This window comes from Euprymna scolopes, chromosome 14 (genome assembly GCF_053919585.1).
Source record: "Euprymna scolopes isolate OS-2025 chromosome 14, ASM5391958v1, whole genome shotgun sequence".
Taxonomy (NCBI): Eukaryota; Metazoa; Mollusca; class Cephalopoda; order Sepiida; family Sepiolidae; genus Euprymna; species Euprymna scolopes.
Window position 1 is genome coordinate 50,573,300 of NC_136495.1, and position 72,089 is coordinate 50,645,388.

A 72,089-nucleotide genomic window follows, 5' to 3' on the forward strand; every position below is an offset into this window, starting at 1 on the left:
TTGGCCAAATAAAGAATTTCATGTATAAGAGCCGCCGTGTATCTATAGAGGCAATAAGTGCACAGTTTGATGTCAGTATGTGAACTGTACACATAACTATTCGCGAGGAACTAAAAATGTTGAAGATTTGTGCGAAGATGTTCAAAGGGTGCTCAGAGAAGATCAGAAAGAAAGACGTTGTCATGACAGCAGGGAGGTGGTCGAAATGAGCAATTCAGATACAGAGTTCTTGATGTTCTAACAACCTGCGATGAAAGCTGGATCTACTGCTATGACCCAGATACCAAGAGATAGATTTTCCGGTGGAAGCACGCTGGCTCTTCCAGACTCAAGAAGACCAGATAGAGCACATCCACCCAGAAACTTTTTACGGTACGGATATGATCTACATGCACTGGGTTACCACTGGACAGACAATCAATAAGGAATACTATGTTGAGGTTTTAAGGGAGTTCAGAAAGAGATTCCGTTGGAAGAGGCCAGCACTCTTCAAATCAGCTCATTGGTATTTCCACCAGGACAATGCACCAGTTCACAATTCCGTCATTGTCACAGACTATTAGACCAAGATAGGCATCAAGACAGTTCCTCACCCTCCCTATAGCCCAGACCTTGTTCCCTGTGACTTTTGGTTATTCCTTCAGCGCAAGGAAAACTTTAGAGGTTTTTGTTATGAAACAATTGAGGAAATGAAAGAGGCTGTGACAAGAATCATTGACACGCTCACACAAGTTGACTTCTATGGGGTCTTCCAGAAGTTTTGAACGATACAGTAAGTGCATTGCAACCGAAGGAGATTACTTCGAAGAGGACTAGAGTTTCATATGTGTGCTATAAATAAAAGTGGCCATACAAGAAAAATGTGGACATTTATTGAAGGCATATTGTACACACACACACACACACACACACACACACACACACATATATATATATATATGTGTGTGTGTGTGTGTGTGTGTGTTTTCATATGTGGGAGGAGGAGATAACCCCCGCGCACACACACACACACACACACATACATACATATATATAGAGAGAGAGAAAACGAGTGGGTATTAAGCGCTCGGGATAACTATTTTCCGTATTACTGGGCAATTAATTTTGACAATTACCTTCTTTATCTTTTTATTTTTATTTATTACATGCGGTTTTGGTATTTTTACGAAAATTCTCGTAGTTTTCTGTTTTTTGTATTCTTTCCCCTTCTTCTCTCCCCTACTCCCTTTTACACGTGTTTTTTTTTTGTTTTGTTTTTTGTTTGTTTGTTGTCTTTTTATTTCTTGTTTTCTTTAGTGTCCGTCTTGTCTTTTCTTTTGTCTATTTCTACCACGTGTTTTTAATCGACCGGCTGTTTGTTTTCGTATTATTTTGTGAGGCTCTTTTTCTCTACTACCGCCACCCCGCCTTCGCATCTTTCGCCCGCTTTTCGGTAAAACTTGATCTAAAAGGAAACCTTTTGAACGGCCGTGTTCAGTAAAAATCTTCGCTGGAAAAGCGCATTCCTCTGGAATTCCTTTCTCTTTTCAACCAGACAGGGCCGGCGCTAGCTACTCGACTAGGCTAACTAGGCGACTGCCTAGGGCGCCAGTATTCGAGAGCGCCATAGATTCAGAAGAAATTTGGATGCAAAATGAAGGGGAGATAACTGTGGTGGAGATTATTTTGAAAAGGAATGGGTCCTGGGAGACCTACTTTACCTGCCTCTCTCAACGGCAATGTTAGAGACAACGTCAATTTATAGAAAAAATTAAGTTCCTCTAAAAGGAGCACTCCAGCCTAGCTACAAAAATAGCATGGTTGATCCCGTGAGAATTTCCGCAGGAATGACGGCGCATCAGCGGACAATTAACAAATCAAATTCTGAAAGGAGGCAATCGTTTAACCGCTACAAAAGATAATGCCTGGAATAACAACCGTACAGAAAAATGGTTCGATCAAAGTATCTATTCAACAATAAAGACAACAACGGTGAGGTAGCAATACACATAAACTGCGAGCGGGCAAAACTACAATAGGTAAATGGAAAGAAAGTTCGCGAAAAAAAACGAAGCGAGGTAGTTTGTCTTTTGTTTGTTGTTTTTTGTTTTTTAATAGAAATTGCTCCGGATAAGGCACGAAGCCATTTGATGAAACAAATTCCACTTCAAAATCAAAAACTAACCAACAATAAATGTTAGATGGATAGATTCCAGCCCAGAAAGTTAGCAATTTTTCTTCCTTTATCAGAAACTTCACTGATGGAGTGTAAGGACTAAAGGATAAAATAGTTTGGTTGATTATTTTGTTTTACTGCATATCAACCCTTTTTATGGCAATTTTAGAAAAAAGTTTTTATGGTTCAGGTTCTTTATATATTCAAATATTTAGCCGCGGTGTTTGGTTTGGCCGTTTTGTTTTACGGCATATCAACACTTCTCGGGTTCAATCATTTTGGCAAAGGTTTTTATGCTTCAAGTTTTGATATCTTCAAATATTTATTCATGGTGTTTAGTTTGGTTGTTTTGTGGTGAAAATTGTTGCTTTGTGTTTTTGGCTTTGCAAAACATGATTGTGTTCTGCAAAGGGGAAGAAAAACATAGCATAAATGTGCATTTAAGTCAGGAAGACAATATCTCCAGACAGCCCGATCTAGTAAGACTAAAAATATAACAAAATAAGGAAAGCGGAAGTTACGCGTCTGCCAAAAGTAAATCCAAGAACCAATTATCCAGACTTCATTTAGGTCACATAAACATTGCACATTTTTCTTTTAGGCGTCGATTGAACAGAATGAATGCTAGTTCCGGTGGTAGCTTTTGAGTACTACAACTGGAATATTGTCAGAGTATCAAGGTTCTTGATAAATGCGGCAACAGCACGAACAGATAAATGGATAGAGTCGCTCAGATTATTTCGGTCTTGGAGCAGAGATTCAGGGGGTAGGTAGCAATGATCGCATAGGATTGAGATGGCTGCAAAGTTCTTGGCAAAGAGTTTAACTTTGTCAGATATTGACAAGATCACGTCAGACTCGTTGATGATAGTCGGGATAGAGGACACGCATCTGTTCGGGATCTTGTTTGTTATTCGCCCAAACTCATGGAAAATAAGCCTCTATTCTTCTATTTTGGACTTAATGGACTAAGTATATGACTCTATAGCATTTTCTATAATCCTTCTGGACTGGCTATTGGCAGTTTAAAAAGCGACTTTAGTTTTAAATCATCTATTATGCCCAAAGCAATTGAAGTATTGGTTTCTGTGTGCAATGACGGTAATACATTCAGCAGTATACCATGGCTGGCTGTTCGGTTTATGTTGGAAGTATTGGAGAGTATGCAGTTATCTTTGTCGATGGTTAACCAATCAGTTAAATCGGATGCTATAGGGAATGCATTCTTTTTAAACATAGATCATAGGGCTAGTTCTGGAATCCGTCCATTATATACCTAAATATTAGGAGACATTTAAAGGATCAGATTCGGTAATAGTATTGGAATCGAAACAAACATTGGCATCGTCGCATCATTTGTTGAAATTATAAATTCTTTTTTTTATATTTTAGAATTTGTTTCGGTGTGCTCGGTGGTCTTATCATCACACAAAAATAAATGACTGCCAACGTGATGACCAAACTTTGATTCACTTCATGTTGAACAGATAAGAAAAATTAATAATCCTACTAATAACGCTACGTCCGAGTTGCAAGCCTCCTAAATAAAATCTCGTAAAACCACACTTAATCGGCGTAATTTAGTCATGACTTCGGCCGCCATTGTGTTTTTTGTGTGTTGATAAGACACGCGGGCATAGAAATGAAATTCTAAAATATAAAAATATTACAAGTAGTTTGCACATGTTAAAAGTATACAGATCGGTAGAGAATTTAATTCTACTGCGTTTGATATAAATTATTTGTTTGTTTTTTTATTACCAATTTCCCGACTTTTAACTATTCTGCATTTTACCGGGTTAATTTATACAAAGTTTTAAAGGAAACCCATATCTAAGCGATTAAATGATGAAGCAATAAATTAAAGGTTGAAATATTGTGTTATCAATGTTTTTTAAGGGTCAGAAATACTGTAGCAATGTATTGCTATGCAGAAACTTATATCAGAACTATCAAGGGACGTGAATCTAATGGTTTTCCTATGACGTCAAATTGTATCTTCCTTTCTTTCTACTCTATAAAGTCATTATTATAATAAAACTGGATTAGGCAACATGAACTAGAACAAATGCATTGGAGACATTGCCAAGACTGCTGCAAACAAGATGGGTCCTATTTACCTTGCTAGAAAATTATTCAGTTGAGGGTATCCTATACATCTACAAAGCCACAATTCGCCCATGCATGGAGTATTGTGTCCACATCTGGGTTGCTGCATTTAGACAAGGCCCCCAAAAAATCTCAAGTCTAATTGATCCCGCACTATCAACCAAGCTCTAAACTCTGTTCCATCACCGCAGTGTTGCATTGCTGTGTCTGCTTTACAAGTATTTTAATGAACATGCTATGATGAACTCGTAGTACTTGTGCACCCCTTAACGTACATATCCTCGGCTAATCCGACAAGCAGTGTTAAGGTCCCTAGATGCCGAAAAGCATTCTATTCTAATCGTTTATTCTTTTGGACTGCTAGACTTTGGAATTCCTTCCCTGCTTCTTACTTCCATGATTGTACTTACATGCAAAAGTTTAAAAATAATATGAATAGACATTTCAATCATCTCCGTACATATTCCCTTGTAGGCATGGTCTCAAATAGTAGCCTTTAGAGAGCAACAAAAGTAAAAACGGAAAAAGTTTCTTAGAGATTGATTGTTGAAGCCTAATTACAGGCGATACTAACTTAGAATAACCTTGTAATTAAGATAAGACTCTTCCCAATCATAACTGGTGAAAAAAATATGGCATCGTGAACTAAATAAAGAGTTCGTTTCGAGTTTCTATGATGGTTACGGTGTTCGACAAAAATATCATCAAGTTCAGTAAGATGTACTGCAAGACGGTCAATTTTACATCAACGGAAATCTTGTTAATATATTAACTAATAAGATAGGAATAGAAGTTCGAATAATTGTAATGAGCGACGAATGTCAAGAATGATAATGCTTAAACTCGTTTCTGCGCATATAGCTCGATGCATGCACTCGCATGAATTAGTAAAAACAAATAAGAAACCAATTCTTCCCCCAGTTATTAGTTAAATAGTGTTAATACTTGGGGTGATATTTCCTTATTTCTATTCATATAAATTTAGATAAATGTATATGGCTATGTATTTGTATTATAGAGGATTCACTTCTCGCCTAATAAACTGTTCTTAAAGAATTAAGGAACACAACTGCTATTCTCTCTTTTCTATCCTCTCTCTCCCTCTTCCCCCTCTCTCTTGCGGTGTAGTAAAGTCGGTTCACATGTTAGCAAATTACGAAATATCTATATTATATTCCCTTTAATCTGTCTGTTTATTTGTCTATCTGTTCCACGTTTTCACAGAACCTACTAAGTTGATCTGACTGAAATTTTGTATGACTTTTTGTTGTGATAGGGTGCAGAAAACTAAGTGTTATGGTATCGATTCGGTGCATAGTTAGAGACTGATAGAAATTAGTCACTACAATACCACATTTATTCTAGAAGTTTGGTATAAAGGGTTCATTATGAGTCAACGGGATATAACTTTTGCCCGTTTTTAACGAGCCTAAAATTTCTTGATAACAAATAATACTCCTTCAATACATAAATGTTGTGCATACTAAAACCATTTAAATCAATAAGAAAATAGAATAGGAAGTTTGTGCATATACGTATGTAACCAAAAATACGTCACAATTCTAAAAAATACTATCTTACATGCTTACATCTTTCTTCTGAATAGGCCCCGTACAGTCAACCACTTTCCTGTCACTGTCTCATCACTGTCTTATTGTATTCCCAGGCTTGTTTTACAAATACTTCCACGGAATGTATTCTGGCGTACTGACTGCACTTGTATCCTTCAATGAAGTAGCCTCTGTTCAAACTGACTAGCAGCAAAATCCCACCTCTTCACTGTATTCATCAGATGCCGTAAAATCTTCTACTCTAATAACTTCTTTCCTCGAACCGCTTGCTTTTGGAATCCTCATTCTTGCACCCTGTTTCCCAGACTATACCCGCATGTAGAAATGTACATGAACGTGAACAAACATATCCTTGCATAACAGGCTACTTTAAATCTGACTCTTAATAACGGTAACACTTACGCCTCAGTGGCAATGTGTTCTGTTTCCGGTGAATAAAAGTATTGAAAAAATAGAAAAATTTAATACTTTCAGTCGGGAGTGGAATGGGGCCGTAAGTAGATGGTAAAAATTTAATGCTACTGAGACTAAGTTTCTTTCCTTTATCAGCTACAAAAACCTTCTCAACTACCGACTGTTATGACAAATAATACAGAGCCTTACAGCCCGTTGAACAAATTCCTCGACTTAACATTCACAGGCAACATGAATTGGAACAAATACATTGAAGACATTGCCAAAGCTGCTGCAAAGAAAGTGGGCTCCTTCTATCGTGCTAGAAAATTGCTCATACCAGAGACTATCATATATCCATTCGCCCACGCATAGTATATTGTTGCTACATCTAGGCTGGTGCATCTTTCACTCTTAGACAGGGTCCATAAAAAAGTGTAAAATCTAGTTGATCCCGCACTATTGGCCAAGCTCCAACCTCTGTCCCATCGCCGCTATATTGCATCTCTGTACCTATTTTATAAGTGCATAAAGGAACGTACACCGATGAACTGATAGCAATTGTGCCCCTCCCGACGTAAATATTCCGACGAACCTGACAAACAGCAAAATCCCACCCTTTCACTGTAGATGTCCCTTCATGCCGGAAAGTATTCTATTCTAATAGTTTCTTTTTTTCTTGGTGCCGGACTTTGAAATTCCGTCCCTGGCCCTCGCTTCCCTGTCAGTACCAACCTGAAAAAGTGTAAACACTTAACTCCTAACAGTCCCCTGCTAGACACGATTCCAAATAGCCCATTACGTTCTAAGTGGCAATATGCCTTGTTTAGGGTGAAAAAGAGTAACAAAATACTAGGAAATATATGCAAACACTGGGCGAACATACCTTTGCTATTATCTGTCGATTTTAATGTCATTAAATGTGTGGGCTTGCAACGCGCGCCCAAAGGAATTGCAAATGCGATCATCACCGTGTGATGCTTCATTGATTCTGCAGCGTCTCTGCTCCTCCCCTATAATCCCCTTCTTCCGGTGAACATTTCTTTGATTACATTTCATTGCTTTTAATGGTCGACTTCAAACCTACTTTGCTTCCTCCCCACGTCACGCTTGAGTAGAATTGCACACAACTTTACAGGCGCACACGCGAGTTCGTTTGGGCATGCCTGCGTCGCTAACGAGATCTTGTGCTCGAGCGGAAACTTGAATCAAGCCGGATTATTTCTTTAGAAGTCGACCACATTCGCGGACGCTCATTACATCGGATGTCTAAAGGTTTACATTTTGAAAAGAAATTACCGAATATTTATGCTCCAATCACAAAAGGATTATATATATATATATATATATATATATATATATATATATATATATATATATATATATAGCCTTTGAGATTTGAAAAAAAAAGTGTGAGGGAAAATTTACTCGCCCCAAAATATTTTTACTCGTCCGACTTTATGTCTTTGTTTCAGTCAATAATAGTAAAGAATTTTACAAGAATTCAAGAAATTGTGTATAATCTAACAAGAAAATATTTGTTTAACTCTTGTAAATCAACTATTTTATTACTACAAACATTTCAGTAAATATTCAACAAAACGTTAAAATACAACACCAGTCTCTTTATATAACATCATTGATATTATTGTTCCACAGAAATAAGAATCATTTCTTCGGATGCTGATACGTAGTATCAAAATGACAATTGAAATATAATTCAAGACTGTGTTTATTGGTACCGCCAGAAAACGAAAATATCTAACTTTATACACAAAGAAATAAATATATTTTAAAATGCAAAACAAATATTAGAGATTCATTTTTTCATTAAAACATTTCAATATGAAGTCTCTAATTGAAAAATATTCTGAAACACACAATCATCCCAGCAGCTCAAAAGAATCAGAAATAGTTACAATAATTACTGAACAAAACTCGAAGTGAGATCATAATATAAATGGACATTTAGCATCATATAGCATTGAACATTTCAGCGAAATTTATATAGATTAACCTAGTAATTAAATAGCTTTGTTAATGAAACAATAAAGGTTTTTTATACCCTTATTCTATAGTTTTATTTTTTACAAGGCAAGTCGAAATATTATATCATGTATAACATGTTACTAATAATCAGCCGTCTTGATATTTTTATGTGTTTACATTTTTATGATTCATGTCCAGATTTGTTTATATCCTGATGCATTTCTATCGTCCCTGGAATAAATAATGTTTGTTTACGAAGAAACAAAACTGAAGCGAAAACTGATTACTTACTTGTTGTATAATTTCATTTTCTGTGCGTGCTTGACGGAACGATTCGTTTTTTTTCCTGTTTCAAATGTGCGTCTTTACTTTTATAAGCATGAAGTGTATGTAGTTGTAGTGTCGAAGAATTTTTTTCCAAATGAATTTCAAAATCAGAGAGCTAAATGAAGGCAACATTTTGACTACACGCCGAATGTGTAAATTTGACCTCTTGGTGGCCTTTAGTGTGACCACTCTTTTTTTTCAATACGATATTCCAACGGTCTCACAGCTAGAGATGAAAGAATTCACAAATGATGAGACATAGGTCATTCTAAGTCACCGCATATTTCAGAGGCGTAAAATAAATGAGTTTTTTCCCCGTTTCTTTATTTAAAGAAATTTTATCGACTGGCGGGCGAGTGATTTACGACTTTTCATCGCCCCAAGAAATTTTCAATCGACTGTGGCGACCGGTCGTGTATGTGTGTGTGTGTGTGTGTGTGTGTGTGTGTGTGTGTGTGTGTGTGTGTACAGGGTGACCCCAAAAAGCGAAATCTAAATGGAGGCTATCTAGAACATATACTGTAGAACGAAGAAAATAAGGCCAAAGACCCTTGTGTTTTGATGTGATGTTTTGAATATAATAAACTAGTTATGACCAAAGTTTCATTTCATTCGGACAAAACACTAAGAAAAACACTATTTAGAGTTAGGGCCCGTTTTTTTGGGGGGGGTCACCCTGTATATATATATATATATATATATATATATATATATATATATATATATATATATATATATACGGTGGAGTTTTTTTTTTTCTTCACGCTTTGCTGAAAATGTTACCGACTTAATTCGGGACTGTTGGAATTCTTTAAATATATAATTGTCGTTTGAATTATTTGTACGTGAAATGTTTTTTTTAATTTTAGTTTTTAATTTAGTGATGAGCTGATTCCAAACTTTTCATCGATTCCGATACAATTACCGACACTGTTCTGAATTCCAGTTCCGATAAAATTTCCGATTCCGATTTTTTTTTAATTTCTAAATAATTAGTTCTAGAGTTCTTTTATAATGTTCATATCATATGGAAACGTGTTTTGTGTGCATATAGTTCTCTCTGATTCTCTCTCCTCTGATCTTGATAACGTGGTGCAATGGGGAAAGAGGTGGTTTGTTAATTTTAATGCATCTAAGACCAGGCTTCTATCTTTCTATCATCAACGCTCTGATCCCCGTCTGGCATCAATCGAAATGAATGACTCTCGTCTGGCGAGGCTCCATATTTTTTTACAAACCTCTAGATCTGATCATTACTCCTGATCTGAGATGGAACACATACATCAAAGCCATTGCCAGCACTACTGGGAAAATTGTGGGATTTAGCGATCTAATAGATATCTCACTGCTGATGCAATTCTCTACCTGTATAAGAGCCAAATACGTCCAAGGATAGAGTACTGCTGCCACATCTGGACAGGAAATGTTATAAGCAGCTTATTCTGCTTTGACAGAGTTCAAAATAGACTCCGTAGCATAGTGGAGCATGCTCTTTTCTCTTTTCTGCAACCTCTTCCCCATAGAAGAGACATTGCAAGCCTGTCTCTACTTTATCGTTATTTTCATGGCAGGTGCTCGTATGAGCTCCATTTTATGCCCCCCCCTTTCGTGACTTTCATGAAAACACTCGTCTAGCTGAAACCACTATCAATAATTTCCCCCACTCTTTATTTGTGCCTAAACCTAAACATAGATTCCATGAACAAAGCTTCTTTCTTAGAACTGCAAGTTTGTGGAATTCTGTTAGCTTTCCTATTTTCCAAGTGACTGTCATATGGTTGTCTTCAAGTCCAACGTGAACAAATTCTTAATGAGCCATCCGCTTAAGTAATCCAATTTACCAAATTTCCACAACTAACGATGACTACAACATGTTCCCCTTGACCACTGTACACTAATTAATCCTTATCCTCGAGTGGCGTCCGGGCCTTGATAAGTGGTGACTCCTTTGTAAAAAAAATATTTTCGCAAAAGTAACACTAAACATCGAGAAGAGCACTATATTACACGAGTAGAACTTTCTAACTATTATTTACAAACAATGTTATTGAAATAATTTGTAAATAGTGAGATGAACTAAGGGTTAATTTCTGCTTTTAAAAAATTAGCCGAAAAATTCGCTGAAAAAAGTTAGTGTACAAAATGTTATTTGAATGTTTTTATAAACACTTGAACATTATTGACTAGTGTTAGATAATAATATGTTTACAAGTTAAATTAATTATTATCGATCTATCTGTCTATCTATCTATTTACTTATCTATCCAGTGATATTGTTAAAGTAGTTTATATTGGGAGTTATTTATTGTTTATAGAATAAAGTGTAGCAATGGTTTTTAGCTGAGGATGTTTACATATATTAATATATTAAATAAACAAAATGACCTTGGGCAGGCGTACTTGAGAAGGTCGCATGACGAGAGACATGTGCTTTTTAATCATGACGTAACGGAACTGGGTCAAGAGGTCGAGAAGGTTAGAGAAATGAGTTGAGTTTGAACTTGCTCACGAAAGTGAACGGACGTGCTTAAAAAAACAGGAAGCAGGCTGTAAAAAACAACCATGTAGTTATATAATGCAGACTCCTTGTGAAGACCAATTAGACAGCGAAAATAAATTTATATTTAAAAAATATAAAGTGTTGCTCTGTGGTTTCACAAGAGAAGGAAGAACAGAGGTCTCAATTGGTTATGATGTTGGTTATTTCATGTTTCATCACAGAGCCCAGCAGTTAAGACAGAAGAACTCTTGGAGAGAAAAAAGGTATGAAGAATATATTATTCACCTTATAAAAAATGATACCTTTATGTAAATATGAATTGTAATATATACCCGTGTGATAACTCTCTGGTGCAACATGACTCAGTTTATAAGTCGATATCATATCCCCTGGCTGAATAACAATACATATAATTTATATGTTTATCTGGTGCCGTTTGGAGAACAATATATATCATCCTCCTATCCCTGATTATGTAATATAACACTAGGACTGGTTTAAGTATATGATGATAATAATAATAATAATAATAATAATAATAATAATAATAGAAAGGGACCAAAGGAAAAGGAAACCACCCTTCACCCCAGCAACTACAGGCCTATAATATGCTTACCTACAATGTGGAAACTACCGACAGCACAACTAAGAAAACAAATTTACCATTAATGATCGTGGACTGCTCCCCGAGTAACAGAAAGGATGCATGACCTATTGTACATAGACCAAAAGATCCTAAAGAAAGTAAAATGTAGAGAAAAAACATAGCTATTGCATGAATCGACTACAAGAAAGCGTACGACAGGATCCCGCAAGCATGAATAATAGAAGGTTTGAGAATGTACAAAATACCAAGCAAGGTTATCATTTCGTTGAAAACGCAATGAGAACATGGAGACTTAAACTGACAGCTGATAGACAACACATAACAGATATTAAAATACAAAGAGATATTTTCCAAGGTAATTCCCTATAACCACTACTGTTCATCATAGCCACAATATCCCTTAAGAATATACTAAGAAAATGTCAAGCCGGGTAAACGTTCACTAATACAGATGAAAGAATGAACCACTCAAAGTTCATGTGTGACATGAAACTGTTTGCAATAACAACAACTAAAAAAAAGAACTAGAGACGCTTCAACAAGGATATTCAAATGGAATTCGCTATGGACAAGGACGCACTGCAGTTCATGAGAAAGGGAAACTGGAAGCAATGGAAGGCATGGAACTACCCAACCAAACGGATAGCACTAAGTGAATATGACAGCTACAAATATTTGGGAGTTCTTGAAGCAGACACCATCAAAGTAACAGAACTGAAAGAGAAAATTGGACAGGAATGCCTCTGAAGGACAAGAAAACGCCTTGAAAATAAATTATTTAGTAGAAACCTAATAAAAGGCATAAACACGTAGGCAGTGTTACTAGTAAGATGCTCTGGAATGCTTATAGGTTGGACCAAAGAAGAACTAAAACATTTCGACCAGAAGAACAGAAAACATGATTATGCACTATGCACTACTCCTAGAAGATTATGCTGACCGATTCTATATGAAAAGAAAAGAAAGGAGAGAGATGGGGTTGTTCATAAAAAAAGCTGTGTAAATGACACAAAAAAAATCAATTACAAAAATACATAATACAGAACTCCGAAAGAATATTTACTGCAACAACACACACTGAACAAAACGAGCAAAGCAGAAAAAGAGAGGCAGGGGATAAGACGGGGTAAGAAAAATGAAAAGAGAAACAACTACACGGATGATTCATGAGGGTGACAAACGATGAGACTAACGAAAACACAAAAAGGAAATCGAAACAGAGAAACTGAATTCCTAATAAAAGCCGCACGATATAACGCTATTAAAAAAAACACATCAAAACAAGACACAAAAAACAGTAAATGCAGACTCTGTGGACAAAGAGACGAAACAATGAACCACATAATAAGTGAATGCCCAAAGAGAATATAAAAATAGACACGGTCAACTGAGGAAGGCAGTACACTGGGAATTATGCAGACAACTGCATCTTGAATACTCAGACAAATGGTACAAGCACAAACCTTCAGTAGAACTTGTAAATGAAAATCACACAATCTTATAGGACATGAATATACAAACAGATAAACACATACAAGCCAGAAGATCGGATGTCATAATAGTTTACAAGAAGGACAAGTCCTGCCAAATCGTAGATTTTGCCGTTACAACAGACCACAAAGTGAAGACCAAGGAGATAGAGAAGCGGAGCAAATACACGGAACTGACCTAAAAGCTTAAAGGGATATAGAAGACGATGAAATTCAAGATTACACCACTAATAGCAGGAACGCTAGAGACAATAGCGAAAATTTTTGAAAAACAAAAGGATGGGAGATATTGGAATCAGCGGAATGGCTGAGAAGGTACAGCGGATAGCATTAATGAAAACGGCTGAAATATTAAAGAAAACTCTTCATGCGAATACATGGGCTACAGGCGTAAGCTGGACATACAGAAATTGCTATACATGTAAAACACAAACATCACATGGAATCATGAAAACTGAAACTGTATAATTGTAAGTTAACCTCCCCTTTCGCCCCTGCCTTCAGTCCCACCCCCATTTTTTGTGTTACCATAAACTGGCGCCACTCCAATTAAAAGTGAGGAGGGTCCAGAAGGATGGAAAGACTGAGGAGAGAAAGCATTAACCGAACCTCCACTGGATGGTTGCGAAAACGACTGGGACCTTGAGGAGGCTTATTACCATCCAAATTCTAGTGAAGATCAATGGTCACTACCAACGAGAAATCATTAATAAACGGCTACTGCGATAACGCAAACTAATTTGGAGAGTTTATCAGAGCAGGTGGTGAGTACTGCAAATCTGGGGAGACTTGTTGTCACTCAGACTTCAGAGTTTTCAAAGAGGAATTAACCCGTATGAAAACTGCTAATGAGTTAACATAGGATCAGTGGAAATTCTACGAAATAAAAAAATATATGAATTAACAAATATTTTTTTATTAAGCTGATATTTTTCTATATTTCTTTGCACAGAAACATTAATAACACGCAGAAAATATGGGTTTATGAACATTTCTCTGAAAATAGTACTCATTGTATTTTAAATATAGAACTAACCTAAATGAGATATATTAATAAGTACTAATTAATACTCAGAAAGTAATATTGTGTTACATAGTGCAATACAAACAATAACATTATATTAAATTGAAGGTTACTCTCATATTCTTATCTAGGATTGCATGATTGGCTTTTCTAAGGACAAATTTAGCGAATTTGATCTTTTTTTTAAGTAGTTTGGCCTCCAAATATTGTGTTTGGCCTTTTTCAAGTCGTGACTAAAAGAAAGAACGAGTAGAGTATTATGTGGATAAAATAGCAACAAATGTAATTATAAAATGAAAAAAAAAACATAGAAAAAAAATTTTAAGAGACAGAATTTCTTTTCGATGTGGATTGGTAATCAAAATATTAGTTTACTTGTCCGTGCGTCTAGTGTCACAAAAAAAAACATAATCATCGCAAATATTAATTAATGAGAAACGAATTACCTCCCTTTATAGTCGCTCTTTACTAGTTTTTTAGCTAGTAAAGAGCGACTATAAAGGGAGGTAAACAATTTGCTCTCAAAAATTTTCAAAAACAAAAAACATAGCTGCTAAGAGGAGTAAGTTTTTTTTTTATAGTTTCTTTTAAAAAAATTAAAATGTGCAAGTTAATTGACATCTGTTCCTTTATAATTTATATAAAAAATTATTCAGACAAAAAAGAATATGTTCTATATGAATTTTGATAGAAAAAAATCAAAATTTCTTAATTCAATTTTTGTTTTTAGCTTTAAAAGGTTAAAAAGAATTTGCTAAAACAGTGTTTAAATTCGCCGTTATTTGTTTTTTTTAATTATTATTCAGTTTATTTATGTGTTTAAAAAAATTACAACTACCGTGGAATTTCCTCGGATTCTGCCAGTTTATATTATTTGGGAAATGTACACAGACACACAGACACACAGACAGACACACAGGCACACAGATGCATTCACTTTTTATAGATATATAGATATACTAGCATTTCGGCCCGGCGTTGCCTGGGTGTTTGAGGTCTATGCTGAGCAAAAAAAAAAAAAAAGAAACGGTCAATTTTTTTAACTTTGACCCCTGTTATGACCCCTTAACATTTATTGTTTTGGGCTCAAATCAAATTATTAAGTTAGATCCATATCCAAGAAACCTATATCTAAAATTTCAAGCGTTCAGACCCCAAATTGTCGGAGGAGTTTGGTAGAGTTCTCAAAGGTGAAATCGTTGAACTTTGACCCCTTAATCGTAAAATTTCTTGCCGAAAATGGATCACGTAGATTTTCCCAAATCTCAGTATCCTGTATATCAAATTTCGAGTCTGTAGACTTAAAATTGACAGAGTTATTGCGTAGGGAAATGTACATAGACACACACACACACAAACAGGCACTTTCACTTTTATAGATATAATTGATATAGAATCGAACCTAAGTAAAATGGTAGCATTCAAAGCTGGTGACGTTACCGCTGTACCAACGTGACACTCATATGAACTGATTAAGACTTAAAAAATCAGCTAAGATGAATGAACAAAATGTATAATGATTTTTTCAATTTTGATCCATTTTTTGGCTCCTTAAAAACTATTTTAATCAGCTAAAGACCTATAAAAAACGGTTCATAAAAAAGCCAACCATTTGAGGCCCCTAGTGCCGTCTTGTGATCTTTAGTTTCGGAAGAGATAGAGTTTGAAAATAGACAGACAGACATATAGCCTTTTATCTATTAGATATAGAAGTGCATGTAAAATATAGAAAATCACTCGTTAGGAATTCGTACAAATAATTTGTTTGGAAATATTGAAGTGGTGAAAATGCCCGCATGAAGTAAGTATTTCAGCATCATTCCCTCTAGAACTACAAGAGGTATATGGAATATTTAAAAGTTGAATCATATTAGTAAAGTACGACTTACACGAGGGATTTTCCACTCAGCACCAAAATCAACAAAACCATGTCATTTCTGAAATTGTCTCTCCCTGTTGATTGCGGTATATTGATGATCTTGTGCAGTTCTAGGAGGTTCACCGTCCCAAATTGTATCATCTCACCCTTTCACAATGAGTTAGTTTATTGCCAATTGCTTGATGCGCCCCTATTGAGGAATACCGATAGGGCTGCACAGCTATTTTTTTTTTGCAGGTGAGATTGTTCCTCCTCGGGGGTACTGGCTCTTCAATCCCACTTTCCGGTTCTAACTAGTATCACATTTTTTCGCTGTGGGATTTGACAACTATTCCCGGTGTCTTCACCTCACTGCTTACTACAAACCGTCAGAAGATGTCGATATGACCTTGTGTCTAATTCTGGATCAGTACTGATGTATTACTATACTGAATGCTAATTAATATTCGTGTATTTCCATAAGGAGGAAGAAAAACAACCAGGAAGAGTACGGATATTTCTGGAACCTAGGAGATGTTGATTTTTATAGAAACTCAAAAAATAAAAATAAAAATAACTACGGTCGTTATTAGCGAGGACTCGATTGTTAATGACTATTTCATTTACAGAAAATAATTTAAAATGGTCATTTAATGAGGTGGATAGTATTGGATATCTACAGGGGCCTTTTGCCGCTCAGGTTCCAGAGAACCCAACGTGCTATTCTTAATACTCCTGCATAAAGCGTACATTAAGTGATGAGTAACCAAAAAAAATTTAAACTATTGTTTAATCTGAATACTATAGATGAGTGCCATCTGTTTTAGGACGATTCTGTACACTTAATAATTTTTAGTTGTCTAATTCCTATTATTACATAGGTTTGTATAAATGCATTATACGCGAAATCCCCAAGTTGTTATCGTCAGCAACTCCACACTAACGCCACGGCTTATTTTGAATGCAGGGTTTATTATTTGGACATAGTGAACAATTACAGGAACCAGAGAGATATATACTTTTAGATCTGGTTTGTTGCAACACCAAAAGGAGTGAGAAGAGAAAGGAAAGAATGAGAAAGAGACGTCTTGTGGCACACTCTGTTTAGTTTGCACTCGACTTCATTGAATACGAGTGATTTTTTGGCGTCACTGTCCTGTTCGAGTATCTACTTGCAAATAAAAGCATGTTTTTTTTTCGGAAATCACGTAATACCCTAACTTCCGTCTACTTGTTGAGATAAATCTTTGAACCAAAATCCATCAATTATTCTCTCCACCCAATATGCGGCTTCCTTTATGTAACATTTTAATTGCATTTTGTAATTGAAATACTTTTTTTTTACATGAGGGTCACCACTCATCAAGGCCCAGAAGTCACTCGGGGATAAGGGTTATTGTGTGTACAGTAATCAATGGGATAGTCTTGCAGTATTCGTTAGTATTGGGAATTTAATAAAGTGTCATTACTTAAGAGGGTGGTTCATCAGGAATTTGTTTATGTTGGACTTGAAGACATCCATATAGAAGTCAGGAGGAAAATAGACAAGCGGTAGAGAGTTCCACAGGCGTGTAGTTCTAAGAAAGAAGCTTTGTTCATGGAATTTACGTTTGGATTTAGGCACAGATAAAGAGTGGGCAAAAATTATTGACAGTGGTTTCAGCTAGATGGGTGTTTTTCGTGAAAGATTGGCGACGGGGGGGACAAGAGATTGGAGCTCAGGCGAGCACCTGCCATGAAAATAACGATAAAACAAAGATAGGCTCGCAACGTCTCTTCTGTGGAAGAGAGGTTGTAGGGAAGAGAAAAGGGCATCCCCCACTAAGCCACGAAGTCTATTTTGTACTCTATCAAGGCAGGATAGGCTGTTTTTAGCAGCTCCTGCCCAGATGTGGCAGCAGTATTCCATCCTTGGACGTACTTGGCTTTTATATAGATAGAGAATTGCGACAGTAATAAGATATCTTCTGGAGCGGTAGAAGGATCACACCATTTTTCCAGCGACCTTGCAAACAGACTTGATGTACGTGTTCCATTTCAGATCAGGAGTAAAGGTCAAGCCCAGAATCTTATCAAAACATGGAGCCTGGGAATGAGCTTTAGTTTGCGAGTAAATTTCTTAAAGCTGCCCAACGTATACCAGCATGCAAAATAGATGACGACGACGACGACGACGACGACGACGACGATGATGATGATGATGATGATGATGATGATGATGATGATGATGATTTCCAAAGAACTACAACAAGCTTATGTTTTCTCGGCAACAATGTGCTTAATCTGCTTTAAGTGGATGACATTTCTAAAATATCGGTTCAAGTAATTTTTACTATAATCAAATACAAAAAAAAAATAATTTATTCAAGCTTTCTGTCTACGTTTTACCCGTTTCTTTTCCTTCGCCTCTCTCTCTCTCTCTCTCTCTTTCTTTCTCTCCTTTTTTATTTCTCTCTCTCTTTCTTTCTCTTATATGTCTGTGTTAATTTGCATATATTATTAGTATGCAAGCTAAATACAATATATGCGTAAAAATAGGGTTCAATTAATGCTCTGAAATATCTAAAAATGTTATTTTAATTTGTATTAGGCTGGTGCAAAAATAATGTTTTTTTTGACGTCCAACTTTATATTAAAACGACATTATTTTTGCACCAATCTAATACAGATATTTCTTTCTAAAGAGGCAAACATAGTATATATATATATATATATATATATATATATATATATATATATATATATATATATATATATATATATATATATATATATATATATATGAAATCTGACAAAGAGTACAGATAGTTTTTAAAGTTTATTCCTTAATGCATGGATTTTCAATGAATGGCTCATCTCATCAAAGGACTTTTTATTAGCAAAATAGGTATGGGTTATTAGTAGGGCTATGACAACAGAATATTCTTTTCACTGTTTTGACTCTTGAGTATATATCCGACACAGACACAATTAATCAACCGGAAGCCACATCACTCTACATAAAAACATATATCAATAGATATATACCTGAGAACCAAAACAAGGAAAAGAATATGCTCTTGCCATAGCCCTAGTTATTATAAATTTTGCTTATTAGCACATACGTTCGTAAATAGAAAATTAAATTTGAAATGATGATGTAAAAAAAGATACTCCATGGTTGAATAAATGAGGATAGAAAAACAGTTGTAAAATCCAAAGCAATGAATACTAGTTTATTCTGGAATGAATTGCGGTTTTTTAAAAACATATTCCTGGCTGGAAGTTAAAGTCTTTGAAGATCAAAGTAATGCATATACATCTGCTTAGGATTGTCTTATAAATATTGATACTAATATTTATTTGGCCTTTAGCTTTACAGTATTATACAATCTGTAATCCTACGGCTATTCAGAATTTCATTTAATATATATATATATATATATATATATATACATATATATATATATATATATGTATATATATATATATATTCGAATTTCATTTGCATATATATATATTCGTTATCGTTAATTTATTACCCACACAGCATCAGCCGTATAGCGCAATGGTGAGAAGCCTTGACTGTCATTTGGGCGATCGGGTTTCGATTTTTGCTTGAGGCAACTGCCTGTTTAGCCGAACTGATGAGTTGTGAAACAGCTAAACAGTACTGTATGTGGGTGACTATATATATATATATATATATATATATATATATATATATATATATATATATATTATTATTATTATTATTTATTAAATACCTACAGACACTAGTGTTTCACCTTTTCGGTAATCATCAGTGCAGGGTGTTACGATTGACGCCAGTCGAGAGATTCGAACACCGGCAACGGAAGTCATGTCTGGCAAAATTAGCAAGGACCCGAACCACTCGGCTCCATCAACTGCAATAGCTACAGTTGAATTTAAACATTTATTCTTATTAAATGCTTTATCATCAATCAGAGTGATCTAATTATTATATGACGATCTACTTAGAGCTAAGTTGACCGACTTTATTGCAACTGAAAATGCTCAACGTTAAGAAAAAGTTTCTGGCATTATTATTTACTATAATAATTATTAAATACCTACAGACACTAGTGTTTTATCCTTTCGGAAATCATCAGTGCAGGGTGTCACGATTAACGCCAGTCGAGAGATTCGAACCCCGGCAACAGAAGTCATGTCTGGCTTCAATAGCAAGGACCTGTGCGGTACAAAATTTTGTTAATGTTTTAAAGAGAATACATTTGTGTTATACCGAATCATGGACACTGTCACAGTGGAAAAAAAAAGAGAATTAAAAAAAATATGATAATTAATAGTAAAAGACTGTTTGAATAAAACAATATAGCTCCAGGTACTTTTCGGTTGATTCATTTTCAAGAATGAGAACATTGGCGGATTACGTTTAAAATAAATACATCGGTAAATACCGTTTAAATAAATAGTCGTTTGGGTGGAAAGAAAACCACGTGGAAGAGTGCTACTAAATAATTATAGACAATATATCAAAGGGAATCTGATGATAGACATCGTTATTTGCGAGTAATTGCAGACAAAATATTTATAGATATTGACGAAAAGAGGCAATTATATATATATATACATATATATATATATATATTAGAGTTCTTTAAGTAATTCTAACTTGTATGAGAGCTCTTTTGCCTATAGATTAAATAAAGTACCTTAAGTCTATATTTAATAAAGACAAATAATAACTTATAGAAACTCATAAAAAAACCTATAAAAGTTTACAGAAGTTTGTAAATACTTATAATTTAAAAAAGAAACAGTGATCAGCGATAAATAAATGTAGATAGGAGCATGAAAAGTTTTAATTCCTATAAATTATCCTGGATATCAAGCATTTATTAGGTTGAGAAGAAAGTTACTAATGAATTTTTACTTTTAATTTCAAATGATGGATTTTCAACTAAGTTTTCATTATATTACCTTTACTTTATATATCATTTTAAAGACCGTTTTCCGCTCTATCTAGTCGTTTTAACTACAATCGTTTTAAAACAATTATGTCTTATTTTCAGAACGTTGAAGACAAGAGGGAAAAAATCAAATTCGCACAGTTTGCTTATTTCAATTAAAGCTAGGCTGAAAAGCTCGCGATATCAACGAAGCGTTTGGTCCAGGAACCACTAGTGAATGAACAGCACAATGGTGGATACGTGATGAGGACGAGTCTTGAAGATAATGAGCGGAGTGGTCGGTCATCAGATGTTAACAATGATCATTTTAGTCGAAGCCAATCCACGCACAACTGTTCGAAAACTTGTTTTTGAATTAGACGCCATATATAAGATGATGTCCAACCACTTGAGAGAAATTGGAAATGCAAAAAAAAAACTTTATAAATGGGTGCCTCACGAATTAAACGACAATCAAAAGAAACGCCGTTATGAAGTGTCATCTTCCTTTCTTTTTCGCAACAAGAACGACTCGTTTCTCGACTGGGTTGTAATTTGCGATTAAAAATGGGTTCTTTACGAAACCCCGCGACGCTCAGCTCAGAAGTTAGACGCAGACAAAGCTCCACGACAATTCGTGAAGCCAGAGTTGCATCAAAAGAAGGTTTCTGACATAAATACATTTGTTTTGCGTTGGCAAAAGTGTGTTGATTTTAATAGTGCTTATTTCGATCAATAAATTTTTGTTTGAGTCAAAATATGTTCATATGAATGTAAAAGTTAAAAAAAAACCAATAATTTTCTTGTCAACCTGATATATATATATATATATATATATATATATATATATATATATATATATATATTGTTATGATTTAATTTGTTGTTAAGAGTTATCCCCCTTGGGATTGACATTCATAATAAAAGCGCCCTCTGTTTCATTTTCCCGCTCGATCCTTTCAAGAGCGTACGTGTATTTTACAGTTAATAAAACCTTTCTAAAAGGCAATTCTTTACTTACTGATACTATTCACTTCAATTTTATTAACTGTAAAAAAAAATAATGGATCGAATCTTACGTCCCGACAGATTCGAGGTGGAACCTACATGCCCTAATTCCGAAAAATCCTATAGGCATTGGAAATTAACCCTCCAGAATTATATCCGCTCACATAATAACGGATTAATCGAAAACACTTCAGATAATTTCTTTGCCTTGATCAATTGTATTTCAGCCTCTGTTTTCGATTTAATAAGCGATAAAACCGACTACGATAGTGCATTAAGAACATTGGACGCCGCTTATTTAAAACCTGAAAATATTGTTTATAATAGATATCGATTGATGACGACGAAGCAACAAACAACACAAAATATAGATGCCTTCATACTACAATTGGAAATGCTTGCCAAAACATGTAACTTCGAAGCGGTTTCTGCTGAAGAAAACAAAAATCAATACATTCGGGAAGCTTTCATCGGCGGAATTTCTTCTTCGTCCATCCGACAACGACTGTTAGAAAAACCCATCCTGACTTTACAAGACACATATGTCACGGCCAGATCTCTTGAACAAGCAGAAAAGCATTCGATAAGCTACGCAAATAACTTTACTGTAGCAGCTACAAATAATCCTTCGGGCTACAATCGTATAGCTGTGACTAAAGAAAATATGCATCCAAAAGGGGTTTGTTTTTTCTGTGGAAAATCACGTCATCCTCGATATTTATGTCCTGCACGAAACGCCGAATGTAAAAAATGCAAAAAAAATGGTCATTGGGCTAAAGTGTGTAAATCTTCTATTTCTAACACTCATACTGCTGTTCTTTATGACGACTCTGACTACCCCTCACCTTCTCTATCCTGACTAGGAACTAACTCCAAAGATGTCACATTCACTCAATGCCAAATTAACGGGCACTTCGTGAACGCTATGGTGGACTCCGGCAGTGTAAAAACATTCATTAATGAAAATACTGCTAAAAAACTTAAACTCTTCACAATACCTAAAAACAAAACTATAGCTCTGGCTGCTTCCGATCAACATGCTAAAATAACTGGCGAAGCTGTCGTGGATTTAATACTGAAAGATAAAACCCATTCTGGAATAACAATTGAAATCATTGAAAACCTTTTCATTGATTTAATAATCGGAAAAGATATTTTAAAAAAATATAAAAAAAGTAACACTTAAATTCGACGGTCCTAGAGACAAACTTATAATTGGAGCTATAAGCACGAATAATTTTTTTCCTACCATAAACGTTCCACCTCCTCCTCTCTTTTCTAATCTTTCTCCTCATACTACTCCTATTGCGACAAAATCCCGACGTTACACTTTTGCCGCCAACAAATTCATAAAAGAAGAGACTGCTAGAATGTTGAAAGAAGGCATAATTGAACCTTCGATATCTCCGTGGCGAGCGCAGGTTCTTGTAACTTCGAATGAGAATCATAAGAAAAGAATGGTAGTCGACTACAGCGATACCATCAATAGATTCACGGAACTAGACGCTTACCCAATGCCTAATATCAATAAGATGGTAGACGACATCGCTCAATATAACATCTTCTCTACTCTCGACCTAAAATCTGCTTATCACCAAATACCTATAAATCATGCTGATCGTAAATTCACTGCGTTTGAAGTAAGTGGCAAACTTTTTCAATTTACTCGTCTTCCTTTTGGCGTCACCAATGGAGTAAGTGCTTTCCAGAGGAGCATAGACTATATTATAGAAAAAGAAAATCTAACCGATACCTTTGTGTATGTTGATAACGTAACTATATGTGGGAAAAATCAAGAAGAACACGATTACAATCTTCAAAAATTCTACAAAATTGCTAAACAATATAACATCACTTTAAATGAAAATAAAAGCATAATTTCTTCTAGTTCTATTACTCTACTCGGCTACACCATAGAAAATAATCAAATAGCTCCCGATTATCAAAGACTAAAACCATTACTCGAAATGCCACCTCCGCTGAATCTTAAATCTCAAAAAAGAATAGTTGGAATGTTTTCCTATTACTGCAAATTCATTAAAAAATTTTCTGATAAAATTTTATTACTAAATCAAAACAAAGAATTTCCACTACCTCCATCTGTATTAAAATCTTTTCAAACATTGAAAAATGATCTAAAAGACGCCACTTTAATAACGGTAGATCCAAATAAAGAATTTGAAGTAGAAACGGACGCTAGTAACTATTGCATTGCTGCAACACTAAATCAAGAAGGTCGTCCTATTGCATTTTTTTCAAGAACTCTCAATACTAACGAAATTAAGCACCATGCAGTAGAAAAAGAGGCAGCCGCTATTGTAGAAGCTCTCCGTAAGTGGCGACATTTTCTACTCGGCAGGCACTTTAAAGTCATCACAGATCAGAAGAGCATCAGCTTCATATTCGACAATAAAAGAAAATCTAAAATTAAGAATGACAAAATATGTCGTTGGCGTATAGAATTATCCCAATACAATTTCACTATAGTTTATCGACCTGGACCTGAAAATATTGCTGCTGACACATTCTCTCGCATCTCTGCTCTTACTTACAATCTACAAGATCTTCGTGATTTACATAAACAATTATGTCATCCTGGTGTTTCAAGATTAAGCCATTTTATAAGAACGAGGAACCTCCCTTTTACTTTGGATCAAATTAAGAATATTACTGACTCTTGCTCATCCTGTCAATTACTGAAACCCAAATTCGCCAATACCAATGGAGGGACTCTCATTCAAGCCATATTACCTTTTCAACGATTAAATCTTGATTTTAAAGGCCCTCTACCTACTTCTATACATGGCAACAAATATCTACTTACTCTAATTGATGAGTATTCCCGTTTTCCTTTCGCTTTTCCTTGCAGAGATATGACAAGCAAAACCATTATCCACTGTCTAAACAAACTCTTTTCAATTTTTGGTTTGCCTGACATGATACATACTGACCGTGCTTCTGATTTCTTAGCAAGAGAAATAAAGGATTTTTTACACAAAAAAGGAATTGCTACTTCTAAAACAAGTAGGTATCATCCTGAAGGTAATGGACAGATTGAAAAACTCAACGGTACCTTATGGAAGGCCATTCAAACAACATTATATTCTAATCAAATGAAACTACCTTATTGGGAAGACATACTACCGGACGCACTTCATTCAATTAGATCATTACTTTGTACTGCCACTAATATGACTCCCCATGATAGACTTTTTAAATATAGTCGTAAATCTGCTTCCGGAATTTCAATTCCTTCTTGGGTTAAACCAGGCCCAATATATATTAGAAACCACACTAAAACAAGTAAACATGACCCTCCTGTAACGCCTGCCACCCTAATAGATGTCAACCCCCACTACGCTTATGTTCAACTACCTTCTGGTACTGAAACCACTGTCAACGTTCGAGACTTAGCTCCAAACTCATCAAATGAAGAAAACTCTAATAATAATCCTACTACTTCAGAGACTTTATTTGAACCTTCTACTAATGAAAACATTGGTCATGAGGAAGACAAAAATCAATCGTCTGATCTTGAAGAAAATCAGATTTCACTAAAAAATAATACTGAAAATCAGCATTCCTGCCAATCTGTGCGGAGGTCGTCCCGAGTTCGACAATTCCCTAGTAAATATAAGGATTTTGTGACTAAATACTGAAAAAACTGCAGTTTGGGTTCATATGTTATTTGTAAATAAAATGATTCTTATGTGATTGTAAAAAAAAAAAAAAAAAAAAAAATTTGTCTATAATTAATTACCCCTTACTTGAATACTTTAGGACGGGGAAAATGTTATGATTTAATTTGTTGTTAAGAGTTATCCCCCTTGGGATTGACATTCATAATAAAAGCGCCCTCTGTTTCATTTTCCCGCTCGATCCTTTCAAGAGCGTACGTGTATTTTACAGTTAATAAAACCTTTCTAAAAGGCAATTCTTTACTTACTGATACTATTCACTTCATATATATATATATATATATATATATATATATATATATATATATATATATATATATATATATATATATATATATATACCAGCGTTGCCTGGGTGTTTGGAGATGTATGCTGAGCAAAAAAAAACAAAAAAAACGGTCAATTTTTTTTTAATTTGACCGCTATTATGACCCCTTAACATTTATTGTTTTGGACTCAAATTAAGTTAGATCCATGTCCAAGGAACCTATAGCTAAAATTTCAAGTGTTTAGACCCAAAATTGTCGGAGGAGTTTGGTAGAGTTCTCAAAGGTCAAATCGTTGAACTTTGACCCCTTAACAGCCAAATTTCTGGCCGAAAACTGATCACATCGATTTTTCCAAATCTCAGTACCCTGTATATCAAATTTCGAGTCTGTAGACTAAAAATTGACAGAGTTATTGCGTAGGGAAATGTACCCAGACACACAGACAGACAGACACACACACATACACACACAGACACGTTCACTTTCATAGATATATAGATATATAGCACACACAAATATATACACACGATATTGGAAGAATATGTGCATACATATAATGTATATATACGTCAACGTATTTGTATATATGTGTATATTTGTATGCACAGATCAGTGTTCGTAGTTATATGTGTGCGATTATTTATGAGAGGTGGGAGGAAATTACGGGGGAGGTGACGGCACGGTGGGGGTGGTATAGAATGCGATTCAGAAGGACGTTTACAAACAAACAGCCGAGGAATGTGAGTAATCTGCGAAAGGAATTGGAAAGGATCCTGGATGAGCGAAGTAGATATAACATCAAGGATACGGCGGAGGCTGACGGCCAACATAGATGGTGTGGTGCCTGGTAGAGGTAGGCTTATGAGGAGTGGAAAGGGATAGGGTCGATACTTTTTTGTTTTTGTTTTTTGGTAAAGTGGTTTATCTGGGTATTTTGTAGGTGAGCGGTTGTGATGGGAGGGTTACAAGTGGGCGGGTGGGTGTGCATACGACGCAGGTATGTGGTTGATAATATGCGGTTTAAACAAGCGTGTGTGATAGCGATGCAGGTGATGAGCCAGCTTCAAGACCAAGATCGCAATAGAATCAAGGATGATTAGATCAAGGAAAAGGCCAAATATCTTAATCTAACAACACAAGAGATCTGTGATACAGCGATGCAGCATATTTAACAAATGTTATTCTTCATTGATATAGATTTGGTTTTAATTTGAGAATCATAAGTTGCGTGATTTATTTAAAATAATGTTTGAAATGTGTTTTAAACTTACAGTAGACAATTCCTATTAAAATCTTCAATTTTGAATCAGGGTTCGTTTTGCTGGCTTTTATGTTAAGTGATTTTAAAACGTTTTACAGTAACAGATACCTAGGCCGGAATAAGTAATTCGTTGTAAGAAATTGAACTTAGGTACGTTATTATATTGTCAATGATATGGTACAACCAAGTTGGCCAGTCAGAAATCTGATATTACTTCTGATATATATATATATATATATATATATATATATATATATATATATATATATATATATATATATATATATATATCAGAAGTAATATCAGATTTCTGACTAGCCAACTATATATATATACTAGCATGGATGCCCGGCGTTGCTCGGGTGTTTTGAGATGTATGCTGAGCAAAAAAGAAAACGGTCAATTTTTTTTTAAACTTTGACCACTATTATGACCCCTTAACATTTATTGTTTTGGACTCAAACTAAGTTATTAAGTTACATCCATGTCAAAGGAATCTATATCTAAAATTTCAAGTGTTTAGACCCAAAATTGTCGGAGGGGTTTGGCAGAGTTCTCAAAGGTCAAATTCTTGAACTTTGACCCCTTAACAGCCAAATTTCTGGCCAAAAACCGATCACATCGATTTTTCCAAATCTCAGTACCCTGTGTATCAAATTTCGAGTCTGTAGACTAAAAATTGACAGAGTTATTGCGTAGGGAAATGTACACAGACAGACAGACACACAGACTCACAGACATGTTCACTTTTATAGATATATAGATAGATAGATAGATAGATAGATAGTGACGTCAAAAAGAAAAGAAAAAGTAATTTTTTCAAAAACCGCAAATTTAAGCTAAATTGAATGTAACTGTTTAAACAGCCTATACCTCATTTGATTCGATTTATATTCCTCTATAATTTTACCTGTTCGTATTTGACTTTTAATTAAAGTATCCTAGTGTTCATGTCAGTTTAAAAAAATAACTTCAAATCCAGGAGGCAAAAATAAACTTTGCACAATGGAAAATTGTTATTTAAATGTAACTTTAGAACATCAATGCAACACAAATACAACATGAACACAATGAACTAGTTAATATTTAGCAGCCTAGCTCTTCTGCAATTTGACAGCCTGAAATCTTTTGGGCATTCCTTAAATTAATTTGCGGCAATACCACTTCTTTTTAATTTTTGTCCAAAGTTCTTTCAGATTTGAACTTTAATCATTGCGTAGCTGTTGCTTGATGTAATGCCATACGTTTTCGATACTATTGAGATCTAGAGAATGTGCAGGCCAATCCAAACACGGAATATCATGCTCTTCCAGGAACCTCTTGACATTGCCAGCTGTGTGAATGGGAGTATTATCTTGTATGGAGATGGGATTAACATCCAAATTCCGACCAAAGTAGGGTTGAAAATGCTCAGTCAACATATTAATGTACTTGGTCGAATGGTTTCGATCTTGTTAGCGAAGTACAGACCCTGGACCATTGGCACTTATAACGCCCCACACCAAAACTGAACATCCGGCACCTTGCAGCGTTGAAACTGTACACCTAGAATTACATTCTTCGTCATTCCTCCGATGGACGTACAGCCTACCATCACGCCTAGCCTATTGAACTTGCTTTCGTCACTAAAAATTACATTCGACCAATATGAAGAGTCATGATCTTCATTGCATTTGACGAAGTCCAGATGGCGCTTTCTGTTCTTTACAGAAATCATTGGCTTGCGTCTTGCAACATATCCTCGCAAATTAAATTTCTTCAATCTATTTACTGTAGAAAGAGAGCACTTTTTAACAAGATTGCACTGTTGTTGGATTTGGAGAGCCGCTCCAAATGTTACTGGGGCTGTGGATCTTGATAGCATTGTCTTCTCTGTAAGAACTAACTGTAGGACGACCAGATTTAGGGGCATCACGAACACTGCCGGTGTTTTGGTGCTTTTGCACAGTCATTCGTACCGTTTTTTCATCACGTTTCAATGTGAGGCCGATTTCCCGATTGGATAAACCAGAAAGGTGGAGATTAATGAGCACCTGACGATCACTAAGAGAAAGTCGAGGCATATGGACTAAATGTTACGTTGATAATCTGGAACAACAACAATTACGATTAGAGATGCTTTGTTGCCAAAAATGATGGATATTTTAAACTGGCTTTAAGCTCATTTGATGCGGCGAAGTTTCTTTTTGCCTTCCCGATTTGAAGTTAATTTTTAAATTGAAGTCAACGATACTTCAATTAAAAGTCAAATATGAACAGGTAAAATTCTAGAGAAATAAAAGGCGAATCAAATGAGGTATAGGTTGTTTACACAGTTACATTCAATTTAGCTTAAATTTGCGGTTTTTGAAAAATGACAAGTGCAAACTTTCTTTTTGGTGCCATTATATATATATATATATATATATATATATATATATATATATATATATATATATATGCATAATTACATTTTAAAAATAATATATATGCCGCTCCCCATGTTGGGGTACAAATTGATTAAAAGGAAAATTATTCCCAGCTCGCATTTAGGTAAAAATGCGCTTTCGTAAATAATTCAATTCATTAAAAATATATCGCTAAAACCAACACAAGCAACATTTATATATGTGTGTGTGTGTGTGTGTGTGTGTGTGTGTGTGTGTGTGTGTGTGTGTGCGCGCGCGTGTGTCACACATCGTTAATTCATTACCCACACAGCGTCAGCCGTATAGCGTAATGGTGAGAAGCCTTGACTGTCATTTGGGCGGTGGGGTTTCGATCCTGGCTTGAGGCAGTTGCCTGTCTAGCCGTACTGATGAGCTGTTAAACAGCGAAACAGTACTGTATGTGGATGACTATATATATATATATATATATATATATATATTAAATATATATAATCCACAGATACGTTCTATACATACTATAGTGCACATCCAGTTATGTACTTTAAATACATATATATATCATTCAATGTCTGAATATATGGTTAAGTGACAGTTTTAGTCATTTAGAACTGCTTTAAAGCTTAACCGCTCACTCATTTTTTGACCAAATTTCAAACAATTATTACAGTTTATAGATCACCTCAGCTACATTGTGAAAAAAAAAATCAATGTTCGTTCAGTAAAACTAAAGTTATGATGAATTTTCTGGTGTTCAAAATTGTAAAAAAAATATAAGGAGGTGAGCGACGTTTTTTATGACTGGTTTCCATAGAAACCACGTCGTTTCAGCGACTACTGTTGCTACTAATTCACTGCTGTTGCGAAAAGAGAGGTAACATGTGAAACAGAGAGAATGAAAGTATGAAAGGGAGAGAATTGGGGTGGTTTTATTGAAAACAGACGAGTGCCGTACGTTGTTATTACATATGTGTTTATGGGGCAAAAAATAAGACTAAAATTAATCACAGAACAAGTGAATTTATTAAAAGAGTGGAAAATCATGGATTGCAATAGAAAAATGCGAGCATGAAAAGTAACATGGTTAAGCTTAAACATGGAAAAAATAAAGGACAAATTCAAACTAAAAAAAATTATAACTTAAAATATTACAGCATCAAGATATTTTTAATTCAATTCATAACATTATATAATCAATTCTTAATGCTGCAATATTTTAAATTATAATTTTTTTATATTTTTTTACTAAAATATTTTGTCTTTTTCTTTTTCAGATTAACAACTAGTCCTTTACTTTTCCATGTTTACGCTTAACCATATTAATTTTCATACTCTCATTTTTATATTGTAATATATATATATGTGTGTGTGTGTGTGTGTGTGTGTGTGTGTGTGTGTGTGTGTGTGTGTGTGTGTGTGTGTGTGTGTGTGTGTGTGTGTGTTTGGAAGTATATTATATTAAATTCATTTTAATAATATGTAAATTTAATATTAATTGCGTAACAGATGTAGAGTAAAGATCTAATCTATTTATAATTTTGGAATTTTGGAAGAATATTGTTTGATCCAAAGGTTTCCTATATTGCTCTCGGTGTTAAGTATCCTTATCTATATTTAAATATGAATTGTCGCATATGACGAAGTGTTTGTAGAATGAGCTTCTCGTATGTAAATGTTCCTTGACTCATACGTGTATGAATCTCACAGATGTAAAAGCTGTTACATTTAACGTATTGAATGTGGTAATTGTTTTCATAAGTTATGACTTATCGTAGTGTTTAATCAGAAAATGCTGGCTCTATATCTATACAATTGAGACTCATGGCCTGATGACGCTGAATTTCAAAAGAAGTTACAGCTGAAACATATATGCACATATGTAGTCAATATTTAATCATTTAGAATATTTAATGAGATGAATATTATTTATTCATTTATTTTTTGCTGACAATTATCCTAATCTTTTGTTGTTTCACGACGTTTCGATCAATTATTCCTCTGACCTTTGTCAGGTGGTAAATGGATAGGAACTCCGAATCTCCTGACTACATTCTAAGCAATTACTGAAACGTCGTGAAACAACAACTAAAAGATGAGGATAATAGCCCATAATAAATAAATGAATAAATTGATGTAGTCGATAACGTTAATATTAATTTACTTGTCCGCACGTCCACTGTCATAAATAAACCATCATCATCGCAAACATTAATTAATGAAAAAACAAATTACCTCTCTTTATAGTCGCTCTTTATCAGTTAAAAATCATTAAAACCACCTCATCCCAAAACATTTGTAAAACATGACTGTCCGTTTATCGTTTTAATTGGCTATTTTATTTTATAATTAAAAAAAGTCATATTCAAACAAGAACGAATAAAACGTTGATTGTAAAAACTAATGCAGGTGTAGTGATATTGTGAGATAATGCAAGCATGGAAATCTCTATTAGAAATTAGATTGAATAAAAATAGAATATTTCCACTAGAAAATTTCATTAGGAATTCAACTTAACGTGTTAAGGAAATGACGTTACAAACTGAAAGTGGATGTGGCGAAAGAAATGCCAGTAAAGTTTTTCGCTGAACGTCGAATTGAATAGGCATTTTTTGTGTGTTTCTATCAGTCAAGTCTTGCAGGGAATTTCTGGTGGGAAAAAGATTACTATTATGCAATTGTCGATAAGTGATACAAACATAAGCCGGTAACAGTACTTTAAAACGAGAATCACAAAATCCTATGGGACATGGACTTACAAACTGATAAACCCATCCAAGCAAGAAGACCGGATGTCGTAATAATTAACAAGAAAGAAGAGTCCTGTCAAATCTTTTCTTTGATATTCACCTTGTAGTCAGCTGGAATAGCTAACCACAGGGTCAATATCAAATAAAAGGAGAAACAGAACAAATATACAGAGCAAGCCAGAGAGCTAAAATAGATATGGAAGATGAAGAAAAACAAATTAATACCTATAATAATAGGAGCACTAGAAACAATCCCGAAAAACTTTGAAAAAAGAATGGGAAAAATTGGACTCAAAGGAATGACTGGAAAAATACAACGAACACCAATAATGAAAACAGCTGAAATATTAAGAAAAAACCTTGAATGTGGAAACTAACACACAGGAGCAATAAGCGCGGGCCAAACAAACTGCTGCAAACGCAAAACATGAAGCGATACATGGAACCAAGAACACCGAGGCCGCATATCTATAAATTCTATAACCCCACTCCCATCCTCCCATAATAACATGACTGCCCCCCTCCAAAAAAGAGTGAGACCAAATAATCAAGTAGAGTCAACGAGGAAGGAAAGACCGAGGCACTGGCCAGACCTCAGCTGGATAAGTGCAACGAGAACTGGGACCTTGAGGAAGCTTATTGCCACTCAAATTCCAGTGAAGACCAATAGCCGCTGCCAACAAGAAATCAATGGCAAGCAGCTGTTGCGATAATGCAAATTTATTTGCAAATATAATCGAAAGAGGTGAAGAGTACTGGAAAACTGAGGAGACTTGTTGTGACTCAGCTTCCAGGGAACACCACAGACTGTTTTAAAAGATAGATTTTTGATGACCTGTGTGAAAGCTCCTTGTCAGTCAATAATAATAATAATAATAATAATAATAATAATTATAATAATAATAATTTGGCTGCGACCATTGGTCTTCAAACCACAGTGAAGACCGTTGGTCGTCAAATCCCAGTAAAGACCAATGGCCGCAGCCAACAAGGAATTAATTGTAAGCGACTGTTGCGATAACGCAATTTCTTTTGTAAAGATTATCAAGAGGTGGAGAGTACTGGAAATCTGGGGAGACCTGTTATCACTCAGACTCCAGGGAACACTACAAGTTGTTCTTAAAAAGCAATCTTGAATGGCTTGTGTGACTACTCCTAGTGAGTAAATAATAATAATAATAATAATAATAATAATAATAATAATAATAATAATACATTTGTAAATACAAAGTAAATATACACGAATAACAGGAAAACCCAGAGCAAAATAATGGTGCTGTTTATTTAGATTTGATACGACTATTATGGAACTATTACACAAGAATTGAATGAAATATAAAGATAAAATCCACAAGCTGGCACCATCTTTACTACTACTACTACTACTACTACTAGTGCTGCTGCTGGTTATGCTGCTGCTATGAAGAATTGCTCCTAAATGCGTCTACTAATAAGATAGCCATTTAGACAACGTATTTGTTACAGTAAGAGGGACAAATAATTTGGTGACCGCCGTTCTGCAAAGGTATATTGCATAACATTCGATGTTTTTTATGTATTAGAAAATATCTGAAGTATTTATTCTCTATCTCGTATTTGGCACTAGAGCGACGTGCATAGTGGCCATTTTTTAGATCTCCTCTCTTCTACGGAACGTCACGGATGCGCGATTAAAGGCGATTGTATTTATTTAAATGAACGGATGTCGCGCAGAGATAGCGTCACACAATTTTTTGACGAATGTCACGTTTAGAAGTTCTGTTCCATATTTTATTTAAGAAAGTCACGTTGTTCTATTTTTGTTAATATATCTTTTTAATGTTATCATATGGTACGCTATTTGTGATCAGATTAAGCCATAACGAAGTCAGTTTTTTATATAATAAAAAGTGGCATTGTTTAAATAATTAAATAAGTATCTACTCCACATATACTTTTGTAATTACGTTGACAGACCGATTTTTGTTAAATCACTGAAGTTGAGGCAGTATTAAATGGACGACCATTTGTTAATGCTAGAAGCTCTGTGTAGAAAGGAAACGACACTAGCGTTTTAAGAAACTGCTGACCGATAACCCCAAATAGAATTCATCATAGATAGATAGACAAATAGATAGATAGATAGAAAAGGGAGAAAAGCTCCTAATATTATATCTAGTGTTTTATAGAGAAGCCTGACTAAATTTTAATAAAAAAGTAAACTGGGGGGTATTCGTCAGTATAATTCGGACGGAAGCGGAAATAGAAATTTAATTTATAACTCAGAGTACCCATGAAACCCTGGGTACGTAAGGGGATGTTTTTTCGTCTTTATTTCTTTTTATTTCTTTGTATATAAAAATTAAATAATCCAGACTCTTGCGTCTGTAATTAAACAATCTGGCTAATGATTCTAATAAAGTGCTTCTCTCTTTCTTTCTCTCTTTCACTCTGTCGCTCTGTCGCTCTATCTCTTTCTCTCTCTCTCTCTCTCTCTCTCTATATATATATATATATATATATATATATATATTATATATATATAAGTGAACGTGTCTCTGTGTGTGTGTGTGTGTGTGTGTGTGTGTGTGTGTGTGTGTGTGCGTGTGTGTGTGCGTGTGTGTGTACATTTCCCTACACAATAACTATGGCATTTTTTTAGTCTAGAGACTAGAAATTTGATATACAGGGTACTGAGATTTGGGAAAATCGATGTAATCGGTTTTTAGGCCAGAAATTTGGTGATTAAAGGGTCAAAGTTCAACGATTTGACCTTTGAGAACTCTACCAAACTCCGACAACTTTGGGTCTACGCACTTGAAATTTTAGATATAGGTTCCTTGGACATGGATCTAACTTAATAACTTGAATTGAGCCCAAAACAATAAATTTAAAGAGGTCATAATAGGGGTCAAAGTTTTTTAAAAATTGACCTCTGCGGTCTCTTCCAAATTACTCAGGCAATTTCTGGTCTAAATATTTGAAATTTTACATAAAGGGTATTCAGAGATAGGGCAAGCTTTTTCATCAGTTTGGGTCGAAAATGTTTAGTTACCAATATATAAATGTATGTATGTATGTTTGCATGTCTGCCTTAAACTTTTAATAAAGGCGACGGATTTTATCAAGATCAGTATCGTTTTAAAGTTCGACCTTTCACACGACAAATATCGAAAAATTAGCTAAAAACATTAATATTTTCCCCTTCAACTAGGCACTTTTCTACAGGGGGGAGGTCACTTTTTTCGCCGATATTTTTTAAAGTTATCCTCTCCTTTAGATTGTCTAGCCTTACTTTTAAAAAATGTCGCTTCCGGTTTGGCAGTGGTCGTAACAACATAAAAATTAGGTTTTAGCCGTTCTTTTCCTCTTTTGCGGTACGGGTTCGAGCCTGCCTTCCTACTACCACTTTTTTTTTTTTTTTTTTTGCTCAACATACACATCCAAACACCCGGGCAACGTCGGGCTGAAATGCTAGTATATATATATATATATATATATATATATATATATATATATATATATATATATATATAGCCGCACTGATGAGCTGTGATACAGCGAAACAGTACTGTATGTGGATGACTATATATGAATATATATATATATATTCATATATATTTATATATGTGTGTGTGCGTGTGTATGTGCGCGTGTGTAAGAAGAGAACACGCGAAAATTGTTTATATATTTAATTTATCAGTTTTTCGTGTTTATTTCAGGACATTCTCAATACAACCGATTTAAATCAAAACATCGAAGTTAATATTTGAAAATACGTGACACGTCTATGACGTGAAAAATATATTTTTCTTCCTTTTTTTTTTCTTCGACCGAAACATAGACGTTAGATTTCAAAATATGCAGTGGGTTTATTAAATGGAGTGAATATTTGTTTTATTTGGATGATTCGGACTACGCTTTTCATCTTCAGTGTTAGTGGCACAACGTCCCGATCAATGTAACCTCGACCTTCTTCAGAAGTACCTTGACGAACTCGGTAATTTCTCTGTCAAACTTGGCAATCTGCATAGAATTTCGAACGGAATCGTTTGTTTAATGCAGGGGAGGGGGGCATCATGTTATATAGAAAGTTTTTTTGGGAATGTGTTGTAAAATAGCTAATCCGGATCTAAATTCATGTTCTGTTATGTTGAGTGAGATATTGACTTCTATGTTTTTTTCTTCAAGTCAAACATCTTGGGGAAGTCTTGAAAAAAGGACGAAACATTTGCGAATATATGAACAATTTTCGTTTTGTTTTGTTTTTTGTATTGTTTTTTTTTTATTTTTCATTTTCCATTACGTTGGATTCTTTCTATATTTATCATATATAGGCAACCCAAACAGATTTGTTCGCCGTATCACCGGTCTTCAAAATGGCTAGATAGGTTTGAAGCTGATATGAAAATTCTACCCTTATAATAGCATCGGATCTAACAGAAAAATCATGTTTTTTAATAGTAAGTGTTTTTGCTGCTGTTGTTTGTTTTTAATAGTAAGTGTTTTTGCTGTTGGTGTTTCTTTTTTAATAATAAGTGTTTTTGCTGTTATTGTTTGTTTTTTAATAGTAAGTGTTTTTGCTGTTGGTGTTTGTTTTTTAATAGTAAGTGTTTTTGCTGTTGTTGTTTGTTTTTTAATAGTAAGTGTTTTGCTGCTGTTGTTTGTTTTTTAATAGTAAGTGTTTTTGCTGTTGGTGTTTGTGTTTTAATAGTAAGTGTTTTTGCTGTTGTTGTTTGTTTTTTAATAGTAAGTGTTTTTGCTGTTGTTGTTTGTTTTTTAATAGTAAGTGTTTTGCTGCTGTTGTTTGTTTTTTAATAGTAAGTGTTTTTGCTGTTGGTGTTTGTTTTTTAATAGTAAGTGTTTTTGCTGTTGGTGTCTGTTTTTTAATAGTACGTGTTTTTGCTGTTGGTGTTTGTTGTTTGTTTTTTTAATAGTAAAATATAATGAAAAAAAAATACATCAACAATTTTAGTTCTTCAATTTTTCCTTCCTCCCTTTTACTTTGTTTATACTAGACATTTTCCGCGTGTTTTTCGTTTGTACAAATACTTCCGAACCCTTCTCGAACCATATATCGAGTATAAGGAACTAAATTCGGTAACCATCCTTATGTCACGGAATGTAAACAGAAGAAGTTAAGAGTTTTAAGTAAGCATGAACTTTTTCACAAATAAACACATAAATAAGTAAAGAGTAATTAAGCATAACACGGTAGCTTAATTTTCAAACATGCCGCTAGAGGGCGCACGCTTCTCTCAATTGAGGTACGGAAGCGTAAAATGGATACCTCCGCTTTTTTCCAAACTTGCTTACATATTTTTTTTATTATTTATTTTTATTTATTTTTTCTCGCACACTTTTTAAAATAACTATGTTTATTTAAGTTAAGATGTAATATATTTTGGTAAACTGTTTGGATATTTAAAGAAACACATTTATTTACAGAGATATAAAAAAGAATAATGAATGTGTCACATTTTGTTCCAGCTTAAAAAGTGTTTGTTTCATTTATCTAGATATTTTGAAAATATATTCATTTATAGAAACGTGAAATATTATTTTGAATTCTAATAAGATTATTCGAAAGCTTTTTTATCAATTCATTTTTACTTTTTTTCGCCATTTACAGGGATTCTTTTGACGACGACGATTTAAAAATAAATTTTTCAGCAATATCATCTACTGGATTCGTACTTATTATGTCGCTTGAATTTAATTTTTTTAACATATGTGAAATATTCACATTTTTACAACTGTTAAACTATTTTTACCTTGCACATTCACCTTTTTGTAACTGTTAAAACTGTAAAAAAATGTGATACATTCATTGTTTTTTTTTTCATGTTTCTGTAAATAAATATATTTGTAAAATATTTAAACAATTTGACAAAAATAAATAAATATAAATTGATGAAAAAAGTTTAAGAATTCAAAACAATATTTCGCAACATATTCATTGTTTTTCCAGGTTTCTCTTAATAAATATATTTTAAAGCCTAAATGTTGCACTTACATACTTCAGTTGAGTGACGCGTGCGCCCTCTAACGACGTGTTTGAAAGTTAAGCTGGCGTATTATTCCCAATTACCGTTAAAAGTTTTAAATAAAAATAATTCCATCCATTTTAAAAGCAAAACTTTTTCTCAAATAAACAGAAATTTTGCAAAGCAGATGAGAAAGAAAATCATCGATCAGATCAAAGAAAGCAAATATTTTCGACTAATTTTTTATAGCACTCCTGATGTATCTCACAAGGACCAGATGAGTGAGGTGTTGCGCTACGTAAAACCTGACGAAAATAAAGTTACAGTGGAGGAGTCGATATTCCGCTTCATCAAGACAAAAGGTTAAAGCGCGGAGGACATTTCTCAACTGATTTTGAGAGAACTGGAGAACGATGGTATTCAGATTGGTTACTGTATTGGCCAGGCATTTGAAAATACTGCTATTATCGCAGGCCACCGATCGGGTGTGCAGAAACGAATCTCTAAAATCAACCCAAAAGCTCTATTCGTGCCATGCACTAACCATTCATTAAATCTGGCTTGTGTACATGCCGCTTCTGTAGCGGTTCACTCTGTTACATTTTTTGGCATACTGGACCAGTTATTCTCATTCTTTTCTGCATCTACACATCACTGGGACGTCTTGATTCAGTTGACCGGTATAAGTGTCAAGCGGACTGTGGAAACTTGACGGAGTAGTTGAGCATATCCTGTAAATGTTGGGGTTATAAATAATATCGGAAGTCGTCATTGCCGTGGAACAGCTCACAGAAGAAGGAAAAAATGCAACCACAAAATCAGATGCATCTTTAATTCTCAACTTGGCGTTGTCGTTTCCGTTTCTTTTATTTCTGAACCTTTGGAAAACTATTCTGCCAGAAATCAATGATGCCCAGAAGTATCTTCAAGAAAAGGGGCTGGATCTGCAACAAAGTTCTGTCAGGCTGACGGCGTTGAGAGATTGCTTTCTTCAGAATAGAGAAAAGATGGTGAACACTGCAAAAAAAAATGAATGGGTGGTGAACGATTGACTGATGCAGCAGTGGGTTGCTGATACTGAGTTGAGACGGGAAAAAGACAGGTTGACTGAAGACATATGTTGCAGATTCTAACAAGTTCACAATCTTGCAAGTAAATACGTTTGTCTTACACCGCCAAATTTGCTTGATGATAATTATGATTGTCAGCTTGGTGAAGTTGACGAAGATATAGAAAAAGATAGATTCTTTGCCGAAAGGAAGAAATTACAGTATTCTGTGGAAGTTTCAGGAAAAGACAAAATCAATGAACCTCTTTAACTTTTGAACTTTTGAACTTTATACAGAGATACCACCTTGGGGATTCCGTCTCTAATATTGTTATCTTGCTGCGCATTTCCTTACCCGACCTATTAGCGTTGCAAGCTGTGAGCGCTCTTTCTCGAAACTGAAGCTCATAAAAAACTACCTTCGATCAAAAATGAGCCAGACAATGCTTACAGACTTGTCAATCCTCTCCATAGAAAGCTAACTTGTCGATAGAGTGATTTTTGACAGAGTTATTGATAACTTTGCCGAAAAAAAAGCGAAAAGTATGTTTGTAAATTTTCAACCGTCTTGCGATAGTTTTCTCACAAAAATAAATTTATAGCCTTATTTTCAATTCAAAAATACATTTATTTTTAAAATTTTAAACTATTTTAAAAGGATTGAAACCTTATTAACAACAACAAATTTCTTAAATTTCGCGTTTAAACTGAGCGATTACTCACACGGATTTCAAAAAGCCTGGATAAAAGACGTTTTTTTCTCTTCGAGAGGCTCGGCCTCTTAATAATAACATTATGCAGAACAGCCATGTTATTTGGAGAAAATTCGGATTTTAACAACAACAAAGAGTAAATAAAAATGATTTTATCATTTCATAACATTTTCAGGTGTCCAAATGTTCTCATTTAAATTTATTATTATATTTGTCTGTGTAGCCAATTAATTAAATTTAACATTTTTTTATAATCCGAATTATACGCTTTTGTTTTGAAAAAAAAATATTTGGTTTCTTTTGTTTCATATTAACGTTTACATAATTCTTTTCAGATTAATGTTTACATACTTATTATTATTCAAATTATTAAAAAGAATTTGTTAAATTAAAATTTTTATAAACGGGAATTGTGTAAACATTAATCCGAAGGGAATTGTGTAAACATTAGTCCAATGAAAATAAATATTTTGAGGGCTTTTTGGAATTTTCAAGGTTTTAACAGGTTGCCATATGCCAGCAGTGAGGGGAGGGGCGGCAAAACAGGTAATCATATGCTAGCGGTGGGGATGGCAAAACAGGTAATCATATACCAGTGGAGGGGGGCAAAACATGTAATCATATGCTAGCGGGGGGGGGCAAAACAGATAATTATATTCCAGCGGGGGGGGACAGGCAATTATATGCAAGCGGTGGGGGGACAAATTTTACGACCGCTCCGGGCGGCAAAATCTGAAGCTACGCTTTGAGCCATTTATAAGCTGGACCAAATAAGAACTAAGGAATCTCGACCAGAAGACCAGGAAACTCATGACGATTCACAATGCACTACACCCGAAGGATGATACGGACCGATTATATTTGAAAAGGAAAGATGGAAGAAAAGGGCTAGACTGTATAGAAGACTGTATAAAAAGAAAGAATTAGAAAAATACATAAAACAGAACACCGAAAAAATAATTGCTGCAAGGAAGAAACAAACAAGATAGAAAAAGAGACGAAGAATAAAACGAAGAAAGAAAAATGGGAAGAAAAAAAGCTACACGGACGATTCATAAGGATGATAAAAGAAGGGACCAACGAAAACACTTGGAAATGGCTACAAAAAAGGAAACAACAGCAGGGAAACTGAATCATTAATAACAGCTGTACAAGATAATGTAATTAGAACCAACCACATCAAAGCAGGGATCAACAAGACACAAGAAAACAGCAAATGCAGACTCTGCGGACAAAGAGACGAAACAATAAACAACATAATAAATTAATGTAGCAAAATTCCAAAAGGAATATAAAAATAAACACGATCAAGTGGGGAAGGCAGTACATTGGCAATTATGCAAACAATTGCATCTTGAATACACACACAAATGGTAAAAATACAAACCGGCAGCAGTACTGGAAAATAAAAGTCACAAGATTCTATGGCACATGGATATACAAACAGATAAACTCATCCAAGCAGGAAGACAGGATGTCATAATAGTGAACAAGAAGGAAAAATCCTGCCAGATTGTAGATTTTTGCCGTTCCAGCAGGCCACAGAGTGAAGATCGAGGAGACTGAGAAGTGGAGCAAATACACGGAACTGGCCAGACAGCTCAAAGGGATCTGGAAAATGAAGAAAGTCAAGATAACACCACTAATAGTAAGATCACTAGGAAAGATACCTACAATATGTCAAGGGGGTAACAAAGTATACTTTTGATATTGAATTGTGTCCCTTACAGTGAAACAAGAACTAGCTAACTAAAAATCAAATGACTCTCGTATTAATGAAAATAAAAGGCTGATTAATTCTAACTAAATTGTATCAGTAAATAGATGCCTGTTTAACATATACGTATACCTAATATAAATAATCATGTACTCATTGAAAATAATTAGTTAAAGACCGAACATATGTTTAGCGTATACGAAACCAAATGAAATACTAACAAAGGTAAACAAATTCTATGAATAAAAAAGTAATCTCATATTAAAACCTAAATATACCTATTATAAATTTAACCATTGTCAATATAATATAAGACAATATTGACTATTTCTAAATAATAAATTAACATAATATGATGTAAGATATATTAAGTGTTGATAAAAACGATATGGCATATTATAATTATATATAATTATGCTGCAATTCTCTATCTATATAAAAGCCAAGTACATCCAAGGATTGAGTACTGCTGCCACATCCGGAAAGGAGCTGCTAAAAACAGCCTATCCGGCATTGACAGAGTACAAAGTAGGCTTCGTAGCTTAGTGGGGGGTGCCCTTTTCTCTTCCCTGCAACCTCTCTCCCACAGGAGAGACGTTGCGAGCCTATCTTTGTTTTATCGTTACTTCCATGGCAAGTGCTCGTCTGAGCTCCAACCTCTGGTTCTCCCTCGCCAATCTTTCACCATAAACACCCGTCTAGCTGAAACCACTGTCAAAAATTTTCCCCACTCTTTATCTGTGCCAAAACCAAAACGTAAAAATATAAACAAAGCTTCTTTCTTAGAAGTGCACGCCTGTGGAACTCTGTTCCGTCTGCCTATTTCCCACCTGATTACAGCCTGGATGTCTTCAAGTCCAACATAAACAAATTCCTGATGAACCGCCCCTTAAGTAAGACACTTTATCAAATCTTCAATACTAACGTACTGTACACGCTGTAACCCTTATCCCTGAGTGGCTTCCAGGCCTTGATAAGTGGTGACTAACTTGTAAAAAAAAGGTAAACAAATTCTATGAATAAAAAATTGATCTCATATTAAAACCTAAATATACCTATTATAAATTTAACCATTGTCAACATAATATAAGGCATAAATATTAACTATTTCTAAATAATAAATTAGAAGAATATTATGTAAGATATATTAAGTGTTGATGAAAACAATATGGACATATTATAATAATATGCTAATAAGGCATGATAGATCTGCCAGAAAAATCAAAGGTGCTGTAAATATCACTCAACACAATGCAATTTCTCTTCGAATTTGAGTAATCATGCCCAATTTTTTTTCATTTCTTTGTAAAGTTAATGAGTTCTTATTCTTCTTATGAGTCAGGGCGGAAAATATTCAAACATTGAAATAACAGTAATTATATGATTGTTTCTGCACTACGAAACAGGTGCAGTCAAAACCATGATGAAAAGAATAAAGGTAAGGTGAAAAAACATCTTGGAGTTTGGAATACAGACTTTTTGTTATATATATATATATATGACACATATATATATTATATATATATGACACATATATATATTATATTAAATATATTATATATATATCAATATATATATATATATATTGATATATATATATATATATATATATATATAGAGAGAGAGAGAGAGAGAGAGAGAGAGAGGCATAAACCTAGTTAAATTCATTTAAATTCATTGTATGCTTTTCCTCTGAATTATATCAACCTCGAATGAATATATATATATATATATATATATATATATATATATATATATATATATATATATATATACAGTAAAACTCCTTTAATTTGAACTTCCTCTTAAGTTGGACTTCCTCTCATTTTGGACTTCTTCTAAACCTGGAATTTCTCTAAACTTCAACTGTCTCGTCATTGAAATTGTATTAGCATATTTGATGCGAAGTTGCAGTAAAACTGTTTACATGGTTTAGTCAGATATTACACAGAAATGTTAATATTGGTACTATGTAATTAATGTAGATTAGCTATTGATAAGTAATTTACACTAACTGTATTTAAAATAGTGTAAAACAACCCATCACAATGGCTTGCAACTCTAAAAGTAAACAAGTGACACTGACTTTACTCGAAAAATGTCAAATTATAGAAAAATTAGATGCTGGAGTTATATTGAGAGATTATAAGATTGGAAGAAGTACACTGTTTTACATCAAAAAGAAAAGGAGAAAAAGAAAAATATTGAATGCTGCTCCTTTCTCTCCAAATAAAAGACATGTCAAAAGCAGGACTCTTCGCAGACCAAAGCAACTTGAATTCGATCGAATATTGCATGAGTGGTGTGTAGCAAAACGAAATGAGGGTGTAGCAATATCTGGGCCCAGGTTAATTGCTAAAGCAAAATCTCTTAAGGAAGAGTTGAATATCGCAGAAGATATGAAATTCAGTGAAGGCTGGCTTACGAGCTTTAAGAGTAGACATGGCATGGTACAAGATAATTAACAATGTCAGGCGAACAACGGTCTGCTGATACACACGCAGCAGCAAATTATTGTGACAAATTCAAGACGATAATTGCCGATTATGGTTTAACACCAGAGGATGTTTACAACGCAGATGAAAGTGGCGTAAATTGGACGTGCTTACCTACAAAAATATTAGCCGGATCTGAGGAGCAGAAAATAAAAGGACTCAAATTAAATAAAGAAAGACTAACAGTGATGGTATGCGCTAATGCTTCTGGAACTCATAAACTTAAGCTTCTTGTCATCGGCAAATCAAAGTGTCCCCAAGCATTGAAAGGAGTTTCGCCTTTGCCAGTATCCTATTATTCTTCACGAAATGGATGATTGAATCAATAGTTGTTTAAAAAATGTTTTTTGCAAGAATTTGTACCAGTTGTCCAGAGGCGTTTTCTTGAATTAGGTAAATCTGATTCAAAGTGCTTGCTTTTGTTGGACAATCGTAGAGCACATCCTCCTGAGTCAGAACTAGTGTTATCTTGCGGGAATATTTTTGTGTGCTACTTACCACCTAATGCGACTTCTTTTATCCAACCTATGGATCAAGGGATTATTTGGAACTTAAAATATTTCTACAGAAATGATTTTATGATGGATATGATAAATAGTACCGTGAGTATAAGCGATTTTCAGCGCCATTTTACTATCAAAGATGCGATATTTGCTCTCGCAAGTGCATGGAATCAAGTTCGAGCAAGCACATTAACAAAAGCATGGAGTAAATTACGCCCAGCGCCAAAGGCTTCTGAACTGAAAGAATCAGAGAATACATCTGGTCTAGAAAAAATTCTTGAAACCAAACGGTTACCGACCAACCACGCTGTTCTTAAATCACTTAATGCAAATGATGTTGAAATGTGGGTGCAACAAGATGAGGAAACTACTAATCAATATCCTGAAGGCAGTAATGGTGATGAAAATAGCGACAGCTCCCATTCTCTTGACCCTAATGTAAATAACCAAGAACATTCTGATGAAGCAATATCATGGGATGATGCAGAAAAGTCTATGGAGACGGTTATATTATTTCTAGAAAAAAGTCCTTACTTTAGTGACAACTATGTTTTGTAAGCTATGTTACCCCGAAGAGATATGATCATAAAGAAGCTACAGAACCAAGAAATTGTAGATTTTCGTGATCGCTTACGGAATACAATGGCAGCCTCCGAGAGCTCAATCGATGAAAATAGAAACTGCAATGAGACTCATTCAATGAATAACTAAAAAAACTGTATTTTACATAAATGTATGATTTCTGTAAATGATAACTTAGGTAATAAATACCTAACAAGTAAGAATAGATTTAATTTATTTTCAATGTTTTTGTTCCTGGTAATAATATTTAACAATTTTTACTTGCAATATATCATAAACTCAACGTAATATATACTTGAAGTATCATATAGCAATAAATTTCATTTACTATTTCTTAATTCTTAGAAAATTAAAGTTAACTGCAGCATATTTCCTCCTATAACACAGAACACGCAAGGTAACATACAAATATCTGTGCATGAGGTTGCCATGCTAATCAAGAACCTTGATTCCAGTAAAGCTACTGGCCCTGACGGCATCCCAATTATAGTGTTAAAAAAGCTTCAACCAGAACTTGCTCCCATACTTACGAAACTGTTTAAACGTTGCCTTAAGGAGAAGTGCTTTCCAACACCCTGAAAAACCTCATCAGTATGCCCTGTATTTAAGAACTCAGGTGATAAGTCATCTCCCTCTCAGTACAGACAAATAAGTCTCCTGTGTCTCATGAGTAAGTTGCTGGAATCCATATTAAATAGAGAAATAGTAATCCACCTCAGCAGAAATAAACTTCTTAGTGACATGCAATATGGTTTCCGTTCTGCAAGATCTACCGCAGATGTGCTAACGGTTATATCTCATAGGATTAGTGAATCTCTTGACAAAGGCTTCCTTTCTAGGGCAATTGCTCTTGACATATAAAAAGCCTTCGACAAGGTATGGCATAAAGGCCTACTTCACAAGATCTCCAGCTACGGTATAACTGGAAATATTCTCTCTATCATTAAATCATTGCTCGCTGATAGGCTCATAAGATTAGTGGTTGATGGACAAAAATCAGAGGCCTGCAGTATTAATGCTGGAGTCCCTCAAGGGTCCATCCTGGGCCCAACTCTCTTCCTGATCTACATCAATGATCTCCTTAAACACATACTTAGATCATTCGTTATCTATGCTGATGACACGACTATCTACGGCAACACATCAAAGGCTGTAAATGTACAAGCTCTCTCTCTCTCTCTCTCTCTCTCTCTCTCTCTCTCTCTCTCTCTCTCTCTCTCTCTCTCTCTGATTCTCTCTCCTCTGATCTCGAACGAGTGGTTCAGTGAGGGAAGACGTGGCTGGTTACCTTTAATGCATCTAAAACCAAACTCCTATCTTTACATCATCAACGATCTGATCCCCATCTGGCATCAATTCAAATGGATGGCTCTCGTCTTGAGGAGGCTCCATGTTTTGACAAGCTTCTGGGTTTGACCTTTACTCCTGATCTGAAATAGAACACGTATATCAAGTCTGTTGCCAAGGTCGCTGGAAAGATGGTGGGATTCTTCTACCGCTCCAGAAGATATCTCACTACTGATGCAATTCTCTATCTATATAAAAGCCAAGTACGTCCAAGGATGGAGTACTGCTGCCATATCTGGGCAGTAGCTGCTAAAAACAGCCTACCCGGCCTTGACAGAGTACAAAATAGACTTCGTGGCTTAGTGGTGGATGCCCTTTTCTCTTCCCTGTAACCTCTCTCCAACAGAAGAGACGTTGCGAGCCTATCTTTGTTTTATCTTTATTTCCATGGCAAGTACTCGTCTGAGCTCCAATCTCTGGTCCCCCCTCGCCAATCTTTTACGAAAAACATCCATCTAACTGAATACACTGTCAAAAACTTTCCCCACTCTTTATCTATGCCTAAATCAAAATATAGATTCCATGAACAAAGCTTCTTTCTTAGAAGTGCACGCCTGTGGAACTCTGTTCCGTCCCCCTGCTTCCCTCCTGACTACAATGTGGATGTCTTCGAGTCCAACATAAACAAATTCCTGATGAACCGTCCCCTTAAGTAGACACTTTATTAAATATCCACACTGACGTACTGTACTTAAATAACCCTTATCCCTGAATGGCTGCCGGGCCTTGATAAGTGGTTACCACCTTGCAAAAAAAAAGCGCATTTTTTTATCACGAAACTTGAACAGCATCCACTAATTTGAACGAAGCGGATGTTCCAATTATAAGTTATATATATATATATATATATATATATATATATATATATATATATATGTGAGAGAGAGAGAGAGAGGGGTGGGGAATTATTTTTAAACAGTAATATTGTAAATAACCGTCTTCAACCTTGAAGATCTTTTTCCTTAGAAAATCGTCAATATTTTGTTTAGACGTAAACAAAAAAATTATTTTATTTTACTTATAAAACATAATCTACGGACATGCATGTTTTAAGATATTGTATTTCGTCAACGTAGCCTGACTGTTTCTAGGAATCGAACCTGAGACCTAGTGTCTCGTGCGTTAACCGTTATGGACGTTTCTGCCAAGAGCACAATTTAAACATGGTAGTTGACTTTTACATTTTAAACTTTAATTCAGGTCATTATATATAAAAAATAATTTTATAAACTAAACAGTAGGTTCTCTACAGTACAATGTAGAATACAGTGTATTGTGGACTCTAGTCACTACGTAGAGGCATGTGAAGCTACCTCCTGGTGCATCGCAATGGTTTCCCAACTAGAGAAAAAAATTGATCGATTTGATTGAAAAAATAAGCGATTTCACTGATTCAGATAACCATAAAAATATAGGATTGTGAAGCATTCGTTGATCATCATTCAATCCCGACCAACGTTGGGCCCCCCTGCTAATAACTATATATATATATATATGTATATATATATATATATATATATATATATATATATATATATATATATATATATATATATATATATATATATGCAGCAACGCTTTGGTGCCAAATGCAATTTTGTCTTCTTGTAATATCAGTGCGGTAATATTCGGTGACGTCGCCTAGATTTCGGCGCTTCTGCTCAAATTCTCAGCCCACCAATTTCAATGGCCTCCAAAGAGAGGAACTAAAAACAAATGCGAACGAATTCTTCCGTTTGTTTCTTTAATAAATGAAACAAACAATAACAAGAAGAAGATCAAAGCGTTTGCGATAACTGGTCGCTGTTACAATGGTACCGGGTTTAGAACGACTAGCAAGATGGTTGGAATTCTCGAGGAGTTGATTCTTGACAAGTCGTCATGCAGAATATTTCAATCTACAGAAAAGAAAGTAGTAGAAAAAGAGAACCGGATTAGTTGGAAGAGAAATTCTCACGAAATGAAAAACAAACAAAAAAAAACAGCAGTCAAAATATAGAATAGTCAAAAACGTACAGAAACGATGCACAGTCTGTGCGTCGGTCTGTCGGTTTTCGTTTGTCTGTTTGTCTGTCTTTTTCTGTGTGGCTTTCTCACACATCGGCCTGTGTGTACTGTCCATACTACATAAACTATTTTCCAATTCTTTTCAAATGATGTCTTTCTGTCTTTCTCTATTTCTTTGAAACATACTAGTGGAACCTGTGGAAATTCCGCAGCAGATTCTTTCATCCTCCCTATATATATATATATATATATATATATATATATATATATATATATATATATATATATATATATATATATATAAAATGAACTAATTTTCTCCTATGATTTTGACCTTAATAGGATTAAAAATCATGACATTACATACGAATGTAATATGCACAAATTGTAGCACAATATCTGAGCTGTGTTATAGGCATATTACCTCTCCATTTCCTCGATAATCGTAGATTCCTTTATTTTTTCTGCTGAGAGTTAACTGCCACACCGGTTTGGGTTTTCTTTACTTCGTAGTTGTTTAAAACAACTGGAATGGAATTTTACCATGCTTTTCCGTTCTATGCTTCCTACTGGGTGAAACGCACCATTGACTTAACCGAATCGAAGGGTTATTTATGCCATTTTTTTCGCTTTTCACTGTGTTTGTATGTTTTTTTTTCCGAGCACGGTCATCATTTATTCCCTTATTTTTGCTTTTTGTTCTTCCGATTTCTTTTTTTAAAGAAGTTTTACGTTTGTTCGCTGTTTTTTCCGATTTTTTAAAGAAGTTTAACATCGTTTGTTTTTTTATTTAAACAGGGTTACTACTTCGCTTATTCTTTACTTTACCCCCCCCCTTACACACACACACACCTCAAACACCCGGGAAACGCCGGGTACCCCAGCTAGTATGTGATATATTGATGTTGGCATTCTGTGGAGGTTCAGCGTAAATGGAGACGCCCTGATATTATTGTAGCTCCTTTGTCAAAACTGCAAAAGTATTTATTTAAGTTAGCATGGACGCATAGCGTAGCCCGGTCGTAAAATACGTTTAAATATGATATTTTAATTCATGCAGATTTCGTACATATTATTTTAGAATCACTTTTTAATTGATTCTTACATATTATAAAGTTGTGATTTAAAAATTAAAAAAAAATATGACCATATGACTTCGGTGCATCAGCTTGAATATAAACCGAAACTAAAACTTATGAAGGACAAGTGAAGCATGCATAGTCTCCCGTGAATATACTCAGTGAATGAGGCATTAAAAAATGACTAAGTTCAGCATTTGCCCCTCCCATTTAGCTCCCAAAAGTCCCCAGGGGACGTCAAATCCTGGTGAAAATGAACAAACAGTGCAGTTTTGGGCCTTAACATATGTAAATTTTAATTCTGCACCATGCAAAAAAAGAAATGACCAAGTCCACCATTTGCCCCCACCCCGCCCCATTTAGACCCAAAAATCCCCAAGGCTTTAAAATATTTAAATTTGAGGTCAGCACCATGCAAAACTGCTAAATAGACATACGCCGAACATTTTGGACAAATATGGTAAAATAGTCCCAAAAATGGAGTGTTTTTATTAGCCCTAAAAGAGCACCTAGTGCACACCAAAGAGTTATTACGAAGTCTAGACAAACAAGATTATATAAAAATCAGTTAGTTACAACTTTTCAGAAAGTTTTATAAAAATCTAAGACATCATTTTTTTTAATAATCATAAAAGTGTCAATTTTAGCCATTTTAATCCGAAAAGTATCCTTAGGAGGCGACCGGTGTTTTCTCGGAAAATCAGTTCTGTTACTTTTTTACTCATATCATGTTTAATGTTTGTGCAAAATTTCAAAAAATTCCAATGCGTAGTTATTGAGAAAAATGCGGACAGACGAACGGACGAACGGACAAGGGTGAATTTACAGGTCACTATCCTTTTGTCGGCGGACTAAAAAAATATGTTCGTATATGTATAAATTACTTGAGTTCCTTCAGCTATAATCGAAACCGAAACCGACACCGACACCAAAACTTATGAAGAATTCTTGCTAAAATTATTTATTAAAAATAAGATCATAACTACTAAAAGACAGTTACTCGGAAGAAGAAGAAAGATGTAAGCGTGACACACAAAATAACGCACGCGCTATCTATTAAAATATATATATATATATATATATATATATATATATCTATACTCCTAGAAATTAAGTTTTTTTGTGTATTGATATTCATATTAAAAACTTTTCCTTATTTATTTAAAAAGGAAATACAACTTTATTATATATGGTTCGTAGAACTGCATTCATCTGCAAAATGATCTAGCTAATTTGCATATTCTTTTAAAAGCATTCATTTTAATTAATTCCGTATTAATTTTTTCAGTTTTCTTATGGGATGATCATCTTTAGTTAACTATTACGTGTAATTGTATTCAAGCAGACTTTCTACATGATTTATACTTTCTTAATATTTGAGTTAAAAGGTTATACGGAGCACAAACCTCTTTCTATATATATTTATGTATGCGTATATATATATTTGTTTAAAAAATTTTGCTTACCAAACTTCTGTTAGTTTTTGGTCTGCAAACATGAAACTTCATATATAGGGTATTCGAACCCTATATAACTTCATATTTTGTTTTTAGTCGGGGAAAGTCGGTGAAAAGTAAAGAAATGGAATTTTCCAGGTGAAAGTCGAACGACGGCATTACGAATATGCATGCGTAACGTAATAGCTATTGGTTCAAGTTTTTAATTTTTAGCCTTGGAGAAAACATGTCTTCATAGCTCAAGCATAAACGTCAAAGGAAACAGTAAATCTTAAGTTAAACGTTTTGGTTTTGATTCTAGGTGGTGGCGCACGAGTCATTTTTTTATTTATATATATATGTATTATATATATATATATATATACATATATATATATAAAGGAACAAACCGTGTTTATTTCTCTCTCTCTCTCTCTCTATATATATATATATATATATATATATATATATATATATATATATATATATATATATATATTAAGTAATGTGATTGATAATTTAAAATTTAAAAAACAAATTATAATTAAATTAAAAATCAGTTTCATACGTGTATATATATATATATATATATATATATATATATATATATATATATATATATACACGTATTTTTTTCGTTAGGTCTGTGCTTAGGATACCGTTTGAGTTATTTATTACGAACCTTCTTAATTTCAAGGTCTTTCCTTTTAATGTAACGTTAGAGATAAGCTCGCTTTCAAATTTTATTTGGTCACTGTTAACATCTTTGCTTATTTTGTTAATTCCCATAAAAGCTGTATTTTCAATTTTTTTTTCCAGGATTGAAGATTTATTATTGACAGGTCTGAAACGGAATCGACTTGTAATTTATCATTTTATTCAATACTAGTGGCGTGTTATCGACCTTGTCGGGTCATAAAATACACTTTAATATATTTTAATTCAAGCAGACTTCGCATTTATTATTATAGAGCTAATTCTCTATTAAATATCATATTGTACCTAATATACAGTATTAATTTCAAAGGTTTGTTGTTTTTTTTTTTAATTTGGATGCCATCAGTTAGAATCGGAACCAAAATATTTAGCGCTCCAGTCGTGTCTACTACCGATGTAAGTACCGAAAGATAAGAAATATTTAATATTAAATGATTTGAAAAAATGAATTGAATTTGGGCATGCGCAGAAAGAAATATATCGGCAAGTTTAAATGGACAGTTTGCATATAAAATGTCCGATATATGTCTGTATGCGTTATTCATCAACCAAAACAAAGATTTTATTCATTACAAACTACCCTTGCTGTATGTATTTCCTATTAATTTCAATGTTATGTGACCAGTAGTTTAAGAGTTTATCGGTTAAACATATTTACACACAGACAGACACACATACATCTACTGTTTTATTGTTAGATAATAACATTGTTAAAAGTTAATTAGTTATTATTGATCTATCTGTCTATCTATCTATTTATCTATCCAGCCAGTGATATTGTTAAAATAGTTTATATTTAGAGTTATTTATTGTTTATAGTATAAAGTGTAGCAATGGATTTTAGCTGAGGATGTTTACATAAATTAGCTTAGTTAAGTATAAACAAAATAAATTTGAGCAAACGTACATGACAGAGAGGGTCACGTTAAAGAGATGTGTATTTTAATCGGATATGTCACCGGAACTGAAGTCAGAAGGTTGGGAAGTTTAGTCAGTCGAAGAGTTGGGGTTTGATCACGAGAGTGAACAGACCGGCTTCAAGCCAGGAAGCGAGGCTGTAAAGAATAAGCATGTAGACACGAAAGGCATACTCTGTGAAGACCATTTGAAACAACTGTAATAAATTTATATTTTAAAAATATAAAGCGTTGTTCTGTGGTTTCACAAAAGAAGGAGGAACAGAGGTCTCAATTGGTTGATGTTGGTCATTTCATGTTTAATCATGGAGCTCAGCAATGAAGATAGAAGAACTCTTGAAGAAAGAAAGGTATGAAGTATATATTATTTTTCTTATAAAAAATGATGTAACACTTCACTTTGCTCAATATCTGTTGAAACTTGACGAACATTAATAAAACATTGCAATATGTTGAAACATTAAATTAGGTCCATTCTCTATTTTGTCAAATCACCTTCGTCTAATTTATGTATCGCTACCTGATAATAAACTCTGTACGAGCATTACTCATTTCAAACTGTTAATGCTAAACTCAGACAGTTTGAAATCTTAATTTTTATTAAGTATGCTAGCGAAAGTAGAGTAGCATTTGTTTCCTTTCATTGTGGGATTCATACATTTCAACCTTTTGTATTATTTGAATTCTTTGGACTACTGTCCTCATCTCGAGTGTCACTTTCAAAACGTTTCTTTAGGTGTATGAGATGCCTTCAATAAGTTTCCAAACTTTTTCGTATGAGCACTTTTATTAATAATACACTCGTAACACCGTAGTCCCCTTCGAAGTAATCTCCTCCAGTTTCAATGCACTTATGCCGTTCCAACATCTTCTATAATATATATCAATTGCCTCATAACGACAACCTCTAAGGTTTTCTTTGAGCTTAGGGAATAACCAAAAGTCACAAGGAGCAAGGTTTGGTCTATAGGGAAGGTAAGGAACTATCTTGATGCCTATCTATCTTGGTTCAATAGTCTGTGACAAAGATGGGGTTGTGGACTAGTGCATTCGCGCAAATCTTCCACATTTTTAGTTCCTCGCGAATAATTGTGTGTACAGTCCACACACTGATATCAAACTGTGCACTTATTGCCTCTATAGACATGCGACAGTCCTTATCCATGAAATTCTTTATTTGATCAATCAATTCTGATGTCCTGACTTCCTTACTCCTCCCACACCTCTCATCATCCCTCACAGACTCCTTGCCAATCAAAAACTGATGCTCGATTCCTGCAAGATATTCCAAAAATGATCTGAAGCATCCATACGTCTGTGGGATTTTTCCAAGTTTAAAACAGAATTTTATTGCATGTCATTCTTCTAATGGGTCCTCATGTCCAGATTACATTTTTGTTAAATACACCAACTGTGATAATTAGGCTTTAGTAGGGTGTATTCCAATTCTTGCTGTAGCTGTTCATTTGAACCGGAAATCATAAAAATTGGTCAGTCATTTCATAGGATGACTAGCAATGAGACACTGAATTTTCAAGAGTCCACAACAATTTTAAATACAAAAAGGTAACTTATTTAAAGGTCCTTGTATCTTGTTGAACTCGTAAATTTGAACGACATCTTGAACGGAATCCTTTATTTACTTCACGGGGGTAGGATGCTCTCGTTCCGTCAGTCAAGACTACATAGTCGTACTTAGTAATTCGTAATTCCGAAAAATACAAATGCGAATTATTTAGTCTTTCTATCTTGTCATGGTCGCCGGGATGAGAGCGTGGTACCCCCGTGAATACATAAAGGGCTCCGTTCGAAATTCTGTCTAGATTTCCGAGCTCGCAGACACATTCCCAAGTTCGACAAGATACAACTGAAGAAGGCTGGAGGTTAAATTAATTAAAGCGTTGTGAAAATGACACTAAAATGAGAACAGTATCCCGAAGAATCTAAATAATACAAATAAGCTATCCTCATCTAAAAAAATCAGAAACATATTAATCATTTTTTTTTTGTTAGTAATTGTACCGCTTCAACAAATGTAAGATCGTATATTTTTGTGGCAATATACAATCGACGAATCCGACTGTACCCAACCTTTCTTAATAGCAAACGATCATTTTTAACATCGATTCAAGACGCACAGTTTGTATTATAAATATATTTCTGTCACTAAAATACGAAGCAAACGTAATTTTATTTTCAGGGTCGTAAGTAAAATAACGTTTTATTTTAATACTAGCATTTCAGCCCGGCGTTGCCCGGGTGTTTGGATGTGTATGTTGAGCAAAAAAAAAAGTGGTAGTAGGAAGGCAGGCTCGAACCCGTACCGCAAAGGAGAAAAAGAACGGAGTAAAACCTAATGTTTATGCTGTTACGACCACCGCCAAACCGGAAGCGACATTTTTAAAATTAAGACTAGAAAATCTAAAGGAGAGGATAACTTTCAAAGATATCGGCGAAAAAAGTGACCCCCCCTTGTAGAAAAGTGCCTAGTTGAAGGGGAAGATAATAATGTTTTTAGCCAATTTTTTATATTTGTCGTATCAAAGGTCGAACTTTAAAACGATACTGATCTTAGTAAAATCCGTCGCCCCTATTGAAAGTTTAAGACAGACATGCAAACAGACATAGATACATACATTTATATATTGGTAACTAAACATTTTCGACCCAAACTGATGAAAAAGCTTGCCCTATCTCTGAATACCCTTTATGTAAAATTTCAAATATTTAGACCAGAAATTGTCTGAGTAATTTGGAAGAGACCGCAGAGGTCAATTTTTTTTAACTTTGACCCCTATTATGACCCCTTAAAATTTATTGTTTTGGGCTCAAATCAAGTTATTAAGTTAGATCCATGTCCAAGGAACCTATATCTAAAATTACACGCGCATAGACCCAAAATTGTCGGAGGAATTTGGTAGAGGTCTCAAAGGTCAAATCGTTGAACTTTGACCCCTTAATCGCCAAATTTCTGGCCAAAAACCGATCACATCGATTTTCCCAAATCTCAGTAACCTGTATATCAAATTTCGAGTCTATAGATAGATATAGATAGATAGAGAGATAGATAGATTAAACAAAAATATATACGTATACATAAATATATATGGAAAGAATTTTATGTTTACTGTAAGCTTTTTACGTAAATATTATGCAAGCATAAATCATGTAGAATATCTGCATGAATATAATTACACGTAATAGTTAACTAAAGATGATCATCCCATAAGAAAACCAAAAAAAAAAAATAATAGGGATTTAATTAAAATGAATGTTTACAAAAATATGCAAATTAGTTAGATCTTTTGTTAGTTGATGCAATCCCACAACCCATATATAAGAAAATTGTATTTTCTTTTTAAACAAAGAGGGTTTTTATATGAATATCAAAACACACAAAAGAAAAACGAATTTATAGGAGTATAGATTCAACAATTTGACCCCTATCGATAACTAGCTGGCAGCCCAGCGTTGCTAGGTGGTGCAATACTTTTAAACATGATATTTTAATTTATGCGCATTGCGTATGTATTATTATAGAATCAATCTTCTATTGATTATTATATACTAGCGGGGGTACCCGGCGTTGCCCGAGTGTTTGTTTCCGGGACGGAAGGGGGGGGATTTAAAAAATGCTATGGTAGGTAAGTAGGAAGGATCAAACCCGGAGTCATGAGTAAAAGTAGGAAAATAAAGTGTGAAAAAAAAAAAACATCTGCAACGTTAACAGTTCGGCCACCAAGAAAAGTCCATTCCAGTTGTTTAGGAAAAAAAAAAAACGACTACGGTAGGTCGGCGCGAACGTGAAAATATAATGTGAATTGTCCAGCACGCTAACCACTACGCCACAGAGGACTGCAGCTTAGTTTAGTGATTTTAAATAACTTCACATGAAAGAACTACGAAGCCAAACCGGTGTTCTCTTCTCAACTGTTCCTTGTCAACGATCCCCAAACGGTGTTACGTTGTGGCAGGGGGAGGAGGAATTTATTAGAGAGAAAATATTTTACCACTTCCATTGATCTTAACCGATTTTGGCCGTGACTTCTCAGCAGAAAAAGTATAGAAATCTAAGATTATCGAGGAATTTGAGAAATAACACACCTCAGATATTGTTCTGCCGTTTGTGCATATTATATTTGCATGAAACATCTTGATTTTTAATCCTATTAATGTCAAAATCAGACGGGAAAAAATGAGTTCATTTTATTTATATAGAGAAAAGATTACGAAGAATAATTTACCCGATGGACTAATTTGCCAAGAAAAATTTAGAAAATAAAAAAATGATAATGATAATGTCGTTCATGAAATTCCGTCTGTGTTTGTTTACAAAATCAGCTGATAATTGGGTTTGATGATGGATGCCCTGGAAAAGTCACTTCTGATTAATATTTAGTCTTAAAATATGCAAACGAAGAAATGATTTGCGGCGATTTTAAATGGTCTTCTTCTTTTATCGAAAATAAAAAAATAAAATAAAATGGTGAGGTACACTCGGGCTTTAACAGAGAATCATTCGATCTGTATTCGAATGCTCTACTACTAAGCTATATCTCTAGATTATAATAAATCTTCCTTTTTTTTTGTAAAGAAGAAATAATTTGCTGAAATTTTATTATCTCTCTTTGCCGGTGTAACGTAAAATATTCCCTGTAAAAATTATTTTTTATCTATAAGAGAGAAAATCTATTTTTAAACTCGGATTTTTTTTTATTTTCGATTCTTGTCGGGTGAATTTCCATACAAAACATATCTAAGAACACTGCCAGACATATAATTAGCTTTGTGTGGATTTTGCAAAAGATAAGCTCAGCCGTTGCGGAACCTATCAAGAAGGAACTCACACACATACACAAACTCATTTTATAGAATAGTATAGATACAGGTAGAGATTTTTTTATTAATTTTGAATTTAAAGAAACATTTGTTCATTTTTTGTTCCATATGTGCCAATTGCTTATCTAGAACCCATTCCCTTTTGCCGTAATGTTACATCTCTGTGCTTGTTTTACAAATATTTCCAGGGAATGTGCTCCAGCGAACTTATTGCACTCGTACCCTCTCAACAAACCCGACTACAAAAAATCCGCAGATGCAGGAAAATTTTCTACTTTAATAGCTTCTTTCGTCGGAATGTTTGCCTTTGGAGTTATCTCTTTGCTCCGTGTTTTTCCAGTATGCAAACTTTTAAATGTAATGTAAACAAATATTTTGCGGCACAATTTCCGATTAAGATAGCTCATAGAAAACTGGCCCATAATCATTTTTCAGTGACAATATGCTTTGTTTAGGTTTAATAAAAGTAGAAAAGAAAGCAACTGGAATGCTATTCTTCTGGAATCTATAATATAAATCTCACTTATCAGTTTAAATGTATGTATGTATGTATGTATGTATGTATGTATATGTGCCAGGTCATGTCATATGCTACTGGTACCATGTAACCCTGTACTACCTGCCTCATGGTCGGGTCACCGGCGACTAAACTGGTACCCCCACCAGACTTGTTTGGTGAGGAGGGTGGCTAGTCTCCCTGGAGGATAAAAAACAAGACCTTCCAAAGGGCGAATGAACCCTTTTTCGAGATCAATGGCCAACTAGCACCGTGTGTGTTTGTGTGTGTTAGGGTGGAGAGGGCTCCCGTAAGCTATGTTGAAGGCAAGCTTTCTAGAAGCAAATCTCTGACTTAAAAAACCATAAAGCGGGAGACCAGTACCCGCATAAAGCTGGTCTGCAGTTTAACTTGTTGCTGGCTATCCTGCTCTTGCTTGTTACTGGATCTCAACATTTTGAACCGAGAGAGAGACTTAGCTGTCCTACAAAGCTAAGACTCTGTAACATCATCTGTGTATAGATACTCCCTCAGGCATTTGTCTATAAAAATGGTCCTGTGGCGATGGAAAAGTTGACGCATGGAGGCTTGAAATTCTGCAAGCATGTAATAATTGATCTCAATGACCGTCTTCAGTGTCATGCCTGCTTGAGCGTGTGAATTCACCGATAGGACTAAAATAAATTATTTTTGGGCTCATGGACTTTAAATGCCTGAGGAAGTGGCACTCGTCTGACAAGACGTTGCAATAATCATCATGTATGTGTGTGTGTCTAAAACGTTTGATAGAAGCGACGAATTTTCACGAGATTGGTATCATTTTGAAGCTCGACCCTTCGGACGACAAATCGAAAAATTGGCTAAAAGCATTAATTCCTTCATCCTCAAATGGGCAATTTTCTACAAGGAGTGGTCGATTTTTCGCCGATATCTTCAAAAGTCATTCCCTCTTTTCGGTTGACTAGCCTTAATTTAAACCATTTTTCGCCATTGCCGGTTTGGCGATGGATGCAACGACAAAGACGTCGCGTTTTATTTTTTTTTTTTCACGTTCTTTTCCTCCTTCGCGATGCGGGTTCGAGCCTGCTTGCCTACTATCACTTTTTTTTTTTTTGCTTAACACAAATCTCCAAACACCCGGGCAACGCCGGGCACCCAGGCTAGTCTATAATAAGACGAAGAAGAAATGAAGTGACAATTTATTCGTGAAGGAGGAAATTCCATAATACGAGTTTTTTTTTTTTTTTTTTTTTTTTTTTTTTTTTTGTTAGAAATATGTTTCTTCACCTCTGAGACGAGAAACGGGCATTATGGGAATGTCGGATGTTTCCCGTTTATCATTATTTGATTTGTAGCAAGCCATCATCCGGAAAACTGGGCGTGATCAACGAATATGTGATGAGAACACGTCGCAAAAATCAACCCCCCCCCTGCCCATAAAAGTTGAGTGTGCACAGTAAAAATAAGGACATTATCATAATTAAAATATAACCGGAAATACATTTCGGATGTGAGCTAAATTTACCGCAATTTCATTCTCGCTTTTTTCCGATTCTCTCCACCTGGAGATTTTCGAACAAAAAAAAATAACGTCAATTATTTATGAACGCTTGAAAAGGCGGTAAGAAACATCTAAGATGCGTCCATTCAATATGTTCTTAAGATGCATTCATTTAATCTGCGCGTTTATCGATGAAAATGTTAGTTCAAATGTAAACGAGACAGGCCATCGAAAATACTCTGTAAAATTGCGGGGACGAAGAAGTGATCTTCGATCCCCACGGATTGTTATCATTTTTTGCATCGACAGAAACGGAGGGTGGGGATGACGATGGCTATGTGATTAATGGATCGAACTCACAATGTAGGTGTAACAAGTTCGGCAGGGATGTTGACAACCTTCGCGTGGACCCTCCTGTAAGTATCAGATTTTTTTTTCTAGAAAAAAAATCCTAATACAAAAACATTAGTCAAACAAATGCCAACAATAGAATCAGTTGATTCATACAAAATGACTGAATAATGTTAACACCAGCATTTTTATTATACAGTCGGGCTAGGGATTCTTGCCGATTTCATTTCAAGCGACAGTAAAAGTCTAAGAATGTTGTCTGACTTGTTATTTACTCTCTTTCTCTCTCTCTCTCTCTCTCTCTCTCTCTCTCTCTCCCTCTCTCCCCTCTTCCTCTTTCTTCCTAATTCAGCACTATCTCCCGCTTAGTTCTTTCCAGTGTTCTGTCTGTTTTTCAATCAATACATCAAGAGATGAAAAATACTGACCAAAATACCAAAATACCAGAAAAAAAAGCGGTTTTTTTTTATTTAGTTGCATCCATTCAATATACACGTTTAACGATGAAATTAAGAAAAAATGCGCTTCGCTACTGTTCACATTCTTTATTTTTATTTATTTTTTTTGAGACATATTACTTTTATATAAAATGATAGAATTACGCCGGTATTTAATTTTTTTTATATAAACTTATAATTTTCGATGATATAAAAAATAATAAATACCACCTAACTGAAAGGTTAACGACATGAACAGACAACCAGGGTGTGCGAAATTCGAATCCCGTTCGTTCTACGGGAACATTTTTTTTTTTTTACACAGTGATCACCACTTATCAAGGCCCGGAAGCCACTCAGGGATAAGGGTTATTGCAAGTACATTACGTTAGTGTGGAGATTTGATGAAGTGTTTACTTAAGGGGGCGGTTCATTAGGAATTTGTTAACATTGGACTTGAAGACATCCAAGTTGTAGTCCGTTGGGAAGCAGGCAGACGGAACAGAGTTCCACAGGCGTGCAGTTCTAAGAAAGAAGCTTTGTTCATGGAATCCGCGTTTTGATTTAGGCACAGATATAGAGTGGGGGAAATTTTTGACAGTGGATTCAGCTAGACGGGTGTTTTTCGTGAAAGATTGGCGAGGGGGGACCAGAGATTGGAGTTCAGACGAGCACCTGCCATGGAAATAACGATAAAACAAGGATAGGCTCGCAACGTCTCTTCTGTGGGAGAGAGGTCGCAGTGTAGAGAACTTTTCGCTTAAAAATGTTAGCAACCTTAATTTTCAGGGTTATATATATGTGTGTGTGTGTGTGTGTGTGTGTGTGTGTGTGTGTGTGTGTGTGTGTGTGTGTGTGTGTTGGTTTATCCGTACCGTGCGGACCTTTCTGGAACGGCTGCAACCACCTGCAGGTGAATCTATTATGATTTATCATAGGCTCTGAAATCACCAGGTTTTTTATAATACTTTCTCAACCTTACTTGTCTCTTCAAAAGGACAATGAAAGTTGGGTATAAGGTTTTAAATATGATCAGCTATAGCTTTTGACCAAAAAAAAAACTCTTATCACTGTGCCATAGCTGCAGAACTACATTTTTTAAGTCTAGTCTATCCTGACATTTAATCCGTAGCTGAAGAGAAGATATATGAATGTATACGTTTTCTAATAACTTGTCTGTTTTATTTATTTTTTCTGTTACCCGTCGCTGTTTTAGATTAGTTATGTTAGTTTCTTTGTAATTATTTAGTTGGCTCAATTCAGTTTATTTATTTCTCTGTTAAATTCATCTGGGGAGGAACATAACTTTTGGAAAGTTTCAAGTGGTTTTCAATCACAGTATGGAGATACTCATATTCAAAAGAAGAACACTAGAATTAAAAAAATTAGCTCGTTTTTCTTCTTCTTTTTTCGTTGTGTTTCAAGGAAGGGCAAATAACATATCCGTCGAAACCAGCTTACACGTGTTGTTATATATTAGGGTCCTATGCCAATAGAAAGAGATTATGCTCACTTGTATGAATTTTGAGTTGTTACATATCCTGAGGCCTGTTGGTGAGCGGAGATGACTCCAGTGCACCTAGCGAATACTTAGAGGCCAGTTTCCGAGTTAAAACATGCGAGAAGCAGTTGTCAATGATAGTAAATAAGAAATGACCCCATGTGTTTGAGACAGCACAAACTTTCGAGGGAATGAGTTGGTTGGTTGTTTTGTTTTACAGCATATCAACCTTTTTCATGCTATTTAATGCCGAATCTAGTGATTTGGAAGAAAACATTTTTGATAGACTATATGTGTTTTTTTGTTTTTGTTTTTTTTTGTTTTGTTTTTGTTTTTATTTTCAAGTCGGTTTCTATTTAACCCATAGTTGGGACCCTAACAGGTACTACCATTTCGGGTCAGAGTGGACCTGGGAGCAATAGCAATTAAGGGGTGGCTCCACACTCCCCAAAGCCCGCAATCTGGGGCCTCGCCATCAGATATAGTTTAAGATCATATTCAGGACTTTGAGGGAGTTGGAGTCGTGAAAACAGTCTAGGCGTGCGCAACAATGTAGGAATCCCTCGAGACTTCCGGATTTTAAGGGCAATTAAGCAAAAAGGAATTAATTTTACCCTACTTTTTATAAGGAACTAATCTTGGTCTCTTACCTTGTAAATGAACTTCTTTCCTCAATAAAACCTTTGAAACCGCAACATGTTCCCATTGTGTTTTTATACACGGATTTTATTTATCTTGAGCTAACAGAAAATCACAAACACCAGAGGATCAACGACCACGCACCCATGAGAAACGACGCTATAAAAAATAATGATCACGCGTATGTAAAAAAAAAAGAATTTTATTAATTGATTGTGCTTCTTAATAACGCACATATGCACAAGAACGCGTTTGTTGGAAAACCATGTGCTTCCCTTCAATGAAGTTTCATTTGGTAATTGAAATGTTACAGCTATAGCTAAGAGTGTGTCCAGTTTGTCGCTGATTGCAGATCCAAATTGTCGAAATGCAAAGGTTGTTGGTTGTTTTTGTTTTACGGCGTATCAACCATTTTCAGCTTATATAATTCCGAATCCAGTGATTTTGAAGAACAATTTTTTAATAGAGTATATTTGTTGTATTTTATTGTTTTTTAAGTTGGTTTCTATTTAACCCATAGTTAGGACCCTAACAGGTACTACCACTCCGGGTCAGAGTGGACCTGGGAGCAATGGCAATTAAAGGGTGGCTCCATACTCTCCAAGCCCGCAAGCCGGGGCCTCACCATCGGATATAGTTAAAGGTCATATACAGGACCAAAATGCAAAGGTAACTTTGCTTTATAAAGTAACCTTTATTTGTTTGTATTTGAAGATCGCCGTATTCACCATTAAGCTATGGCTGAGTTTCAATTTAGATTCCAAAGGTGTTAGCAAGTTACGGTTACTGTAAACACATGGTGTTGCTAGCGTGCTGTAAATAATAACCTTACACTTTCGGTCAGTTCTGGTGATCGCGTGTGAAAGTGGTGTCACTATTCGTTGCCAAGTTTATCTTTGGTGCCTGGCTAATATCCCGTAACGATTTGCAATTTTTCAGAGAAAGAAAGAGATTTCGTTGGGCCACTTGTATAATTATAACTGAGCCTTCTCGGTTTTTTATGATATAAAGGCGTAATGGGCAAAGCCAATCCACATTACAAACTCCACATTACAAACCGGAAGTAAACGACAAAGAATCATCTATTCTGTACATGAAATCCTCAAGCATGAAAAGATGTAATGTAATATAATTGTACATATTAAAAAATGAAATGCCGTGAAGCTGATTCGAACTGTTATCTTCCAGGTTACAAATGATTCGCCATTTCGAGATCTATATAAGGTGGATGATTCGTCTGTTTGGAATTTCTCAGAACTGTCGGTGATCGCTAATAAATCGGGAAACTTTTAATTTAATTTTACGAAGATTAACCTTTTATAAAGTTTTTCAAAGATTAATATTATCATAATACATTCACAAATATTCAAAATGTTGTCTGTGCAAATCGAGAAAGCGAATGGGCCAGAAGCAATAAAATTTAAACAAAATAAAATTTACAATCTACAATTTCTAGTTTTTCTAGCGACAATACTTCCCATCGCGAGAATGTGTGGTACAAGGTCCGACCGTTGATTAAATCAAACCATTATCACTAACAAAAGGGCACTCAGACCTCTTAAAAATGCTAGTACAGCCCTGTCGATATTCATTGGGGGCGCTTCAGGCATTTATCAATAAACTAACTCCTTTCCCAACTCCTAACTAGGACTAATAGCACAGTCCAACAAATAAAAGACTAAGTTGACCCAGTCTCTATCGACTAATTGTTGATGATGGATTAGAAAAAGGAATCAAATACATGGGGCTTAGTAGGAGTACTGGAAACAATTCTGAACCCCTTGAAGAAAAGAAAAAAGCTTTGATAATTTAGAATCAAAGGAATATAGAAACCATAAAAGCACATCATTAATAAAAACGGCTTAAACATTAAGAAAAAACTTTTGATAGAGGAAACCAACCCACATGGAAAAATAATGTAGACTAACTATAGATAAACTAAAGTTTGGTGAGATTGTGTAAACACAATTAGAAGTTGCATGCACAATACTAAATAGATTTTAACTCGAAATGATTCCCCGTCTATTAATATTTTTAAACCATTAAACAGATTTTTCTAGCATTTTACTCTGATCGCAATTTTTAATACTTCACCCGAAAAGAAGCAAAATTCCGCCCCATTACTGTAGAGATCCCTACATACATTACACGAAAACAAGAAATTGCAATTATTAGAGAAGATTTTTTTAATCATATAATCTGACGCTACACATACAAGAATAAAACACATATATTGGCACTAATAGCAATTAGTGGCAAAATAATAAATCTTGACGGGTCAAAGAGGACGGAAAAGGCCGAGAGGACAGATCACGATCTTGATTTTTGGTCGATAGGCACAGAGATTACTGAAATCCTGGTGGCTTCTTGCTACTCAAGATTCAAAGAAGATCTACGATAGTTTCCAGTGATAAATCTATGGTAAACGCTGCAATAGGTATATCAGAATTTTTGTAGGAATTTTTGACACCCCTAACACGAAACTGCGAATAAAATACAAAGAACTCGTAATTTCTCTTTTAAAAGTGGGTTGTTTATTTTCTTTATGGATTATACTTCCAAAATAAACTTTGAAAGTTGTTTTAAAAGTAATAGAATTTTTTTAAAACAGTAATGAAATTAATTGAATTTTACGAGCTCAGTATTTTTCAATTTTTAAACTTTAAAAATCTATCAAGATTTTCTATTGATTAATTTTTACGATATTTTCAGGGTCAATGTGAAATTTTATGCTCTTTCCAATAAACCGAATATAATATTTTAGACAAACGTTTTTTTTATTCACGCCACCCTATTTTCAAGTGTCTATTAAAAAGTAAATAATTAATTTACTCACCAAAGTTTTATATATCACAAATTCTAGATAAAAGATCAATAAATAATATATTCAAATTTAAAGCAAAAAATGTATTTTTTAGAAATTTACCTGTAAAGTTCGAAGTTTAAAACCTTTTTTTAAAAAAAACACGTTGTTTTTTCTTTTGTTATTTTTAATGAAACCTTGGTCCTTGCTCCTTTAATTGGAAAAAAAATAGGGCTTGAATTACATTTTTCGAGTAGTTATAAGCTCGGAAAGACAGGGGTTCGAATTAATTCACGCCTCCCATTTTAAAATGTCTATTAAAAAGTAAATAATTAATTTACTCACCAAAGTGTTATATATCACAAATTGAAGATAAAAGATCAATAAATAATATATTCAAATTTAAAACAAAAAAAGTAGAAATTTACTTGTAAAGTCCGAAGTTTAAAATCTTTTTTTTAACACGTTGTTTGTTTTTTTTTAATGAAACCTTGGTCCTTGCTCCTTTAATTGAAAAAAAATTAGGGCTTGAATTACATTTTTCGAGGAGTTATAAGCTTGGAAAGACGGGGTGGAATTATTCAATATTTTTCACGAAATTTCTGACACACCTAACGCTGCGATAGAGCAAAGTCTTTTTCGTGGGTACTCAAAGAAATGTTTGGTGCTAGAAATCTAGAAAAACTTGTTATCAACCAAACTTCTTTAGTTTATCATACTACTACTACTACTAATAATAATAATAATAATAATAATAATAATAATAATAATAATAATAATAATAATTATTATTATTATTATTATTATTATTATTATCAAAAAAGCAGGCTCCTTCAGTCATAGACAGACCATGGATGCCCACGAAGGGTTGCTTGCGCGTGAAATTTTTGTGGCAGAAGGTGCGCAATCTCCAACCCCACCTCTCTTGAGACGACATTGTTAAATACCAGTGGCAAGTGAAGTACATGACGACTGGAAACAAATGCCGAGATAAGCGGAAAGCAAATACAGCACCTAGAATTCCCAAATGGTCACCCATCTGGTACTAACCAGGCTCAACGTTGCTTAACTTCGGTGATCTGACGAGGATATTATTATTATTATTATTATTAGCAGCAGCAGCAACAGCAGCAACAGGACCCGTGAAAAATATGTTTTGATATTTTGATTAAGCTGATAGTTTTTTGGACAGAAAAACTAATTACACACGAGAAGTATAAGTTTATTAACATTTCAATGAAAATAGTGGTCTTCATATTTGAAATATAGAACTAATCCGAATGGTATATATTATTTAATTAATTGGAATGCTTATTGAGATGAGTATTATTTATTCATTTATTTATTGCAGACTATTATCCTCATCATTTCACGATGTTGTCCGCAATAAATAAATGAATGAATCTGGCTTGTCGGATTTAATTTTCATTAGTGATGATGAATAGTTGGGCAAAGAATAGTTGGGCAAGGAATAGTTAGCCGAAACGTCGTGAAACAACAACGAAATGATGAGCATAATAGTTCGCAATAAATAAATGAATAAATAATACTCATCTCAATAAAAACAGTCCAATCAATTAAATAATATATACCATTCGGTACGGACCCGACAATGGAGGATCAGATAATAAATGTGGATTTATAAGATCAAAAGTTTCAACTTTGATCGCCCCTGTGGATAGAAGCGTTGACTCTCTACGGTTCCAGATGAGTATTGTCTGAAGATAGCGGTTTCAATCCTACCCAAAGCCGGCCAGAGGCTTAGTTGGCCAAAACGTGGTGAGACGATAACAACTATGAAAGGCAGTAATTGCTGAGAATGCAGTTAGGAGATTCGGAGTTCCTATCTCGTCGCAGTAACCACCTGACGAAGGCCAGAGGAATAGTTGGCCGAAACATCGTGAAACAACAACTAAAAGCTGAGGATAATAGTTCGCAATAAATAAATGAATAATCCAAATGAGATAAATTAATAAGTACTAATAAATACTCAGGAAGTACTATTGTGCTACATAGTTCAATGCAAATAATAAAATCACATTATAAGACACAATTTTCAATTTACTCCATCATTTCTGGGCAGACAATGTTCTATTTTGCCCTTTTTCAAGCAGAAGTAAACCATTGAGGAGAATGGGGCTTGCTATAGAATTTCCGTGCGGGAACATGTGCTTCAATTGCAGTTTTGAACCATTCAGTGGTCTCATTTGCACACTGTTCCGCTGGAAAAGAAAAGATACTTTGCCATGGGGCATCTCTGATGAGTTCCCTGATGGCTTCCCAGTCAGCCTTTTTGTAATACCTCGTTGTTTTGAGTAGTGGGTCTTCAGTTTTAGGGCGAGAATTTAGGGTGATTTCTATCAATATCACAGCGTGATCAGCATTTCCGAGTTGGCTGTGGGCATTTGTTGTACAATCATCGGGAACCGTTGTCAGAAAGAGATCTAGAAGTGAGGCATGTTGATCTTGCTGGTCTGAGAAACGTGTCGGAAATGTAACCGTCTGAGATAGGGAATGGGATATAGAGAAGCTATGTGTTGGATTCAGCTACGTCTGTGTAATTAGAGAATCCTAGCCAGTTACTGTGGTGGACATTGAAGTCACCAAATACATGTACTTGTGCGCTAGTATCTATGCTCTCAGAGACTTTGTTTATTAGGGTATAGTTCTGGGTTGAGGGAGAGCAGTAGAGAAAATATAAGCAGTTAATATTATGTTGCATATTTAGTCTGAAGCACATAAAGGCCTGGTCGTCTGATTCTAATGTATTTCTCTCGTCAAGGGGAGGGTGTTACGAATGCAGTCTCCAAGCCCATGCATATGTCTGTCCGAGTCCTTACGGCAAAGTGGGAGATAACCAGGCATTTTAAAGTGGTTAGAGGGAATGGAGGAGTGAAGGTTAGTTTCACTTAATGCTAAGATATCCGGGGTGTTTACAAGGAGAAATGATTCAACATCATCTAAGTTAGTTCTAAGCCCGCGGATATTCGTAAATGCAAGCCTCAAGGGAGGGGTCAGGTTGGTTTCCTTTGAGTTTGGTCCTGGTTTAAACGTAACTTTTGCTTGAGCTGTCATTTCATTTTATTTAATTTAAAAGTTTCAGTTAGGGTGAGTGAGTGAGTGAGGAGTTCTGGACAAGTGGTTATGCAGAATATCAGACATGCAATACAAGTAGACCATCAGCTGTCCTCGCCCACATGATTGTGGCCTCAAGAAAGCCCACTGGGGATTAGTGCAGGGTCACTTTCCATGAGCGACATTGCTCAAAGGCAGCATGCGTTCCGCAGATTCAACCGATTGAAGTCCAGTTCAAACAAACAGAAGTATAGAAGCTACAAATAATTGTAAGAGAGTAATAGTGACAACTAAGACAGATTATTCTGAAACCACCAGAAAACGCAACGAAGCACAGAAATTAGGAACCTGTGATTTTTGGAAAATCTACAACAGTGTAGTAAATAATGGGCAGTCAACGATTCCCCCACTATCAAACAATCATGAGGTTGCTTGCACGGCAACCGACAAGGCTAACCTGCTTCCCAGTCGGTTTGCCTCAAACTCCTCACTAGACCCGGCACACCACTCCCTCCCTGACTTTCCTTTGCGGCCAGACGCCACACTAGACGATTTGAGAATCACCCCTTCTAAGGTGCATGCTATTATAAAAAAACCTAGACACCTCAAAAGCATGTAGACCAGATCTCATCCTGTGATATTTAAAAAATGCTCTGCCGAGGTTGCTCCAGTTGTCTCCAAACTTTACAATAAATGCCTTAACGAATCTTGCTTTCCCGACTGCTGGAAAACCTCTTCTGTGGTACCAGCCTTCAAAAATTCTGGTAAAGGAACTGACCTACTTAATTATCACCCCATTAGTCTCCTCCTACTTTTCACCAAAATATTTGAGTCCTTAGTTAATCAAACCCTAGTCCATCACCTAACAGCTGCTAAACTCCTGACTGACAAACAATATGGATTTAGGCAAGCCCGTTCAACAGCAGATATCTTAACTGTAGTCTCTGAACGTATGTACCGTTCACTGGACAAAACAGGGAAGGGTAGAACGGTAGCCCTTGATATATCTAAGGCTTTTAACAGGGTATGGCACGATGGTCTTCTAAGGAAAATTAGATCATATGGTATCACTGGAAGAATACATAATGTAATTAAATCCTTCTTAAGTAAGAGAAAAATCCAAGTTATCCTCGACGGTCGTACATCTAAACAATATGACATAAATGCGAGAGTACCTCAGGGGGTCTATCCTTGAACCTTTATTATTCCTGATATTCATAAATGACCTCCCTGATAAAATTGTTTCGGAGATGGGTATATTTGCCGATGACACCACTCTCTTTAACATATATAAGGGGAAAACAAATGAACACATATCTAAGTAAATGGCAGAAACACTAGAGGATGATCCCCAATCCGTAGTGAAATGAGGACAAAAATAGATGGGCACATTGAATGCTGCCAAGACTAAGCTTGTTTCCTTCAATAACTACAAGAAACCTTCTCTACCACCAATAGCAATGGCCAAGAACACATTGCCTGAAAGCACTTCTTTTAAACTCCTCGGTCTAACGTTTACAGGGAATATGAATTGGAATAGATACATTGAGAGCATTGCCGAGGCTGCTGCAAAGAAGGTGGGCTCCCGTAGAGAGTCGCTAACCTGATAGGTTCTGAACTGTCATCTAGGCTTCAGCCTCTGTCCCATCGACGAGATGTTGCATCCCTCCACCTGTTCTACAAATACTTTAATGGTGAATGCTCTGGCGAACTGCAAGCACTTGTACCTCCTCGACGTAACTACCTCCGACAAACCAGACAAGCAACTAAGTCCCACCCCTTTACAGTAGAGATCCCTAGGTGTAAGAAAGCCTTTTACTCCAATAGTTTCTTCCCCAGAACTGCAAGTTATTGGAACTCTCTTCCGCGATTCTGCTTTCCCAACTGTACTGATATGCAGAAGTTCAAGTGTAATGTGAACAAACATCTTTCTACTCATCTCCCTTCATAATACACCCGCAAATTATGTCTCTGATAGTAGCCCCCTACTTCAAAGTGGCACTGTGCCTTGTTTGGGGTGAAAATTAAATAATAATAATAAAAAAAAGAATGTTCCCTTGTTTTATGTAACGTTTCTCTGACTTCTTGTTTCAGCTACACATCGAAATTACTGTGAGTTCTTTTCTCACTCCATTAAAACAATGAGGCTACATTAAAGGGGGGGTCACTCTTATATTCTTGTCCAGGGTTGCCAGATTGGCTTTTTTAAAGTCAAAGTTCGCGAATTTCGCCTTTTTTAAGCAGTTTTTATTCGACGTTTTTCAAAGTGCAACGTACGGAGTAAGTAAGACGGGAACACGCAGAATGGCAGAATGTTATATAGACAATAATAAATTTAAAAAAAAACGAATCTGGTCGAATAAGTCTCGAGTTATACCACACAGTGAACGGTGCATGAATACTGAAATCTTAAGGAGGCTCGTTGATACCGAGAAATTAATAGCAAACGGCAAATACGATAATACAAAATAATTTGTAAAAAAAAAAAGTGCAAAGTTGAAGAAATCTGAGGAGACTTGTTCTCACTCGGATTCCAAGGGAAACATCACTGGTTATTGTCAGCGAGAAATCACTGATGACGACGTGTGTGAAAACTCCTAGTGAGAAAAATAATGAAGAAGGAAAAAAAGGAAAGAGGTGAAGACATCTGTGCAACAATGTTTATGCATGTCAGCTTTGGCAGCTGTGCGGCTGACATTCATCATTGAAAGCTGCGGTGTTTCGTGTCGGATGCCATCCCTTGATGAATATCCGATGCCGGCAAGATGTCCAGAAAATAAAAACCAAATGGTAAACTATAGACGAGCAACTCGTCCAGCCATTTTAGAAAAAAAAAAAAGATTCCGAAAGTCAATCATTTACGCTGATCAACCACCCTCACTACTCCCCTACTCCCCTATGATTTGCGGCAGATTATTTTTGTTGGCGTGATACTCCGCGATACGCGTGTGAATTCTTTTCATTCTGAGAGAATTTACTTTTATCCTGGTTTTGAATTTGTTTTGATTTTGTTTTATGCTATCTGCTTCTATTGTTTAGGAAGGCCAATTTTGATCTCATTTAGAGGTTTCAAATTCTTCAATCAACAGTACGTTGGATTTTATATACTATAAAAAACAACACGTGATATACTTTGTAAATGCAACGAGATTCCTTAGATTATTAAATTTACAAATAGATACGCAGTTCCAACAATCGACTGGTAAAAATAGCATGCTATACACACACACACACACGCACACACACACACACACACACACACACACACACATATATATATAAATATATATATATATATATATATATATATATATATATATAGTGTGCGGATGTACATGCATGTATGTTTACATACGCGAGAGTGTACGTGGGGTGCGTGGGTGTCCAGTTCAGCATTTTATGAAAGATTTAGTTTTAAATAGAGGCCGCACAAGTTGCTGATCATTCTAAGTCAAAAATATTGGAAAGGTCATAATCAGATAATTCTTAACCTCATCGGCTAACTCTGCCCGCCCTGCTCTCACACTGACATTCACACTTATAAATATCGAAGGATCGGTCGGAAATTATGTGGTTTTGAAATAAATATTTTCGTTTTTTTTTTCAAAAGACTT